Raw genomic sequence first — 72089 nt, 5'->3', positions numbered from 1 at the left:
ATGGCAACGAAGCCCTCGGCGCTGCCCAGTGACTCCTGGGAAATGAGGACAGACATCTCCCAGGAGCACTAGAGAGCACGGGCGCCGAGGGAAGTGACGTCAGGCGTCGTGGAGAGGAAGAGGCAGATTTACGAGGGACCCCCTAGCAACAGACCTGAAAAGTGAGTAAAAAAAAAAAAAATTCCAAATGTTGTTAATTGTATTTAATGCAGTTGAATAATGTAAAATTTGTTTTATGAGTGGAACTCCGCTTTAAGAGAGAAAAATATAGCAATTACATAAAAATCGTGAGCCTAATGTTTAACAATAATGAACACATTAAATAATGAAGACCTAAACTAGTGGAAAACCTCCCACCTGAAAAATCATATTAAGAAAAAAATGTCATTTAAAACTTTTAATGAACGTGAACACGTGTATGTATGTATTTAGATTCCTTGAACAAAATATCCATGAAGTTTTATGGCAGAGAACCCTATGTATGCCCCACACTAAGATTTCGGTCATTGACACCATAATTGTGATTGTAATGCCGCGTACACACGGTCGGACTTTTACGGCAGACTTTGCCCGGCGGACTTTTCAACGTACTTTATGACGGACTTTCTGAATGAACGGACTTGCCTACACACAATCCACCAAAGTCTGTCGAATTCGTACGTGATGACGTACGACCGGACTAAAACAAGGAAGTTCATAGCCAGTAGCTGCCCTAGCGTGGCTTTTTGTCCATCGAACTAGCATACAGACGAGCGGACTTTTCGACCGGACTCGATTTCGACGGATTAATTTAAAACATGTTTCAAATCTAAGTCCGTCCAACTTTTGAGAAAACAAAGTCCGCTGGAGCCCACACACGATCGAATTGTCTGACGAAATCCAGTCCGCCGGGCAAAGTCTGCCGTAAAGTCCGCTCGTGTGTATGCGGCATAACAATCCTGATTTAGATGTACATTGCATTTTTATATAAGCACGCAAAACAAATTTCAATGTATGCATTCTGTATGAATACTGGAAGTGATTTGTGAGATAAAGAGACTTTAATGAACATAGTTATTCTAACAAATATATATATATATAATATCCCAGACATTTGAACACCAACTTTTTTCCTATCTGTCTTGAAACCATATAACCGGAGGGTGCATGCGCGGAGTCTAGCAGGGCAGACATGCATTGTTAGAGCTCCACACCGCTGAGGAGAGAAGGGAAGGACAAAGCGGAGCCTGCAGGCTTAAAAGGTATCCATTTGAACCTTTTTGCCCCAGGGAATAAACTGTGAAAGTTTGGGCAGAAAATATGGTACTGGGAGGAAACTGTGGCAGAAATAAAAATCACCTCACAAAGAGCTCACAGGCACTCACTGCAGCTGAAGCAGCTCCAGTCACCTCACAAGATACAGCATCAGGGTGCTCTCACAGACAGAAAATGTCACAGCAAGACTCTCCATTTGAGTCAGATACAGAACAAATCCTCTCACAAACTTCTCCACAAGCCTCCTCAGTATCCCCAGTAATATTATTACAATTTGAAAAGATGCTTCATAAGGCTTTAAAACAAACTTTAGACCAAATAACAAAAAGCCTAACCAAAGAAATAAGAGAGCTGGGAAACCGCACCGCAGCCTTAGAAATAAAAATGGATGAAATTGAAATTACAACCCAAGAAAATATAACAGAATTGGAACAATTAAAAGAAGAGAATTTAATATTTCAAACTAAGCTCGAAGATTACGAAAATAGAGCCAGACGTTCAAACTTGCGCATAAGGGGAATACCTGAAACTGTGACAGAATTGCAATCTACTATTACTGCTCTTTTACAAGAACTAAAGCCAGATATCCCTATTGAATGTTTAGAACTGGACAGAATACACAGAGCCCTCACAGCCAAAAAGAAAGATGGACCCCCACGTGATATAATCACAAAATTTCATTATTACAGAACGAAAGAACAAATACTAATTGCTGCAAGAGAAAAAAAGGAACTTAATTTTCAAGGACACAATTATCAAATATTTGCTGACCTATCCCAACTTACTATTACTAAAAGACGATCCATGAAACCCCAACTAATGGAACTGCAACACCACAACATTATGTATCAATGGGGCTTCCCCTTTTCAGTCAGATTTAACTACCAAGGTACAATTTACAGAAGCAGATCAGCAGATGAACTACAACAAACCCTTTTAAAATTAAATCTGACAGAACCCACAAGCAGCAACTCTCCCACACGCAGAAGAATGGCGTCATCTTCACCTTCAGGCAGCACTCAGAAAATTTCAGAACAAAATGGGAATCATCATTCTCACAAAAGAGGCCGTTATGCCACATCATCCATGGACCAAGAAGATTCAATGGACTGACATCCTAATTCCTGATATCTCTTCATTTATTATACTAAGAGATGGTTCTCTATAAAAAAACTGTATTTATAACTGAATGTAACTGCATTCTGATAGTCACACACTGTGTGGGATCATGTTACATTCCAGTTAGATTTCTTATTACTTCTGATTCATATAGCCTTAGAATATATAAGTGAAATAAGGAAATTTTTGTTCAGTTATATATTATCAGGTAATAACAATAGATTTATTACTTTTTAGGACAAATATGTTCAATAATCCAGAAGTAATGGAAGCTTTTTCTTTCTTTTCTTAAAACAAAATATATTATTACCTAACTAGTTCCTAGAATTATGTTTTTGTTTATTCTAATCTGAAGCAATACAACCTCAATTTTATGAGTTAACATATCTAAACAGTTACATATGAATAAAATATGTAATTGTTTACTCTAAAAGGGTTAAAATCCCAAAATAATTCAAACTATCTTCATCAATACCAAAGTTATTAACAGTACCTTTCTAACTGAATTATTTAGTCTAGGGCAAGACTAACCATATACAACCACCCTGGAATAAATAATTTCAACAAAAAACATATTCTGCACTCCAATTAATGAATCATCATTTTGATGTCTTTTGACATAGCACTTCTCTCCTGTAAGCGGAAGATCCGTGTACCCCCATTAGCCCTCCTCATTCTCCCAACCATATTATGTGGGAGTGTGATGAAGGCACTTATTCCCCTGAGATATTTATTCTCGTTCACGGGTAAATTGTGATTACTTGCAAAAAATAATTTATACAATGTATCATCTAATCTCATATGTTTTTTGTTTACTCTTTACTCCAGAATTCACTGGTTTCTTTTCTATCTTTTCATCTCTTCAGTCCACACAGGTTGATCTGCGCAGTCAGCTCTGCATAACAAAAAGTAAGTCAAAACTATTTGATCTGTTGCCATGGCACCACTGAATATACTTTCCCTGAATGTTCAGGGAATAAATGTCCCTCAAAAAAGGACCAAAGCCTTCCGTACTTTCCATAACAAGAAGGCTCACATAGTATGCCTCCAAGAAACACACTTCACCAAAGATTCTACTCCAAAATATATTTCTCCTTTTTATCAACAAATTTACACGGCTTCTGCCTGTACCAAACAAAGGGGAACTCTAATTGCATTTCACCGATCCACACCATTCACCTTATCATCAGAAATTAAAGACCCAGAAGGTAGATACCGGGTACTCATGGCTTATATAATGGATATAGCAATCACGGTGATTTCCTACTACGCTCCTAACAAACAACCTACACCATTCCTCTCACATATATTACAAGTGATTAATACACACAAAATAGGAACAGTGATAATGTGCGGGGATTCGAACCAGGTCCTCCTCCCATTTCTAGATAAATCACCTTTTACACCATCCAAAATAACCTCTAGATTACCTTTTTCTCAACTTCTTTCCAAATTTAATCTGGTAGATTCGTGGAGAGAAAGTAACCCAATGAAAAAGAAATTCACTTATTTCTCGCACCCTCATCAAACCTTCACCAGAATAGATCATATTTTTCTAACAATAGGAATGATACCAGAAATTATTGCATCAGATGTAATTCCGATTCCGTGGTCTGACCATAATGCAGTATACACTACTATAGCCTCAGCCATACCAAAAGCGCATGACCCAACGTGGTACTTACCGGACATAATGCTCAAACACCCACTACATCAGATGGCCATTGAACAAGCTTTAAAGGAATACATATCAATTAATAATACAACAGACATTTCCCCAATAACACTGTGGGAAGCTCATAAGCCTGTCTTGCGTGGTACAATACAAAGACAAATGGCACTATTTAAACGGGAACGCAAAAATCTAGCAAAAAAACTAGAACTCAGTTTTAATGCAGCCTACATATCATTCCAAGATAATCCATCTCAGAGTACAAAATCTCATCTGGAAAAATCTAGATTGGAATACGATCTATTTCTCACTGAGTCAGTTGATAAATCCCTCAAACGCTCCAAACACAATTTCTACATGAATACAAACAAACCAGGTACATATTTGGCTCGGGCATTAAATTCAACTAACAAATCTTTCAAACCAATACGTTTGAAATTATCAAAAAATGTTTATACTTGTAATCCAGTTAAAATAGTCCATAAATTTCACTCACATCTCGCAACTTTATACAAGACAAACAATGAATTTAATCCTACAGAAGCTGAATCCTTCTTCTCAAAAATAACCTTACCTGAGTTGTCTCAGAATCAAAAAAGCAGTTTGGATGAGCCTATAACTATAGATGAAGTTGCTAACGCCATAAAAGACCTAAAACTTAACAAAAGACCAGGCCCAGGCGGCTACTCGGCTTTATACTATAAAACATTCTCAGAAATACTCTCTCTCATTCTCACTGAAACTTTTAACAAACTTCTAGAAGGACATTCTTTTCGGCAAGAAACACTAATGGCAATTGTTTGTATGATCCCAAAACCCCTTTCTGATGATACTTCCTGTGTGAATTATCGGCCTATCTCTCTGTTAAACCTTGATATTAAATTATTAGCAAAAATAATAGCAAAACGCCTCAATAGCATTATAGGAAAATTAATACATAGAGATCAAGTAGGCTTCATGCCAAATAGACAGGCAGGCGATAATATACGCAGGGCAGTGTTATTGGCACATATTGCTAAAAAACGGAAAATCCCTTTATGTTTTCTATCTCTCGATATTAAGAGAGCATTTGACACAATATCCTGGCAATATATGCAATATTCATTACAAAAATGGGGTTTTGGACCCCACTTTTTAACATGGATCAAAGCATTATATAATAAACCCAAAGCCTATATAAAATATGCTGGATACAAATCTGATGCCTTTAATATCGAAAGAGGTACCCGACAGGGTTGCCCATTATCTCCCTTATTATTTGCCCTTATACTCGAACCCATGGCCCAATACATCAGAACAAACCAAACTATAACTGGCATTGAAGTAGGAGGTATTACACACAAATTATGTATATTTGCAGACGATATATTACTTTTTCTATCATCACCACAGGTCTCTGGTCCTAACTTAATACCAGCTCTTGATGGATTTGCAGCCCTATCCGGCCTTATGATTAATCCTAAGAAATGCCTAGTGCTTAATATTTCGCTCACAAACATGGAATTGATCCCGACTAGGACTGCACTCCCATTCACATGGGCAGAAAAATCAATCCCATATCTTGGAATTCATTTAACAGCATCTCATTCTGACTTATTCTCAACCAATTATCCTCCTGTATTAAGACAGATCACAAATCTAATAAAACAATGGTCGCAACTTCCTTTATCCTGGATAAATGATAATGCAATCAAAATGACTATTCTACCCAAATTGCTTTATCTATTCAGAGTCCTCCCTATTCCAATTCCTTCCTATTTTTTGAGAATAGTACAAAAAAGAGCAACTTCGTTTATATGGGGCTCTTCTAAACCACGTATACCCATACACACACTACATCTTCCCAAAAATAAAGGAGGCCTGGGATACCCTAATTTTACTAACTACTACAGGCCAGTCTGTCCAAATACCATGCAAAACAGGAAATCCCATTATGGGTATTTATAGAGGCTTCAGAAAATGACCCTCTATTAATATCAAACTTGTTATGGCTTGATCCTAAAGACCGCTTTAAAATTCATAATCCCATAACTAAACACTTCTTATCTCTCTGGGATAAACTAAAAACCAAATATCAGTTACAATCTCCACACAATCCTCTCCTTTCTTTTATCAGAAATCCGGCCTTTTATCCGGCATGGATCTACCCAAATTCTTTTAAAGCTTGGACAACATCAGGCATTCAGACACTAAATGACTTCATAGCATCTAAATCATTCCTTTCATTCCCATCGCTTAGAGAAAAATATGATCTACCAAACTCTGAGATATTTAGATATCTCCAAATCAAAAATTTCTATACACCATTCCTAAAGGGGGATACACCATTATCCCAATTATCCATTTTTGAATCAATCTGTACAAAAGATCCATTTGCTAAAGGTACAATTTCATCACTTTATAATCAATTATATGGAGTAGTAAATCTTAATAGACCTTACGTTCAGAGGTAGGAGGAGGACCTGGGACGAACTTTAGAAGACACGGACTGGTCTAACATATGGCTCACATCTAAGTCATCTTCACCCAACATCTTAGCACTGGAGACAAATTATAAAGTCCTAACTCGCTGGTACCTTGTACAAGCTAGAGTGGCAAAATATTCACCTAATACCTCAGCTCTTTGTTTTCGAGGATGCCTAGAAATAGGCACACATTTACACATATGGTGGACGTGCCCAGTAATCCAAACCTTCTGGAAGGAAGTCTTCGTGATTGCATCTAAAATATTTAAAAAATTAATACAACCAGATCCATATTTAACTTTACTTAATCTAAAACCGGAATGGTTAACGCTCTCTCAATTCAAATTTATGATCCAACTAATAATGGCTGCAAAACAAACAGTGGCCAAGGCATGGAAATCTCCTACATTGGTACTAGCAGAAACAATTCACAGAATGAATAATACAATGTCCCATGCTAAGATGGTAGCCATCGATCAAAATCAAATTCCAAAATTTGAAAAACTTTGGCATCCTTGGATAAAACAACAGTTCCTGTCAAATTTCTATGACTCTGTCCTGTTGCCATGGTAACAGATTAAATGACTTACAGAGACACCCATTCTAAGGCTTCAAAGAGAACTAAAAAGAATAATAAACTGACGAGCGGGACAACCTTGTTGACCATACCTCTGCCTTTCTACCCTTTTTCTTCTTTCTCTTTCCTTTTCTCCACCTTACGATTAAAGCTCATTATCAGAATTTATTTGACCTATATACACTCTACCTGTAAACAATATGTATAGTAGGTATAAATCATTTAAATACCTACAAAAGTAACTAAGGAAATGATATATATCTTTAATTTAGGTTTACGTGAACCCAATGTTTAATATTTGAAATTTCATGATATTTACCTATATAAACCCTACTGTAAAACAATGAGCTTACTTTATAGATCCTTGTAAACTTACTTTATGTATCTTTATAATATTGTATACTCAATAAACTTCTTTTGACAAGGAAAACTCACCCGGAGACAGCAGATATTCACGGTAATTGTGGCTTACAGTTTGTAACAATAAATAACTCATTATCTACTCAACCGGAGGCAATAGAAGACAAATGGCCTGATTCATCAAGTCGTGGGACTTACATATCAATAGAGATCGCGAAGTGTATCCATATTTTGATATTGGGAGACTGCCAACTCCATTGTGTGATTACAGATGATTCATACCTTCTTTACGTCAGCAGCCAAACCACGGTTCCAAAAGTCTTGACTGTATGGGGATTGATTTACTAAAACTGGAGAGTACAAAACCTGGTGCAGCTGTGCATGGCAGCCAATCAGCTTCTAACTTCAGCTTGTTCATTTACGTTTTGCCAAAAATCCTGGAAGGTGATTGGTTTCTATGCAGAGCTGCACCAGATTTTGCACTCTTCATTATGCCCATAGTCCAACTATAAATCTGACCTCCGGCCTTCCCTCCAGTCTTGCACAGTTGTGCCGGCTCCTCTCCTGGACTGAAATGGCTTCCCATGATTTCACTGCACACTGTGAGCTTCTCATGATGTGCGTTAGAAGCTGCAGCAAGTCAGGTAGAGCCCTGCCTCATTTTCTGTCTGGGGGATGCCCAGCATTGCCTCGCCTGACTGTCCCTGCTCCACCCTTTTCATTCATTGGATTTCAGTTCTTTCAATTATGGAGGTTCAGCATCACATGTGGGCGGTCTGCATACAAGCACAACCTGCTTAGGAATGCCCAGCAGGGGCAGCCCGTTCATTGGGGGCGCACAGGAGCCACCCCCTTTATCCATGTGTCCAGCTCCCTGATCTACATGCGGGGCACCGGATGCATGGATTCCAGTGGGGGAGGTGATTTTTTTTGGATGTAGCACCCTGCCAGGTATAGCTTCCTTGGTCCATTGTTAGAGATCAATTGATTTCGCTCTAAGTCTGTAATTGCTGCACTTCTCTCTTTTGCCACTAGGTGGCCGGGCACTTGATGGCATTAGATAAGAGAAGGGCGATGCAAGGTTAGGTTATGGGTATATGGGCTATCTCGGCAAATGGTTAGGGGTTTTCTTAAATCCTTTGCCCTGCTGGGAGAGCCTATATATTTGGGCGGAGTCAGGTGATTTGGGTTCTATGCCACCTGGATGGCTGTCTGGGTGGACGTGTGTTGTACTGCCCGGGCTGCTAGGCCGGAGATTGGGCCTATCCCGGGCACATCTGGCAGCTAGGCTGTCTGGGGGCATATCCAGAAGCAAGAGAGCAGCGCAGGTTTGGGAACCTGTCATGGTCGGAGGTGGAAGGGAAGCTGTCGCCACTAAGGGTCCATCCACCTTATTACCAGGGACCACAGTGAGTAGCTGAAGCAAGTACCGGAGCAGTATTCTCACCAATCGGGGACGGAGAAGAATCGGGAAACTTAAGCTGGTGTCAAGCCAGGGACCCAGCCAGCGGAGGTGACGCTTGCAGAGCCGCCTTGTGTGTTAAGCCAGGGACCGAGCAGACCAGTGGGGTGAATCTTGAGAAGTATCTTGAGTGCCAAGTTAGGGACCGAGCAGAGAAACGGGGGTGACGCTTGAGGAAGATACTACAGTGAAGATTGGAGGAGCTCACAGGATTCAGTGGCAGTGAATCATCTAGTCTAGTGAGAGAGACTGGGAGCTCAGTGGGCTGAAGAACTACAAGAAGTTATGGTAGTGGAAGCAAAGGAACCATTACACTTGTGTTAGAAACTGCTAAAGACTGTTGCCATAGGAGACAGCACTCCTGCACATGCAGATGTGGCATCTTGCTGGATACCTTTCCCTGCATGGCTGTCTACCTACAGAAGTCTTGGAGTCTGCCAATTAATATTGCAACTACCTAAGGGTGTCCTGGCTCTAACCCTCTCTCCCAAAGTTCTGTTTACGAGAAATAAAATCTCTTTGCATTCAAGAAGTGTCTGGTGCCCATGAATCTAACTTGCATTACACCTACTATACCTCATAACCCACTCTATACAGAAGGATGTCAGCTATTTTTGGCCCTGGAGGTTCTCATTAGACTGAAGGAGGCTGGGGACCTTGCTACTTTTGGCGCCCAACGTGGGGCTAAGTTGTTATCCTTGCAGCAGTGGCCCCTAGCAACTGGCTTCAGATTCATCGGGAGTTCATCTGGCTCCATGGGAAGCTGGCAAGTAACATCTATACTTCTAACGGACTGTGTTGTCATGCATACTATCAATGTGGGGAAGAATCAACATGTCTCATTGTTAATGGGAGAGGATCAGCCTGGTCTTTTGACACTTCCCGCCAGTGCTGTGAGGGTTAAAACAGACTCCAAAATGGACTCCATTACAGTTTTTATGTTACGCAGCATGAAGAAGGCAGGCGCTACAGTTCCCAGAGAGTATCTGCACCAATCCGTTGGCAGGGAGAGGAGTTCCTGTTCTGCAGAGGAGGATAAGGAAGTGCTGTCACGTGTGTCTGATTGTGGGTTGGAGAGACAGAAGGAGCAGTTCATGAGTGAGATGGTGGATTGGAAAAAGTGTGCTCGGGGTGTTTGTTTCAGTCCGAGCGATGCAAAACCTGCCTTGACTGACACCGAAATGCGGTATACACCAAAGGGTAAGCTTGCCCTGTATACGGCTGGAGGCTATGAGGCCTTGGGACTTATCTGTAAGAGATGTTCCGGCCTGACCACGCAGTCGAGGCCTTGGATTGTCTGTGGACGTTGTGGAGCGCATCTGTTTGAAGTTGTCTCCTCAACCCAACCTCCACGGATAATACAGGTCGATTGGGACAAGAATGTCGTTATCCCGGCTGGGAGCTGCTACCCCTGCCTCAATGACTTCCCCAGGACCCAGTGCACCAGTTGCTCCTCGAGGATGCGGTCGGGCCAAACTGCTCACCCTAATGTCAGAACCACCGGGGAAAAGAGCACCGGAGCCGGGTAAGCTAGTGAGGCGTGTAAGTAGTGTGCCTATAGGGGAGGTAATGGGAGGGGAGGTTACTGTATAAATGTCACTGGCAGGGAAGGGGGTTAACACTAGGGGGTGATCAAGGGGTTAACTGTGTTCCCTAGGTGTGTTCTAACTGTGGGGGGATGGGACTGACTAGGGGAGGAGAGAGATCGGTGTTTATACTTAGTATGAACACACAATCTCTCTCCTCTCCCCTGAGTGGACCGGGATGTGTGTGTTTACACAGATCCCGGTTCTTGCTCTGTAACGAGCGATCGCGGGTGCCCGGCGGTCATCGTGCCCGCCGGGCACGCGCATCAGCTCGGGGGGTCTTCAGCGCGCCTTCTACAGCGTCTTAAAGGGCCGACATACAGCTGCGACAGCTCGCTCAGGGGAGCCATCCTGCCGTATAACTGTGGCCGGTCGGGAACCGGTTAAAGTAGAACTATAGGCAAAACTTTTTGTTTTTCATTTTGGCTATAGAAAGGAGGGGTTATAACCGCTGTCAGATTTTTTTTTTTTGCCACCTGTGTCCCATTGGGGCGATTTCCCTTCACTTCCTGTCCCATAGCCAAACAGGAAGTGAGAGGAAATCCCTGCAAATTAAGGGAATTCTTGGGGGACCCCCAGGTCACCAGAACTAGTGTCCCCATTGGAAGATTCCCCCTATATTACTTTTCTGGGGACATCCCAAAATTTGGGAATTTCTTTTACTTTCACTGATAATGTTAAACAGGACAAATAGAGAGGTGGGATCTCCTTAACAGGGGCACAGACAGCAATAAGAAAACTTACAGGGGTTCTAATCCCTCTCTACTCTATCCAAAATTTAAAAAAGTTTTGTCTTTAGTTATACTTTAACCAATTCAGCCCCGGAAGGATTTGCCCATTTAATGACCAGGCCATTTTTTGCGATACGGCACTGCGTTATTTTAACTGACAATTGCACGGTCGTGCGACGTCGCACCCAAACAAAATTGATGTATTTTTTTCCCCCACAAATAGAGCTTTCTTTTGGTGGTATTTGATCAAGTCTGCGGTTTTTATTTTTTGCGCTATAAACAAAAAAAAGAGCGACAATTAAAAAAAAAAAAAACAAACATTTTTTACTATAATAAATATCCCCCCAAAAAATTTTAAAAATGTCTTAATCAGTTTAGGCCGATATAAATTCTTATACATAATTTTGGTAAAAAAAAAAAAAATTGCAATAAGCGTATATTGATTGGTTTGCACAAAAGTTATAGCGTCTACAAAGTAGGTGATATATTTATGGCATTTTTTATTATTATTTTTTACTAGTAATGGCGGTGATCAGCGACTTTTAGCCGGACTGCGACATTACGGTGGACAGATCGGACATTTTTTTGGGACCAGTGACATTTATACATTGATCAGTGCTATAAAAATGCTCTAATTACTAATCACTAGGAACAGATGATCTCTCTCTACTCCCCTGATAGAACAGGGATCTGTTTGTTTACATTGGCAGATCACCGTTATGGCTCTCTGTGGAGCGATCGCGGGTGTCTGACGGCAGCTGGTTGGTTAATTAAAAAAAAAAACCTGCTGTGTGAATATCTCAGCATTCACAAAGCCACCACAAATAATCCCCTTAATGTGTCCAATATGTTTATTTACTTAGATGGTCAGCTTCATCTAGTGGCCATAATACAGTAATTTCCTGAATTAATGCAAATCAGGAGAATAACACATTAAGACCACTAGATGGCTCTATCATAGGAAATTAATTGGACAAAGTACTTGGATTGGTCGAGGCTGTGCGAATGCTTAAGACTCAGCAAATTTTTTCACAAATAAACCCTAATGCCCCGTACACACGTTTGGATTTTCCGACGGAAAATGTGTGATAGGACCTTGTTGTCGGAAATTCTGACCGTGTGTAGGCTCCATCACACATTTTCCATCGGATTTTCCGACACACAAAGTTTGAGAGCAGGAGATAAAATTTTCCGACAACAAAATCTGTTGTCGGAAATTCCGATCGTGTGTACACAAATCCGACGGACAAAGTGCCACGCATGCTCAGAATAAATAAAAAGAGATGAAAGCTATTGGCCACTGCCCCGTTTATAGTCCCGACGTACGTGTTTTACGTCACCGCGTTCAGAATGATCGGATTTTCCAACAACTTTGTGTGACCGTGTGTATGCAAGACAAGTTTGAGCCAACATCCGTCTGAAAAAATCCATGGATTTTGTTGTCGGAATGTCACAAACAAAGTCTGACCGTGTGTACGGGGCATTAGGTTTCACTCAGGAGAGGTTTTCTGTCAACAGAGTTTCTCTATTAACTACAAATCCAAATTGAGTTATAACGTCATAATTAAGACGACACACGTAGAGGCCAGCAGAGGATCATGGGGGTTGGGAAAAGGTTATCAAAAAGAATAACTCACACTAGCTTTTCAGGTAGGCTTTATTTCACAAGAATAGATTCGAAAATGCGAGCAATAAAAAAAATTAATATGATTTCAAAAGATCTACAGTAAGTATTGAAAGATAACCATCAATAAACATCCTCCTATACAAGGGAATGCATTTAAGAATAAATATATCCACAAGATATAATAATAAATTATCAAAAATACGTTAACACTGAGCACAATTTAAAAACACTGTAGGCTCCGCGGCGTTTTTATAAAGAAAACTGTTTGCAAACAGTTCAATATTTGCACACATTTGAAAACAGTAGCTCCTTATTAAACAAAGTACAGTAGTTCCCTATTCTTAAACAGGTTCTACTGATAAGACGCATTTATAAATTATGTCTATAGTTAGTAACATTTTTAAGTCTAGAAATGATATTTACACAATAAAAATGATCAACCCAGATGGAATCTCCAAGTACCTGCAGGCTTACATAGTTATTCTGGTTGAAAAAAAAGACACAAATCCATCCAGTTCACCTAACATAGAAAAAAAAAAAGAAAAGCAACACACTCAAATATATACACTATCCAACATTCACAGTTGATTCAGAGGAAGGCAAAAAAAGAAACCTTTCCATATTTGGAGATTACATTTCTGTTCCTCTAGACATAAAGAGTACCCCTTTAAGTGACCTTAAAGCATTTGTTTCCCTAAAAAAAAAATAAAAAAAAAAATAAAGGATTCTGTTCCTTTAAAGCATGTTATGCAGTACAGTGATGTGTAATTTGCCCCCCCCCCCCTCCTGTATCACCTGAAATACCTGGCTGATCCTGCTTGGTTCTGCCCTCCGTCTTGTAAACTGATGGTATATCATGGCTGCTGAGCCCTGACCCTGTGGTCACTTTACGTGCCTCCGTCATCCGTGGCCCTGCTCTCTCTGTGTCTCCTGTGTCCTCCCCCCTCCTCTCCCTGCTAGTCTGTGTGTGAGCCGCCCTGCCCCTCCCCTTCTACCACTGTTCTGAGCAGTGCAAACATTACTGCTCACTACCACTGTCAGCCCCTCTGCTAGTAGAACCTATAGTATATACTGTATGCTGTTTTTTAAAAAAATTCATCTTCTAAATACCTTATTCCCCTATCCCCGATCAGCGGTCACGTGACCACCTGTCACTCTCTTCCTCCAATGTATACACTACAGAGGGAGGTCACGTGACCGCCCGGCAGACTTCAGAGGGAGAGCTCGGCCCCTCCCTCCCTAGTACATATATTGGAGGGAGAGAGTGACGGGTGGTCACGTGACCGTTGATCGGGGAGAAAGAATACGTTATTTAGAGGAAACATTTTTAAAAACAACATACCGTATATACTACAGGTTCTACTAGCAGTGGGGCTGGCAGTGCTTGTGTGCACTGCCTTAACAACCCCTTTAAAGTGAATAACTCAACACCAAGTTCACTATACGGACCCCTTATGTATTTATATATGTTCATCATATCCCACCTTCATCTCCTCTTCTCAAGAGAGAATACATTCTCTATAATAGCTGATCTCCTCCATGCCTCTTATCAGTTTGGTTGCCCTTCTCTACACTTTCTCCAGTTCCCCGATATCCTTTTTGAGAACTGGTGTCCAAAACTGAACTGCATATTTCAGATGAGGTCTTACTAATGATTTGTACAGAGAGGCAAAATTATATCTCTCTCTCTGGAGTCCATACCTCTCCTAAAACAAGAAAGGAGTTTGCTCGCTTTGGAAACCGCAGCTTGGCATTGAATGCTAATATTGAGCTTATAATCTACCAAAACGCCAAGATCCTTCTCCACCATTGACCCTAGTATGTATGATGCATGCATATTCTTAGCCCCCAAGCGCATAACTTGTGTTGATCAATAAAGCTGGTCGTAGATGGGTAGAATTTAGAATGAAAATTCTTGGGAAGGGAATGTTCTAAGAAAGTTTGTTAATTTTTCTAATCATTCGTGGATCAAATCAACATTCGTTTTCTACCACTCTGAGGAGAAAATGTGAAGTAGGATGGAACGTTTTTCTCCAACAAACAAATTTCTAACAGCGACTGTGGTTTTTGTTTGGTCCATTCTTTCCAAAATCAAAAGTTATGAGCAAACAAAAATGTGGAACTTTGAATTTTCATTTTATATTTCCTAAGACTAACTTTCCTAAGAATTTTTTATTTGAAATTCGATCTATCTATGGCCATCTTAATGTCTGGCACACACTGTAAGTTTCTTGCTTCATTCAACCCAGCGAGATGAACGAAAAATAAATGGAAGAGCTCCCAAGGAGCTCGCTATACAAACTATGTAATGTTAGTACAGCGATCTCTCCGCTGTGCTATTGTGTTCTGACAGGGGGACCATCCCCTCACCAGAACACACTGGTCCTCACTCGCAGCAATTGGCTGAGAGCTCTGATTGGATGGCGATCGGCTGCTGGTTTTCCAGCATGCTTGTTCAAAATAAGCCGGTCTTGAGATTGGCTTCTGTGAGGCAAGGACTTGTACACATGGGTCGAATGTCAGTCAGTTTCTACTGTACCGGCTGATTTCATCCGATATTTGGCCCGTGTGTATGGGGATTTAGTCAACCATCCACAGGTTTATAAATCCTACAGGGCTATAAGTCCCACTAAAGGATTGTATATTCTGTGACAGTGCGAGGCCCTGCCACTGCAAATGTAGGAGAAAATGACATAGGATTCGCACTAAGCCTTAATGTGAAATTCCATGGTTTCTGAGTGGAGAAAGCTGTGTTTTTGGTTTTCTCTGGATTCTGTAGTCCTGCATTGGGGCCTGGAGCTTGAAGGTTCCAAAGTGCCTTGGATGGGACGGAACCTTCAATCCTTTGTCCAGATTTTACTGGATGGCGGCAGCCAGTGTGAGTGCACATGTGTGCAGGGTCGGTATATACTCAAGCCTGAGTATAGCTTAGAGCTCCCAATTTGGAGACAGCTCCCATATTGGAGACAGGAAGTCTCACCCAGGGGTCAGGGGAGCCCCAGCCAGGAGGAGTCAAGAGACAGGAGGTCTCACCATGGTGTCGGAGGCACCTCAGCCAAAAGTCAAGAGACAGGAGGTCTCCCCCAGGGGTCAGAGGAGCCCCAGCCAGGAGTCAAGAGGCAGGAGGTCTCACCCAGGCGTCAGAGGCACCTCAGCCAGGAGTCAGGAGTGGGCCATGCAGCAGGGTGCTGCGACTAAGGCCTAAGTGAGCCAAGTGAACAAGGAGAGCTGGGCAACACAGTCAGAGGGTCTGGTAAGGAGAGCAGCGGTTCTGCTGATAAGGAAGCCAGGTGGCGTACTGATTTCAGTTGACTTTTCTTGTTGATGGAGGAAACCACTGCATTGGCAACTGATGTTTATGTGAACTATCCCTTTTTGTTCAATAAAAGTGGGCTTGCCATGCCCTAAATACAATTTGGACTGGCGCAGCTCATTATGAAAAAGCACCTACCACATGAGTATAAGCACCTCAAGACCACAATTCCTACTGCCAATTTCATAAATTCACAATAACTGCCTACACTACTGAAATGTTAGGTCTCCTGGGATTTGTGGACACTCTTTCACTTCAAGAGGATTATTAATTGTTATGTTTAATAAGGAACTGCACCCTTATGTGCTTCTATCTATAAAATGTGCACAAATATGTGAATTCAGCAGGACACTTCCACTATAGGCTGCACATTTCTTGTGTAAAACTTCAACTACAGTATATCCTAAATATAGACCAGAGTAAAGAGTGAAGGAATGGTATTTTCTGTTGGGGGGAACTGGAAAATGAAAGTGGACCTGTTGCATTGCCCTGCATTTAAAATTTGTCTAACAAGGTGGACATGCTCCAGTGGTCTTGTGAAGTAAAACAGACATCCCCATAATATCCGTAACAGTTTGCATTCAAGGCATTCAATAGGCAACTCGAGGGAATTGGTTGCAGTGAAGGTTGCGCTAGCCCAAGATTAGGCAAATCTTCTCAACAAATATATGGATTACAGTTAAGCAAACCCTTATAAAAAGGGATGTTTGGTTGTCTGAATCCAATATTTTTATACATACCTAAGTATTGCTGCATTACTTTAAAATGTGTTTTACAATATTAAAAATACACTGTAGGTATATAAATATAAAAGTAAAATCCAGTTATTTTGTGCTAATTTGTTCAACTTGGAGGTCTAGTGGTCCCCAAAGTCTTTTGAAGGCACTTAGTAGACAAAATAGAAAAAAAAACACAAAAAAAGTCATCTAGAGAAGTTCAATATTCAAATTACTTTGTTCATCCTCTATGGCTTGTATTTATGGAACATCTTCTGGATTGTTCTCCATTATTCTCTGGATGTCTCTCCATTGTGTGGAGAGTGATCATTGGGAGGATGTGTCTCCATCATGTTACTTTGCTCAGTGGTCCCTTTATTGGTCGTTGGTGGAGAGCCTATACAGAAAAACATTAAAAGACACCAAAGCTGTGAGCTTAAACCAAGAACCAGAAATGACTATCCTATAATTATAGACTGAACTGTTTCCATTTTTGACCCTGATCACTCTAGAAAATAATCCACATCACAAACCGCATTAATTTGATATCTTGAATTTTCCACAGTGCGCAGTCAGGCATTTTCCAGTTTTACTTCCAAGCTATTTAATGATATTTTTAATTTACAAGGTGGGCCCAGTTATCTGACTGACTTTAGATTCCAGATGTTAAAAAGCATTTAGCAAAGGTGGTAGAAGCCCCTCATAATGGCCACAGGAACTTATTGCAGCGATGCTCACAATAGAGTCCGCAAAAGATAAAAGATATTTATTCTGGATACTTATTATGCTAAGTATGCAGTATGCTGAGTTGGGAACTTATTGCAGCGATCCTCACAATAGAGTCCACAAAAGATAAAAGAGATTTATTCTGGATACTTATTTATATCTGTTTTGGGTGGCTTTAAAGTGGTTGTAAATGCTCAAGGTATTTTACCTTCATGCATTCTATGGATGAAGGTAAAAAACCTCTGTGCAGCAGCCCTTAATACTTACCTAAGCATGATCTTCCTCCAGCGCACAAGAGCCTCAGCCAGTGCTCTTTGTGTAAATGGACACCCAAAGTCGTGGCTCGTAAACAAGGCTGCTTGGGGTGCCCTCATCGCAAGCCGCTTGCTCTGTGGGCACTTGGCAGCAGGGAGGTGCCAAGAATGCCAGCGAGGGACCCGAGAAGAGGAGGATCAGGGCTGCAAAACCACTGCACACAGCAGGTAAATATAACATGTTTGTGTAGCGGTACCTGCGTAGGGGCTGCTGATAGTTGTGCTTCGTCTGTCACCCTGCCCAGCCCGGCATAAAAATCTTCAGTCACTTCTCAGACAGAAAACAGTCCAAGCACTTTGCTTTTGTTTTATTGGGGAATTTAACTTGGATAGGGATAGGGTAATTATGAGATGTCCAGATGATTGAAAAGCAGACAATGTAGGGACTGAGAACTATATACATCTCCAGTATATACAACTTCCTCTCTTTCTCCAGCACAGACTTGCTTGCAGATTATCTCTCCCAGGACCAGCTAGCACTGAATGCAGGCCTAATACTGGCCCTTCCAGGCCTAAAGCAGATGCCCTTTGCAAGCAGGGACCATGGACCCTTTTGGTGTAGCAAAAATGAAGGTAGTCCCAATGCTAGCTGTCACATGTGGCGACTGATCCCAGCACCACCTCTTCAGGCCCTGCCAGCCTTCCTGGCTGCAGCTGCCCCTCTCCATTGCCCATGCCAACACAGTCCACTCCACTGGTTCTGCACCCATCAAAGACTGCACTCTCCCAGTCCTCTCAGGCATGCCTCCCAGTCCTCCTGACTGTGTGTCACTCACCAGCCCTCCTGGCTGCGACGTTTTGTTCCTCCCTGGAGACTTGCCTGGCAGTGCTCTCCTGCTGTTCTCTCCTTGCTTCTGTGCCTCCTGTCCAGAACACTTCCGTGTGTGGTCAGAAGGTCCTGTCCACCCAAGCTCAGGCCCAAGGTCCTTATCCCCACACCCCTTCAGGCTCCCTCCAGGGCCAAGACAGCCTAGCACTCCATTTCCGGCTTCCACCCAAACAACTCCTCCCCAGCTGGGCTGACCCTGAGTATTTAAGGAGGCCTGCCCCCTGCCAATCCAGGCTGGGGATTGGTCAGGGCTCTTCAAAATACTCCAGGCAGCTCTACCTCTCTTCTCCTTCCTTCCCAGAAGATTCCAGCATGTTCTGGAAAGAAGTGGGAGGTGTCAGGAATGCTGCCTTTGAGTCACCCAGTTCTGCTTAAGTCACTCCCAAACCTGAAGTTTAACTACACTACAGAAAACCTAACTACTATAGCAACCTAGCAACACTAGAGGGTGCTACATTTGTTTTGTTTTTTTGTTTTGTTTTTTTATTATTGCCTTTAAATATCGCTTTCGCTCTAATAGATATCTAGATATAATAAGGGGTTGGATATCAGGGTTCTAGAGGCCTGCAGAGTAACTCCAGACAAGAAGTGGACCACTAATGTTCTCCATTATCAGCCTACCTTACATCTAAACATTAAGTAAACCACTGCAGATTCCCAGCACCTATGGGCAGGACAACAGCTTTCTGGCAATAAATTTTGTGCAAATTCCCTCTCACGCTACAATATTTATGAGGGAAGGCCTGCAGAGGGAGGGTAGTGCTAGAATCAGGGAACACCCTGGATGTTGTTTCATAAGTTTAGGTTTAGAAGGGGAGGATACCAGCAACCATATAGATTGGGCTAGCAAGAGAACCATGAGCAAAGCATGAATGCCAAGAGGAGAATTAGAGTAAGATGGGACCCTAAACCTGCTTAAAGGCAAAACGTTTATGATGTACCCAACCTTGTTTTTTTTTAGCTAAGTAGCCGTTTGGATGTGTACTTTTACGTGTTCCCATAGAACAAACAGGCTCAAGCAATTGTAATAAGAAACCACTTGAGAAGTAGAACTCTAGAGTACTTACTGCAGAGGTAGGCTAGGAGGCACAGGAAGAAATGTGTGACCAGAAACATCACAAACGTAGCCAAGAGGTACCCTGTCTTCTGACGATCTATTACACTGTCTGTAAAACATGAATAAAACAATTATTAGAGTTATTCTATTTTAATATTCTACCACAATCCTAACTAAATGTGATTTGCAACTTTTGACTACAGGATCTCCAGAGCCCCGGGGGACAAGAAGAGTCACTAGAACTCAGTGATAAAATACACTTAAAGTGTTTTTTTTTTAAAGGCTCAAGGGTTTTTACCTTCATGCATTCTATTTTATTCTATGCATTCTATTTTACCTTCATGCATTCTATGCGCACAAAGGTAAAAAACCTACTGTGTGCAGTGGCCCCCCAGCCCCCCCCCCCCCATACTTAACTGAGCTCCCTCTCAATCCAGCAATGTGCACGACAGCTGAGCTTTTCCCATGTCTTTCATTCCTCATGGGCTGAGACAGCAGCAGGAGCCACAGTTCAGTATCTTAAGTCATACTATAGTTGTTTCTAAATTAAAATATATCTAAACCCAAGAACAAAATGATATATAATGGCAGCTTACAAGTCCTTATATTTGGTGGCTGCATTCACCTTCAACAAAATACACTTCCCTATGCAAAGAAGATGAGGAGAAGAGAAGAAAATTGGTAGTCTAAATCAGGAGAGCCGCCAGAGATACAGTACAGTGAGTGAGCGTTGTCACCCTAGGACAGGAAGTGTGTTACTGGAAAAATCAAACAGGAGAACATAAAAAAAGCCTGATATATAGGAAAACGAATGCAACCACCCAGGGCCCGGACAAGGGGTGGGCAGGAGGGATGGCTGCCCTGGGCACTATGGTATTATGTGAGGTGGGGGGGGGGGCTCCACAAGGAGATTGAGGGGAGAGGATTTGTGTTGGGAGGGGGAATTTAGCGGAATGGCAAAGGGAAATTTGGGGAAGCGTGCTAGATGTGGTGATTGGGGGGGTGGGGGATTTGGGGAGTTTGTGCTAGATAAGGTAATATGGTAGAGGGGGGAGGGAATGTGTGCTAGGAGGGGACATTTTTTTTTGAAGGGGGGGGGGGTTGTGTTAGTAGGGATAATTGGGGGGTATTTGTGTTAGGAGGGGAAGTTGGGGATTTATGGTAGGGTGGGGGATTGGGGGAGGGGAATGTGTGCTGGGAGGGGGGATTTGGAGTGGGTTCAGGGGGATCTGTGCTTGGAGGGGGAATTTGAAGGTTTTGAGGCTTTTTGCTATGAGGGGGATGTTTTTTTTGGGGGGGGGAGATTTGTGCTGGGGGCATTTGGAGAGCGAGGGAGTATTTGAGCTTAGGGGAGATGGGGGGCAAAGATTTGTGCTGGGAGGGGGATTTCATCCGTGGGGCAGGTTTGTACTGGAAGGAGGGGGATTTTATGCAGATTAGTGCTCAGTTTTTTGGGGGGTAGTTTTTTTTTTTTTTTGCTGACATAATGGGCATACACCTTGGGGGGGGGGGGTTGCAATTTAGCGTGTTCACCCTGGGCTCTAGATGACCTTGTCTCAGCACTGCAACCACCACCCCATCCAAGGACTGGTAGGCTGCAATATACCCTATTGTTTTGGGGTTTACATACAATTTATGTATCTAAATAGTGAGAATGGCTCTGGGACAGAACATAGCTAACCATATTTGAATTCAAATTCCCACTCCAGAAAAAAACTTTTTAGTTCTGGATTCTGTAGAATAAAGAGTGAAGGAATGGTATTTTCTGTTGGGGGAACTGGAATATGAAAGTGGACCTGTTTGCTTTGCACTGCATTTAAAATTTGTCTAACAAGGTGGACATGCCTATTGTATATAAATTGTTGGGTGACTTACATGTGAGGCAGTAATGGGACACTATACACACAGTAAAGGCCACCTCCAATAGTCGTGCAACGTAAAACAGACATCCCCGTAATATCCATAACCGTTTGCATTCAAGACCTGGAATGTAATACAAATAAAACATTTATGATAATTATGAAAGAACAGACCCATAGCTCACAGATAAGTTATATATTCTACTATTCAGACATAAAAAAGTGTTAAATCTGTCCCCCAGCCTTCCTTTCAGTCTTGAAAAGTAGTTCAGACTCTCCTCTAGTGACTTACTCTGATTTCACCATGTGCCTTAGAAGCTGCAATAAGTCAGATAGAGTCCGCCTCATTTCCTCACTCCCCAGCCTGCCCCTTTAATTCATTTGATTATGGGGGTTTCCAATAATGGAGGCTCAGCATCAGATGTGGGCATTACCTAGGGTGGTTTTCTTGCAAATAGAGCATAAGCTTAAGCATGCCCACTCATCCAAAAATAAAGAACAAAATTGAGGTTGCCCCCACCCAACCCCCTCCCTCTTTTCTGAGCCATACCAGGACCCACATCCCTTTCGACATGGCCCCAGCACAGCACCTTGTCTCCATGTTAAGGGCCTCTTTCCCACAACCCTGGCCTGGTGGTTGTGGGGGTCTGCGGACATGAGGCTTATTGGAAGCTGTACTGCTCCAATATGCATTAAAAAAAAATCATAGATCATTTATATAACAATATGAATTTACGCAGCGCTTTACATATATATTATACATTCACATCAGTCCCTGCCCTCAAGGAGCTAACAACCCAAGGTTCTACATTCATACATACACATACTAGGAACAATTTAGGCAGGATCCAATTAGCCTACCAGCATGTCTTTAGAGTGTGAAAGGAAACTGGAGTACCCAGAGGAATCCCACACAGGCTCAGGGAGAACATGCAAACTCCAGGCAGGTAGTGTCATGGTTAGGATTCAAACCAGCGACCCTTTTGCTGCTAGGTAAAAGTGCTACCCACTACACCACTGTGCTGCCCTCATGTGAAACTTTGTCTTTTTTGCCATACATGGTTGTCCCCCCCTTGAGTCTTCCACATATAAAATGTCTGTCTTTCCTAGTTGATAGAGACTCACAAGTCCTATAACTCTACAGCATTCGTACAACCTCCAACAGTGCTCCCCATCCTCCAACTAAAGCCTCATCCCCTACAGGGCACCAAGTCTGTTGCACAGTCCCATAACCTCCTCCACAAACCATATCCCCCCCCCCCCACAGTGACACCCAGCCCCATCCTAAGCTTTCCAGCATTTCAATACATATTTGACATTCTCATACTTTTGTGTGAGTAAAAAACGTAATGCTTAAAGGCCGTACACACGCTTTGATTTTCGGACATCAACTGTGTTATGACGACCGATCGTCCGCAAATCTTACCGTTAGTACAGTGCTTTTCAACAGCCAATTTCACTTTTTCGTCAGACAAAAGCTGGATGTACAGACTATAAAATGTTTGTTGGATGTGAACTCAACGTCTGATTTTCGTTTTATTAGTAAAAAAAAAAATCGCAAGAGCAAGACGACGCATGCTCAGAAATGAAAGAATACATACAAAACTATTCAACACGTTACATCACTTCCGACGTTGTATTCTGTCAAACGAAAATTATCGTATTGTTAGTAACCTCTTCACTTTCAACTTGAGACTAGCAAGCCACAAAAATCGGACGTCCTGTCCTCCAAAAATCAAAGCGTGTGTACGAGGCTTTACTGTTGGGGCATGAAAGGTTTTGGAAGAATTTACCGAACCTTGGTCTCCAAAAGGTTGAGAACCTCTGACTTACACTATCATAGTACAAGGCTCTGTGACTACTAAGATTCCTATAAAGATCACTAACTCACCTTTAAATGTCAAACACACCAATTGTGTGTATTCAACAGCCAGGATAACCAAACAGACAATGGCGATGGCGAGGAAGAGAGGATTGTATTCATATACTGTGAAAATAAAGAGAAATCATATAAAGTCTTCATTAGTAATTGTAATAAGCAGAAAACTATAGGCATCACGCAGACAGATTCCAGGTCGGATTAAAGCATTATTCATTTGTTGCTGTCACCAAGGTCCATTAAGAGGGGCCCAGACTGCAAACTTCTAATTGCGGAATTCACCAAAGGGGTTCCAGTTTCTAAAAGCACCGCCACAGGTCACCTCTCCCCTGTCACAGCTGCTGCCGAGTTCTCTGTCAAACGGAGCAGGGGAAAATATCCCACTGTGACCACTTTACCAGTTGGGGGGGTGGGGGGCTCGACGGCACCCACTACAACTGCTTCCTGCTGTCACCCCTCTGGTGGGCGTCACCCGGGAGTGGTTCCCCCACCCCCCCCAGCGACGCCACTCCCATCCTGGCTGGTCTACATAGCTATGGGCACCTCTGACTACATAACACCCATTTAAAAAGGGCAACTTAAAGGGTAATTATATAAAAAGGCTCAAGCGCTGACGTGGTTAAAAGTTACTACTAAAATACTGATATGGAAACCGAATGGTTAAGATGAGATAATCAAATAATATAGCTGCAACTAAATGAGTGATAAATCAATAAATAATAAAGTGGTCAGTTGCGCTTATATTAACCTCATCTGCCCATTAAAATAGTGAAAGGAGAAAATAAACTACTAAAAAACACCCCCCAATAATCTTAATCTACAAATTCTATCAAAACTGATTTAAAATAAATACATAAATATACAAATGAATAGATTAATCAATCTAATCCCACCATACTGCATATAAAAAATGCATTAATGATAAAACTGCTCAAATGTGCATGTGCTCTTCAACATATCTACTATTCATATTAAATACATGGCGTATGTCTGATTAAATATATTAAACCGTGCTGCTTGAACTTCCAAGAATAAAATAAATAAAATATAAGTGTGCCAAAAATTGTGCAAGAAATCTTTCTTTTATCTAAAAAATCCTTCCTGTGAACTGTGGACAATACAACAGTATTATGTAACCAAATACCTCAGTGTCAATTATACTGTGAAATTGAAACAAAATATATAAACTAAGTGAAAACAAATGTGTTACTTTCCTTTTTTCACTTCTTCTTAAAGCGGGGGTCCACCCACACCGCCAAAAAAAAAAAAATATTAAAAGCCAGCAGCTACAAATATTGCAGCTGCTGACTTTTAATACATGGCCACTTACCTGTCCCAGGGTCCAGCGATGTCGGCAGGCGACGCCGAGAACCCGCTCGGTTCTCGGCAGCTGCCGCCGCCATCCTAGGTGAGGGAATCAGGAAGTGAAGCATTGCGGCTTCACTTCCCGGTTCCCTACTGCGCATGCGCGAGTCGCGCTGCGCGTCCCAAGTGGTCCCCACTCTCTCCTGGGAGCTGTGTCTTCCCAGGAGACAGCGCGGTGGGGACGGGAAGAGGCATAGACTCCCATGGGAGTCTATGCCGGAAGTGGGTGCAAATACCTGTCTTAGACAGGTATCTGCACCCCCCTCCCCCCTGAAAGGTGCCAAATGTGACACCGGAGGGGGGGGGAGGGTTCCGAAAAGCGGAAATTCCATTTTTGTGTGGAACTCCGCTTTAAATCGCTCCTCCACTCAGATTGCGGGCATGTAAAAAGAAAAATTAAACATCCATTGCGCAGAGATCAACCACTGATTAAATGCTATCTAACAGATAGAGTTGTTCCACTCACATAACCTCCTAGTAGGGATCGCTTTTATTGATCAGCTGCAAAAACCAGGATTACAGCGGTGAGATGCTTTATTCACCGCTGCTGCTATCTCACACACTGCAAATGCTAGGGACTTCCAAGGGTTCCTCCTACATGTTACGTCACTGCCACGTGACTTTTTCAAGCCTTGAAAAAGTCACGTGGCAGTGATGTAACATGTAGGAGGAACCCTTGGAAGTCCCTAGCATTTGCAGTGTGTGAGATAGCAGCAGCGGTGAATAAAGCATCTCACCGCTGTGCTCCTGGTTTTTGCAGCTGATCAATAAAAGCGATCCCTACTAGGAGGTTATGTGAGTGGAACAACTCTATCTGTTAGATAGCATTTAATCAGTGGTTGATCTCTGCACAATGGATGTTTAATTTTTCTTTTTACATGCCCACAATCTGAGTGGAGGAGCGATTTAAGAAGAAGTGAAAAAAGGAAAGTAACACATTTGTTTTCACTTAGTTTATATATTTTGTTTCAATTTCACAGTATAATTGACACTGAGGTGTTTGGTTACATAATACGGTTGTATTGTCCACAGTTCACAGGAAGGATTTTTTTAGTTAAAAGAAAGATTTCTTGCACAATTTTTGGCACTTTTATATATTATTTATTTTATTCTTGGAAGTTCAAGCAGCACGGTTTAATATGTTTAATCAGACATATGCCATGTATTTAATATGAATAGTAGATATGTTGAAGAGCACATGCACATTTGAGCAGTTTTATCATTAATGCATTTTTATATGCAGTATGGTGGGATTAGATTGATTAATCTATTCATTTATATATTTATGTATTTATTTTAAATCAGTTTTGATAGAATTTGTAGATTAAGATTATTGGGAGGTGTTTTTTAGTAGTTTATTTTCTCCTTTCACTATTTTAATGGGCAGATGAGGTTAATATAAGCGCAACTGACCACTTTATTATTTATTAACTTAAAGGGTAAGTTCACGCAAGATGAAAAGGTGAATTCAGTCCAAATATCCTGGCCACTCCTCTGGACCATACATCGCACACCACAATACACAGCCTTGGAATGAGTATCCATCAGAAAGCTCACAATGTGACTGCTCTGACCAATGCAAGGCTCATGTGGGGCTTCTACTTTTCCCAGTGTGCCAGAAGAAAGAACCACTTCTCATTGGTCAGTGTGGTCACAAAATTGTGCTAGCCAATGGGGTCCAGAGGGGTGGACAGTATATTTGGAGTATGCTCACCTTTCATTATTCATGAAAAGGTGAATTTACCCTTTAAATTATCACATGATCAGAACAATTCTGACACAGGTTTGTGAAGGTAGATGAAGTTTGTACAGATGGATGAGGTTTGTGAAAGTGGATGAGATTGCTTCAGGTGGATGAGGTTTGTACAAGTGGATGAGGTTTGTAAAGGTAGATGAGGTTTGAGAAGCTAGATGTGGTTGATGGATGTGGTTGGTGAAGGTAGATGAGGTTGGTGCAGGTGGATGAGGTATGAGATGTGTGCTTGTAAATGCTGGTTAATCATAAATACTAATTTGTATGCTAATATGTAATATAGCTTATTGTTTTTTAAATACAGCATGAGAAACCAATGGACCTGTCACAATGCTATTTCTAGGAGATGTCTCCAGCAGTATAATCACTTACAATACATTTTCTCCAATGTGCATCACTCTCCCACTGGCCGAAAACAAGAATCTTACTAGTGAAGGAGCAGCGAAGGAATGACCCCTGGCCAGTTAGGCTGGAAAGTATGTGATACTGTAGGAGAAGGTTGGAGTGGGTCCAAGGCCAGGCTGTACCAACTCTTGTCAAATATTTTTGACTTGTGCAGAGTTTGAAAAGTATTTTTTTTTTAGTTGTGATGCTTGCCCAGAGTTTCACTTCAAACTTTGGTTGGATTTTACAAGAAAACAAAAAGCAACCAATCACAAAGGAAAGGCTACCAAGGTAAGAAAATAAATCTCATGCTGGAAAATAATTAGGTTTTTTTTATACGTTTAAATCTGGTTTCTAGAACAAGCATGTTATCATTCGTATTTTTCGAATTGTGTTTGGACTATATACAAATGTATTGATTAATCTACCAAGTCTGGATGACCTCTTACCAGGGATGAAGGATGACACAATGCTGACAATCTGGCAGACCAGGGACAGAATGCCATTTACGGCAAAACTCTTCTTTACAGCTTTCTGGAAGCGGTCACCTGGAAACACAGAACAGGTCCAGTCAGGTCTGATTCACTTGTGTGATTAAACCCTTTAGCAGGATATCTCTTAAGAAAGCTTGCTAATGGCCATATGAAAACTGCCTTTAAAACATAGGCGTGCGCACAGGGTGTGCCAGGTGTGCCTGGGCACACCCTAATAGCCTTGTGTGGTGCATATTCCCCCCTGTTTAGACCACTGATATTTCATCCCCCCCAAAAATGTTACACAAGCTAAAGATTTTTGGGAAAAGAAAATTAACAAAATTACACTGTCCACTGCCCTACTGACACCATCAGTACATATACACATGCATATGTATTTGAGCTTTGGGGTGCACACCCTAATGCAAGAGGCTGCAAACACCAATGCTTTAAAATGAACATAAATAGAACTTAGCAGAAGCCTGGCAAGCAGAACACATAAATCTTGATATGATAAACCTACCATTATAACAATGATGAGTGAATGTACAGTATAAGTGAATAATGATTCATTTAATATCACACATGTCTATGCTATACCGTACAGCCTGCAAATTATTCACAATTTCTAAGGAGAATACACATAAAGTCAATATCATGTCTGATGTCTATCAAATCCTGATTTCATGCTATGCAATAATACGTTGCTTGTTGGACTGTAAAACATGGTCATTGCAAAATATTGATGCAGTTAGAAATCTGGCCTTGAAGAAGGGTCTGCTGAAAATGTCATAAATGCTTCAGTACTCCTAATTAACACCCCTCAGCTCTTTTGATTGGGTGGGGTGGGTGGGCTCAGTCACACCCTCTAGAAGGTTCGTAAAAACTGCTGCAATTAGCAGCTAAGGAGCTCCCAATCTATCCAATCAGGTAAACTGTATGTGTTCCATCCAGGAGACAGGCGTTCTCCCATCAGGGGACAGGTGTTGGTTCCCATTAGGAGAGGTGCTCCACTCAAGAGTCAGCACTCCATGCTGGAGGAGAGATTGCTTACCCACAGGACTGAGGGGATGGAGGCGGCTAAGGGAGACTGGGAGAGCTGGGACAACTAGGCGAGTCCAGGGGATTGATGGAAGCTGGAGATCTTGGAGGAGTGAGAGAGCCCGTGGTGGCAAGAGATCCTCTGTTAGGAAGTCAATGGCTCCTGCTGCTCTCTTTGAGTCCATTGAGACGGGAGACATAGACATAGCAGATCAGAAGGGGCTAAATAGAAATTCATTGATGGAGTTTACACACCACTTATTCCATTTTCTTTTTAAACCCTGTACATATTTAGCCAAAAAATAGGCACACAATTGAGTTTTTCACAAAAACGTTGCGGAAATAAAGGATTCTTACTTTGGATGAAATCTGCAGCCCTTGTACAGGACAACACCCTTCTACCATGCCTCTTCTTGTTGGCTGAAATAGAAAAAAAATATATTTATTTATGGTCCTAGACAGCCTGTCATAGAAAGGCTTATTGTATAACTTGACCCTCCCGCTAAAGATAAAAGAGCAGTATGACACTAAGAACCTATCATAAGAAACAAGGGATTTTTTCTCCACTGGCTATTAGCAGCTTTTTTAGTTTGTTTTGTTTTGCATTTTATTTGTGTAAAGGTTTCTTTTTTATTGTGAGGTCATGCAGGTTTGTCACTTTAGCCAAAATTTTTTTATTAGTGAAAATTTAATTTATTACATTTTTTTAATATATTACTGCTTTACCCCTTGATGACGTTCTATTGGATGAAACGCATTGGTTGGAGCTACAGCGTTGATGTCATCATGCCCGCTGCGGTGGTGAACGTGCTTTAATGTGTTATATGCAACTTTACTCCTGTTTATTGTAAGTAGTTTTACCTTTATTAAATGCTGAAATTTCTTAATACACTATGAGTTTCTCATTTGCTTGCATCCCATACTGAGCTTGATGTGAACTGCCTTGGTTAGGTGGGTAGGATTTAAGAGCCAGAACATTGCGCCGCCACATCGGAGGTTCAAGTGGCGATGTCAGATTTGTCACATTGATTTTACATGCATTTTATAAAAAACACAATCACTTCCAGCGCTAATAGGTCTTCCAAGGTGTCGAGTAACAGATGTCAGATAAAATGGTGGTGTGAAAGTTATATATAGTATCCCAAAACTAGGTGGATGCTGCCTTCTCAGATGGGGTAATCAGAAAGGAACTACAAGAAAAACAGAAATGGAAGGCGTGCACACCTAGTGCATTACCAGATATAATTTAATAAGAAATTTTTGTATAAAAGTGGGTACTCACAAAATGCAACTGACAAAAGGCCATAAACACAGTCCATGGACATGCACAGAACACGGAGTACAGCTAACGCGTTTCGGGGGTGCACCCCCCTCCTCAGAGCCTAGCTACATAAAATGGCTGAACATTCTTGCACATATTAAGATCACTGGATGATTTGTGTTTTTTTTTAAATAATACAGAAGGACTATTTTTATTTACAATATTTTTTTTTTTTTGCACATATCACAGCACTGCACAGTTTGTATGTTTCTTGGTTGCATGGTAACTCTCTCCTGAACCCCCGGATCAGGGTATACATCCATCCAGGTCTTACTAGCTGGTAAGTGGCCTGAGAGTGGGGTATGCACCTGGGTGTGAAGTGTTGTTCACTTTGTTATAAGAACATTTTCATGTTTTGAGTAAAATACTGAAATCTTCTATATACTGTATAAGGCACCGCTATAATCCCTATTCAATTCCCCTTTTTGTATGTTGTTCACTCACGTTGGATTAGTGGAACTTGATGACACATACACTATATATTACCAAAAGAATTGGGATGCTGGCCTTTACACGCACATGAACTTTAATGGCATCCCAGTCTTAGTCCGTAGGGTTCAATATTGGGTTGGCCCACCCTTTGCAGCTATAACAGCTTCAATTCTTCTGAGAAGGCTATCCACAAGGTTTAGGAGTGTGTCTATGGGAATGTTTGACCATTCTTCCAGAGCCGCATTTGTGAGGTCAGGCACTGATGTTGAACGAGAAGGCCTAGCTTGCAGTCTCCACTCTAATTCATCCCAAAGATGTTCTATAGGGTGCAGGCCAGTCAAGTTCCTCCACCCCAAACTTGCTCATCCATGTCTTTATGGACCTTGCTTTGTGCACTGGTGGGCAGTCATGTTGGGACAGGAAGGGGAGGTCCCCAAACTGTTCCCACAAAGTTGGGAGCATGAAATTGTCCAAAATGTCTTCGTATGCTGACGCCTTGAGTTCCCTTCACTGGAACTAAGGGGCCAAGCCCAACCCCTGAAAAACAACCCCACACCATAATCCCCCCTCCACCAAATGATTTGGACCAGTGCACAAAGCAAGGTCTATAAAGACATGGATGAGCGAGTTTGGGGAGGAGGAACTTGAGTGGCATATATATATATATATATATATATATATATATATATATATATATATATATATATATATATATATATATATATATATATATATATTTCTTGCTTGCCTGAACCTTTAACTTACAAAAAATATTTATGTTTATGTGACATACAACGGAATATAACATTTAAAATCACACAAAGGTTTGTTTTTTTTAAATTGACCTTACCTAGCCAGTACAGGAACTGATGCAACAGGAAACAGAAAGCATTTCCCGTTGGAACCATTGACAAGCAGGCAGAGAAAAATCTCGGGACATTGGCTGCAAAACAGAAAACAGACAGTCAGCAGAAAGGATGTACACCAATGAGATTGTGAGCCTGGAATAGGTATAGCATAATTTAACATGAATGATCACCTCAAACCCTGATTTTTTTAATTCTCTGCAAATGATTGGATGTTTAAACGTTTGGAGTGAAATAAAAAATAAATAAAAAAAAAAAAACAAATAACATAAAACAACAATTTCTGCAAGAACCCCTAAAACTATATAGTATTAAGAAATATCATTCAATATACCTGGCAGCAGTTAGTAGTCACGCTTACCAATTCTCAAATACCTGTATATGTATAGAAGTAGTACTGCACTTCGCAATAATATAAAAAAAGTGATGTGCTCACATTATCACACCATCACTATCAATCCAATCAAAAATCTGGGGAAATCCCGCCTATGCTTATACGCAGGGCTTTTTTTCTAAGAGAATAGGTGCAGGAACTTCCCCCCCCCTTCTGAGCCACTTCTTGTCTCCACCCCCTACCCACCCCTGAGCAACGTTCCTTGGTTTCATCCCCCACCCACCTCCCAGTACTGCCCCATTTAGAGAATACAGAGCCAAGTATCGTTTTGTGGTGCTAAGTAATTTGTATGGAATTTGTTAATGATAGCAAGAAAAGTAGTAAAATAGATCCCCCACACCCAGCAGTAATAGACCCCCCCAGCAACAATAGATTTGATCAAAAACAAGAGACCCCCCAGTAACAACGGACCCCCACAACAAAATACCACCCCAGCAGCAACAACAGATGCCGCCAGCATCAATAGACTCTACAGCCCGCCCCAGCACCCCTTGCCATTACACACAGCACATTCAGTGCTGGAGGTGCCGGAACTGCGTTCCCCCACGTTCCCACTGAAAAAAAGCCCTGCTTATACGTCCCCAGCTTGTATCCATACCTGTTCTATTCCTGACAAGTTCTTGCGTTATTGGCACTTCAGTTGGGGTTGGCCTGGATACAGTGTCTGTAAAAGAATATCCCAAAAATAGTCATATGTAAAAAAAAAATAAGTGTTTTTCAAATAATTTAAAAATTAAATTATAATGTATTAAATTAAATACTGTATATAGAAATAACAATTTTATTTAGATTGCACAAACACAATATAATCTTCAAACATAAAAGTTAAATGTATGTCTAGCTAATGCATATCATAGATGCTTACTAGGGTGTTGAAATTAATCGCAGCATCGATGCATCGCGATTTGACCACCCACGATGCGGCATCGATGCTACGACCTTGCACAATCGATTTTCTGATGGCGTCACCCGCGCCCCGCTTTAATGCGTTGCCTCCGAGTCCGAACTAAGCCAAAAGCAGCCGAAGGAGCCGTGGGCATTAGCCGCACCTTTTTTCCCGCCCCCCGTTGGCGTCATCCTCAGCTGCCCGTCGTTGAGCTTGGTGCTGCGAGTCTATATGGGAGGTGATAAAAGTTACAATGAAAGAAGCAAATGGCCTCGTCACTAATAGGCGGGGCTGAAAGGCAGTATTACGTGCTGTGCACTCTTGGTCAGGGTGAAGATCGCGGAGGAACATGGATGGGATTTGCTGTGTTTGTGTCTGTCTTGCTATCTCGGCTTACTGCAGCCGCCGCGGATGATACCAGTGAGTGTAACGGAGGGTGAGATTCACTGTGTACAAGGAGGGGGAAGGACTATGCCACTTTCGATGCCAAAGGGGGGCACAAAACAAGTTCTGAGCCTCTTCTGTTACTTTGTGATCTCTTCTCCTCCGCCCCAGTGCTCCGTTCACCCCGACACTGCACACTTCCATTACTCGGTTCCCTCTGATTACACTCCATGTTCCTGATCTGTATCCCCCCCCCCCCCCCCCCATCCCATATCTGGTGATCATACACATAGCAATTTGTGATTGATCGCCCTAGTGATCACAAACAAGCGATGTGTTATTAATGGAAATACTGAACGATGTAACAATACAATATCATAACATTAATTATGGTTTATGTATGCCATTTGTCTATTGTCTTATTGATTGATTCACATCACAACTTCATTGATTTGAAATTGATACCCTTTTTTGTATGATTTATGGTTTTGCTCATCACTGCCTCACACATGCAGCCATGCATTGCATGTGTGGGGCAGTAATAAGCAAAACCATAAATCATACAAAAAAAATAGTATCAATGAATTTGTTATCATGTGAATCAGTCGCTAAGACAATAAGACATACATAAACCATAATTAATAAAAAGGCATACATCGTCTCTTGTATCATGTCTGCAGTCTCTGACCATCTTTTGTATCATGTCTGCAGTCTCTGACCATCTCTTGTATCATGTCTGCAGTCTCTGATCATCTCCTGTACTATGTCTGCCGTCTCTGATCATCTCCTGTACTATGTCTGCAGTCTCTGATCACTTTCTGTATCATGTCTGCAGTCTCTGATCACTTCCTGTATCATGTCTGCAGTCTCTGACCATCTTCTGTAGTCATTTGGGGGCAGTCTGGAGCTCCTCTTTAAGTTGTTTGCTGTGTTTACACTTTGCTACATGTAGGGAGTGTTGTCTTTTTTTAAGAACAGATACAATTTAGAAAATTGAGTTCTTCTGACTGCTTGAATTTTTTGGATGAAAACCGTGCGCAGTAATCGCGATGCATCGTGAATCGTGGACCGGATAATCGTAATCGAATCGAATCGTGAGGCCAGTGAAGATGCGCACCCCTAATGCTTACCATCATGAACACAAGTTAAAATGTACAAGACAAATTTTTAAACTAAATTAGAGACTCGGTCACCAGAGCTCATTTTTTTTAATTCTAAAGGATTGTAGCAGCAAAGCAAAATTAATTCTTATAGTAGTATATTATAGTGTTTCCTTCTTGCTTTTTTATTTTTGTCTTCAAGTTCGAGCTTTAAGCAATACATCAGCTCTGGCTTTACATTTGCTAATTCATGAAGCTGTTACTCTTTACATGGCTGAACTTCTCTGCAGAGTCTTCGTAGTGACAGGTCTAAGTCTGCTGGGGCCCTTGCCATTACAGTAGGTCCACCATGGCGGCACCTACAAATGTCCAAGTTCTGTTGCTTGAGGTGATTGTAGCCATATTAGCGCACTTGTTACAAAAACAATTACGTACTGTGTGTGCCACGTCTTTTATTTGCACTGGCATCCACATTTTCTGGGGTGTGCCCCCTTTTTCAAGGTCACAGCAGTACTGTTGGGACCTTGAAGAAGGGGGTACACCCCAAAAAGCTTGTCCTGAAAATTTAGATGTTAGTGCGAATAAATAAAATGTATCACAGACAGAACTTAATTGTTTTTGTAAGGTTTGTTGAACATCAAACCCAAGAGAGGCCATTCAAGGGACCAGGAATGGATGGTATACACTACCCTGAAGAAGTTCGGTCTGACAAAATGCATCAGAGCAGTTTTGGTTGAGACCTCATTATGCTCAAAAGATGTGCTGTTATGCTGCTTGCTATTATATGTTTGTGAATATTTTTTTTTTCTTTTAATAAATTGGTGATTTTAATGGTATCACACTATCCAGTTTATTTATTTCCGCTTATGTGCCTTGGATTGTCCATGCAATATTTGAGCTCAGCATGGATCTCAGTGAAAGCGCGGCAAAGGACCAGGGGACATCCTTGGGGCACAGTCTATTTTTCTATCAAGTGCTTAGGACCTCACATTTGGGAGGCCATTTGAATCCAGTAAGGAACTGGTATGCAATCTGGTGGTGGAACATAAATTGGACACAGCATTACATTTGGTGTGTTATCACAGCCTAATCACATGATATGTGGGCTTTTTTTTTTTGCACTATTTATAATGCTTGCACTTTATATAATGTGATGCAAGGCTGTATTGTTCACTACAAAAGTACAAAAGATACTAATGAGCCTATGAACTGGATCTATAATGGTGAAAAAGTCAATAGGACCACAAATAAAGAAAATCTTTTATTCCATCAAAAAGCAAAGTCATGTGTAGACAATTGAAGATAAAAATGGAAATAAAATAGCCAACAATACCATTTAGGATCCTACGGGCTTTATGGGGTTAACACCATCTGTAGGGCCAGCTGGTGGGGCATGGAGGGGCGTCAACCACAAAAGTAGATGTACATTCTTTGACATATTTAAAGAGATTGTGCATCAGATGTATTTACAGTTTTATATGATTTTGCACAATTATGTTTATAGTTGCATATTTAGATACAAATGTGGTGTGGTTTTTCATAAATTTGTTTATTTGTGTCACTTTTAAAAAGGGACAACGCAGCTAATTTTTTATTCAATTGGTCATGACATGCCAAAGGAAAAGGACAGGGTCTCCATAAAACTATTTTAGCAATTCAGGGTTAGGAATGATTTTCCCTTCTTTGCTTTTTCTTTATATTCCTAATGTACATGAGGATACATTATGTGCATAGCATAGCAGTTGCCTGTGAAGATTCTCATGTGTCCAGGTCATGGTAAATCTACTAGTAGATGGTCTGTGAAGGTTTTCATGTTTCCAGGTCATGGTATATCTACAAGTAGATGGTCTGTGAAGGTTCTCATGTGTCCAGGTCATGGTATATCTACAAGTAGATGGTCTGTGAAGGTTCTCATGTGTCCAGGTCATGGTATATCTACTAGTAGATGGTCTGTGAAGGTTCTCATGTGTCCAGGTCATGGTATATCTACTAGTAGTTGGTCACATTAAACTGGACTTGTTCTATAACGTTGAAGACTTTTTATACATTCTCCAAGCCACTTCTTCAGCTCTACTGAGTGTGGGGAACCCCAACATTTATTTCCACACAGGTAACCTCTAAACTCCTAGACCGTGTTTCATTTTTGGCAATGCAGTGCACCACAACCCACGATAGTGAAATAATTTGCTTATGGTGCTCTGCTACACATGTGCGTTGAAGCTGCATTAGGATGGCATTTAAATTAAATTGCACTGCAACACGCAAATGTATCCCAATGGATGAGTGTGAACCCAGTCTAAGGTATAGTTTGGGGTCAAGGGAGGACTTTTGGTCTACGAAGAACGTTTGGCCTGGGAAGAAACATAACCAACTAGCCTTTGGATAATAGGGGCAGTTTCTTTTGGGTCAATCTCTTGTTGAGGTCTTAGCAGAGGGAATATCTCCACTCAGGGCTACCAGCCCAACATATCCTATTTGTACCAGTGATAGGGCGGAGACCACCCCCTTTCCACAGCCTAGTCACCCCCATTATCTGGTCAATTTTTACTTTTACATTTATCAACTAATTATAATCACCATTTCCTTAATTCTCTTACAAGATTTATTAGTTTAGAGCATACACAATAAAGGATATCTAAAACTAAAACTTTTTATTTTGAATAGAGTAGGCAATGGGGTAAAACCCTGTTGATCTTGTTTTCTGAATTCTGTGTCCCATTGGGGAAATGTATCTTTACATCTTCTCCTATAGGCACATTAGGAAGTGAAAAGAAATCTCTTTAACATGAGAGAACTCCACCTAGTCAGTTATTAGAGAAACAGGTGTCCCCTTTGGAAGATTTCCCTCTATTTTTGTTCTAATGTTAACTCATAATTTTGGATTTCCTCCTAATTGGCTTTAGATGCACTTTAAGGAATCTAGGGATTGCTAAATTAAGGAATACAGTGGTGTCACTTCCCCCACCAAATGCCTGCTGATTGAATAGGAAAGTAGCAGCATCAACCTGAAAAGTTCTTCTTTTCCCTCCTGTCAGCACATTTCCTGTCGCCACATGTGCATGCAGCAGAATCCAAATTGGCTCCTAGTGCTGCCCCTCCCAGGGACTTGCAATGTGCCCTTGTACTTGCTAAAAAAAAGTGACTTCTCCAGGAAAATTCAATTCCTTAGTCCAGCCCCCTCCCTCCTTGTACTCTCACTTCTAGGAGGGTCTAATTACTGTCTGTGCTGGCCCAGCTCCTCTACTCCTTCCTTCACTGCCCTACATAGCTTCTGGGGAGGAGTAAGGGGAATGTATAGAGTGACAGCAATGAATCTACTGGCGTTTCTGACATCCCATACAACATAGCAGCACCCAGCAGTAGTCTCCGGGCTTTTGGGTGACTACACATGGTAAATAACATACATAAAATACATTAAAGTGGATGTAAACCCGAAAAAAATGTTTTTATCATACTGTAGAGTATAAGATTTCCTATCATTTGAGCCCAGTCTTGCCACACAGAGTTAATCCATCTCTGAGCAATCTTCTTTTATTGTTCAGTGAGAAAAATCTTGACAAATTGAAAAAAACTTTGTCAAATCCTCCCCCTTGCTGTGAGTGACAGGTGATTTACATCTCGTGCACCAGCCTAAGACACAGGCATTATTTTTTAATTCCCTCCCCCACTCCTTTCTTCAGCAGCTCTGCAAGGATTAGCTGTTCCACACCTCACCATGATTTGGCATGCTGAAGTCATGTGGTTACTTTCCTGTCTTTTCACTGGATGTTAGAGATCATAACAGAAGGTCAGCAGAAGTTCAGTGTTAGAAATACACAGAGAAAATGCATATTGACAAGGGGAGTGTAGAGGTGGGCGGGGAGTCTACTGACATCACGACTCCACCCACCGAACGCCAGACAACAGACCCGCCCACAGAATCTGCAGTTTTTCTGGTCTAATAACAGACAGAGGGGAGACATTTGACAGGTAAAGATACATGCAAGAGGCATGTTTATCCTTATAGATAACCCCTATGGCAGTAGTTTAGAAAGGATGACATTGGGTTTACATCCACTTTAAATACACATAAAATATTATGGGAGTGATTAAGGCATAAATACAAAGGCTCACCTGACTTACCTGTGACATTAATATGGAACTTTATTTCATGGCTTTTTAGCTTATCATTTTCAACAGTCATTGTAATAATTCTGTATAATCCAGTGTCTTCCACCTTCATATTATGCACTATGAACATGCAATTCTTGGGGATGAATGTAACACGATTCCTGAACTGTAAACGGCTTTCCCAAATACCCAGGTCAAAGGAACCAATTTTGGCTATTCCGTAATAAAGTTCATAGCTTCTGTTCTCCATGTCTTGGCAGAGTTCAGTTTCTTCCAAATAAGCAAAGGAACCAGCTGGGATGGAGAGGAAATGTGTGACATCATCACCTATAAATGAAAGGAGAGCATAGGGATTGTAATAAGAGTGATCTGTTGTCTAAAAGATACAACACCCTAGAGCAGCCTTTCTTAACCTTTGTAACACAGAGGTACCCTTGAAATAACCTTCTGGTCTCAAGGAAACAATACTAATTGTTATATCTACAGTTCATTGTACATTAGTGTTATGGTCACTGGGAAGAATGCCCCTTACATCAGTGGTCATCAACCCTGTCCTCAGGGCCCACTAACAGGCCAGGTTTTATGTATTACCTTGGGGAGAAGCAGACCAGAATACTGCAATCACTGAGCAGCAAATGATATCACCTGTGATGTATTTCAGTTATCTTGCAAACCTGGCCTGTTAGCGGGCCCTGAGGACAGGGTTGATGACCACTGCCTTACATTAATGGCCAGTGAGAAGTATGTCCCTTACATTGGTGGTCAGTGGGATGATTGCTCCTTACATTGGTGATCAGTGGGAGCAAGGATCCTTACATTGGTGATGAATTGAAAGAAGGCTCCCCCTGATGTTGTGTTTAGTGCGATAAAGAATGTTTCTTACATTGGTGGTCACTGGGAAGATTTCTCCTTACATTAATGGCCAGTGAAAAGAATGCCCCTTACATTGGTGTTCAGTGGGATGAATGTCCCTTACATTGGTGTTCAGTGGGATGAATGCCCCTTACATTGGTGTTCAGTGGGATGAATGCCCCTTACATTGGTGTTCAGTGGGATGAATGCCCCTTACATTGGTGTTCAGTGGGAAGAATGTCCCTTACATTGGTGTTCAGTGGGAAGAATGTCCCTTACATTGGTGTTCAGTGGGATGAATGCCCCTTACATTGGTGTTCAGTGGGATGAATGCCCCTTACATTGGTGTTCAGTGGGAAGAATGTCCCTTATATTGGTGTTCAGTGGGAAGAATGATCCTTACATTGGTGATCAATTGGAAGAATGCTCCCCCTGCAGTTGTGCTTATTGGGATGAAGAATGATCCTTACATTGGTGATCAGTGGGAAGAAAATTATCGTAATTCCATTACTGATAGCTAAACAGATCATTGGTGTCAGTGGTTACTCATCCGAGAGGCAGAAGCTGCTAATTGCTCAAGGAACCCCTAGCAACCTCTAAAGCAGGGGTCTCCAAACTATGGCCCTTGGACCAGATGTGGCCCTTTGCTTGCCTTTATCTGGCCCTTGGGGCACTATTCCTTCCACTGATACGAGGTACTATCCCTTCCACTGACACCAAAGACAGAGCACTATTCCTCCCACTGACACCAATAATGGAGTACTATGCCTCCCACTGACACCAGAGATGGGGAACTAGTTCTCCCACTGACACCAATGATGTGGCACTATTTCTTCCACTGACACCAATAATGTAATTTTTTTACTCCCACTGACCACCAACCTGTGGCATTGTTTAGTCCCACCAAAGCCAAGGCATTTTCTGTTCCAACTAGCCACAGTCTGGCCCCCTCTAAAGTTTGAAGGGTAGTAACTGGTGAAAGTCGAACGTTTGGAGACCCCTGCTCTAGTGGAACCTTGGTTGAGAAAATATTCTCTAGAGAAGCATTCCATGGCTTGGGAACCCTTGACTCATTTCACTTTAATCATTGGTAGATAGAATGGAACACAATAACCCCTGGCTGAAATGTGTTATTTGCAGTAATTCCAGATGAATGTACAGAAATAAATATATAGTATACTGTATATATAGTAATATGGGGAGCACAGGATCACCAACCAGCCGTTTGTAAAAGCAAACAGGAGTTATTGTCCTTTCAAACAGGAAACAAAACAGTCCAAGCTTCTGGTACAAAAAAAAAAAAAATTAAAAAGTAAAATAAAACTTTCGGCTCACCGCCTGTAAAACGTGTCCCTTAACAGGGTTATGTCCCCACCTGCATACAAGAAAAGCACCGCTCTGACTGTGAAGCCTCAGGTAGAGCAATAGAAAAACAAAACGCCTACTCCAGGTGCTCAGGCTCGGGATGTCCTCCTTTCATCCAACAATAGTACGTCAATCATAAAAACAAAACGCTGGCAACTCTGGGAGTTCTTCTGTAAGCTTTATTGCAACATGACCAATTAAAAGTGACGGGTAAAGCGTTTTGGCACAAGCCTTGTTCACTGCATAGTCACCATATAAAAACACAACATAGAGGAAAAATATAAAGATAATGCAAGTCACTCCCACTAATTGAATGATGTCAGTAATTGAAAATAAACAAAAAACACTGCTGCAGGTGTGCGGTTCTCAGGGAGTGGTGACCTGCAAAACTTGTCATGACATAAATCACTGAGAAGAGAACATGGATCTATATAGAAGAACAAGATAATTTACAATATATAAAAAAATAAATACAAATCAAGAAGTGAATCACAAAATATCACAAGATCTATTGGAGAAAAAGATCAACATCATAACAGAAATTCATTCCTGAAGGCACTCTAGTTTGTAGGTTAAAGATCCACCAGACTTCTCTTTCAAGAAGCCTGTGGTATAGATCACCTATCCCCCCCCCCAGGTCTTGTTTCCTCTTCATTTCTGAGGCCTCCCCTGCAGTTGGGTTAACCCTTTCAGAACAAGTCCCTGTAGAGGCAGTTTCCCATCCAAAATCTCTTCAAGTCGCTGAATTCCGGGTCCCAAAGTGTGGACTTACCAATCCAGAGAGACCTGTAAACCAGTCCTCTCTTTCAGCTGGACTACACCGCAACCCCTCACCATGTAATGTGTGAGAACCCCTGAGTATTCAAAACTGCATTCAAATCCTCCCCCTCAAAGTGACCATAACCATAACTCTAATGGGGTATCATATCATCCAGGACCCATCCCTGGTGTCCTGTACATACAATATATATGTAGAACAATTGCAGGCTAGTCAAGACAGCACACGCCTGACATAAAAAAACAGTCCACTTGGTGCACAGCAGATGACAGACAACACCCAATCTCCATTGCATACACCAAGAAATAGTCCAATCTGTAGCACCTTGTAAGCTTATTTAAGAGTTACAAACTCATTAGTACAACAGTTTCAGACCCGTTAGGATCCTTCATTAGGGACATCAAGAGTGAAACATAGATACAGCAGGATTCCTTGTAAGGCTCGCTTCATGCTAGTGCAACTTGCCACTATTGTTTTCAAACGCACCCCTTTGGATCTAAAAGCCCATTCTTAGCCTACAGATATCTTTTAGACCAGAGACAAGCAACACCTATATTCTCTTCCATAAGTCATTATTCTATCCAATGATATAATGCATTACAAAATCGCTATATTACTGGCCACTCCACACTTTACCTCTTATAAAAGAAAGAAGAAGCAAAAAAGAAACAGAAAACAAATCATAAATTAATAAAAAAAAATCTATAGAAAATGATTAAAAGCTATAAAAAAAAAAATGCAAATCAAAATCTTTATTTAACCCTTTAGGTGAAATAGTGTCCAATGGTTAAATCCACTCGACTTCTCCCCGTTTCAACTTTAAGTCCCTATGACCTCATTTTACCAGGGGGAGCCCTTTTATCCTGAGAGGACTTCATATGAAGTCCTCCAGGATCGTGCCTCGTGTGCACCCCACAGGCTGCGCACTGGCTTGATCTGTCACCCACTGTGTTCACCAGACACAGCGGATGACAGATCAGTGTACTGGCCCACTGTCTGTACCATGTGATCACTGTGTCCTAACACAGCAGATCACATGACAATTTGTACACAAATAAATGGCTTTGATTTATGCCATTCATTGCGTACTATTGTGTTGATCTCTGTGATTGGTCACAGTGATCACATGGTACAGGGCCAATCGCAGCCCATGTCATTAGCTGTGGCCAAAATGGTTGCTTATAACGATAAAATTTGCTGTTATAGCAAAGCAATCATAGCATGTAAAAAATCCTGATCACGTCCCCAGAGTAGTACAGTGTTACTATCAAAACATTGAATTGCTCTGGTCACAGTATGTAAAAAAAAAAAAAAAAAAAAAAATTAAATAAAAAAAACAAAATTTTATTAAAAAAATTTTTAAAAAAGTATGAATTTTTTTTTTGTTTTTTTTAAACTTCAATACCAAGGACGTCATATGACGTCCTTGGCTTTGAGCAGGTATATCTGAATGATGCCTATAGTTACAGACATCATTCAGATATTGCCGATTCAGTTATATCTGAAGTTGAGCAGGTATATCTGAATGATGCCTATAGTTACAGACATCATTCAGATATTGCCGGTTCCGCCGCTTGATCGTTCCTATGGGAGGCGAGAGTGGACGTCCCCCCCTCCCGCCACCCTCCGGTGCCTGCTTCGACTCACCGTTACGATCGGTGAGGCGGAGAGTGGATCCGCCGGCGCCGGATGTAGATCATAGAGATTTCCGGTGGACCAGATGGTCCCCGGAGTCTCTATGATCGTCGGAGGCCGGGCGCGATGTTATGACGTCACGCCCGGCCTCTCCATTCAAAAAAAACGGCGCCGCTTCGGCTTGGAAGCGGCGATCGTTTTATTTATTTTTTTTTATTTCAGGCTTCCCAGCCTAGTGGTGAGATATGGGGTCTTATTGACCCCATATCTCACTATTAAGAGCACCTGACATGTCATATTGCTATTACAAGGGATGTTTACATTCCTTGTAATAGGAATAAAAGTGATCAATTTTTTTTTTTTTTCAAAAAAGTGTCAAAATAAAAAAAAATAAAATATAATTAACAATAAAAAAAAAAAAATTTTTAAAGTGCCACTGAATGAATGAATGAATGAATGATTTATAAAGCGCTGCAAATGCGAACTGAATCGCCTCAAGGCGCTGGATGCATTCTCTGATGTCAGCTTCTCAGAAAAGGAAGGTCTTTAGTTTTTTTCTGAAGGCCTGGTGGTTTTCTTCCATGCGGATGTTGGTAGGAAGAGCGTTCCATAGTTGAGGTCCTTGGACTGCGAATCTTCGTTCTCCCTTTGCTTTGTAGCGGTATTTGGGAATGGTAAGGAGGTTTTGGTTAGCTGATCGAAGACTGCGATTCAGGGTGTAGTGTTTTATTTTCTCGTGGAGATATGGTGGGGCGTTTCCTTGTACGCATTTGTGGGTGATGCAGAGGGTCTTGAATGTGATCCGTTTCTTCACGGTTAGTCAGTGTAGGCTCTTTAGGGAGGGGGAGATGGATTCCCAGGGTTTTTTTCCTGTTAACAGTCTTGCCGCCGTGTTTTGGATGAGTTGTAAGCGCGCAAGCTGATATTGGGGTAGTCCTACGTAGAGCGAATTTGCGTAGTCGAGTCGGGAATTGATGATTGTTCCCACAACTGCCACTTTGTCCTCTTCTGGGATGAAGGGGATTAGTCTGCGTAGTTGGCGGAGGAGATGGTGGGATCCGCTCACCACTGATCCTATTTGTGCATCCATTGTCATTCCTGAGTCAAAAATGACTCCAAGACTCTTGGCTTTGGTGCTTGGGGAGATGGTCTGTCCAAGGATGGTGGGCGGTGTCCATGTAGTCTTTATTTTGGAATTTTTGTTAGCTTGTAGGAGAAGTAGTTCTGTTTTTGATCCGTTGAGTTTGAGGGAGCTAGTGGTCATCCAGTCGTCTATTAAGGAGAGGCATTTCTGTAATTGCTGATGAAGGTCTTTTTGTCCGTTGATACGAAGGTAGAGTTGGGTGTCGTCAGCGTATGAATGGAAACAAAGATCGGTTTTCCTGATGATATTGAGAAGTGGGCGGATGTATATGTTGAATAGTACTGGTGACAAGGGTGATCCTTGAGGGACTCCGCAGGAGACTGCCCGGGTTTCCGAGGTGAATGTTCCTAGTTTCACTGTCTGGGAGCAATTCTCTAGGAAGCATGTAAACCATTTTAGAGCAGAACCTGTAGCTCCTACTACTTCAGCGAGGCGGACGAGTAAAGTATTGTGGTCTACTGTATCGAATGCTGTGCTGAGGTCTAACAGTACCAGGAGACTCTGTTCTCCGTCGTCTGCTGCTTCAAGGGCATCATCCCATATTTTGAGAAGTGCTGTTTCTGTGCCATGGCCTGGGCGGAAGCCTGATTGCAGAGGGTCCAGGAGTTGGTGTGTGTCCAGGTGGCGTTGTAGCTGTTGTACTACCGCTTTCTCCATAATCTTGGAGATGGCGTTGAGGCTAGTTATTGGTCTGCGGCAGTTAGGGTCCTTAGGGTCGAGATTGGCTTTCTTTAGGAGAGGTTTGACGATGCCTTGCTTGAGGGAGGTTGGCACAGTCCCTTCTTTGAATGATTGATTTATGAGCTGTGTTAGGATAGGAGCCAAGATGTCGGAACATTCTTTAAGCAGTTTAGTGGGGATGATGTCGTTCGGTGATGTGCTGTCTCGAAGGCTTCTGATGATGTTTTTGGTTGTGTCTATGGTGATTGGGGACAAAATGAAATTCGGTGGTTGAGTGATGTTCGTGTCGATATCCTCTTTTTGGTTTGGTTCAGTGAGGATGATCGTTGTTTTCTGATGGATTGATTTCCGAATGTTGTCGATTTTGTCGATGAAGAAATCTGATAACTCATTGCAGAATTCTTGAGTATCGTTTCCACTGTCCCCGTATGCTCGCACGCAGAAGCGAACGCATACGTAAGTCCCGCCCACATATGAAAACGGTGTTCAAACCATACATGTGAGGTATCGCCGCGAACATTGGAGCGAGAGCAATAATTTTGGCCCTAGACCTCCTCTAACTCAAAACATGTAACCAGTAAAAAAATTTCAAGCGTTGCCCATGGGGATTTTTAAGTACCGAACATTGGTGCCATTCCACGAGCGTGTGCAATTTTGAAGCGTGACATGTTAGGTATCTATTTACTCGGCGTAACTTCATCTTTCACAAAATGCAAACATTGGGCTAACTTTACTGTTTTGTTTTGTTTTTAAACACAAAACAGTTTTTTTCCCCCAAAAAAACGCGTTCGAAAAATTCCTGCGCAAATACTGTGTGAGATAAAAAGTTGCAACAACCGCCATTGTATTCTCTAGGGTCTTTGCTAAAAAAAACATATATAATGTTTGGGGGTTCTATATAATTTTCTAGCAAAAAAATGATGATTTTTACATGTAGGAGCAAAGTGTCAGAATTGGCCCAGTATTGAAGCGGTTAAATACTGTCACCAGTCAGTGTCTCTGATCACCGCCACACCAGTTATATGATGACATTGTACTGCACTGGTAACAGTATGTAAAACATTTATAAAAAAAAAAAAGAAAACACTTTTTTATTTCTTAATTTTCCAAAAAATTACAACTTTTAAAAAACTTGCCATGCCTCCTACTAAATACCTTGGACCATCTACATCCCAAAAGGGGTCATTTGGGGGGTATTTATACTGTCCTGACATTTTTGGGCCTCAAGGAATGAAATAGGTCATCAGTACATCAGGATTGATCAATTTTCAGATACTGTATCTATACACCATAGTTTGTGGACTCTATAACTTTCCTACAGACTAAATAATATACACCGATTTGGATTATTTTCACTATAGAAATGGAGCGGAAAACATTTTGGCCTAAATTTATAAAGAAAGATTATTTATTTGCAAAATTTCATCACAGAAACTGTGAAACTGAGCAAAACTGTTTAGCAAAAAATAAATATCCCAGTAGTGATTAAATACCACCAAAAGAAATCTCTATTTCTGTGAAAAAAAAATGATAAAAATTTCATATGGGTGCAGAGCTTTTTAACTGAGTAAATGCCATTCAAAGTGTGAAAGCGCTAAAAGCTGAAAATTGGCCTGGGCAGGAAGGGGGGGGTGGGGGGTGGGTGGAGTGCCTGGTATTGAAGTGGTTAAACAGGGAATGTGGTCAGTCACCAGAAATTCTCACTTATCTGCTGTGTGACCACCATTGTGGGGAACCAACATGATATTACTGACTTGTTTCTGTAATCTAACCAACATGGACACTCCAGAGTGGCAAGTGCAAAATCCATTTATATGTAGTATCCTCCCTGTGTATGAATGTGGTCACACCGCCGATCGGTTAGGATTTTTGCTGCCTGACCACATTCCCTGTTTAAGAAGAGATCGTAGGCAGTTAAAGCTGAAGGGATTTCACCATTGAGCACTATTCTCTGACTATTTCTATCTGCAATGTATTCTCAATCAACTCAGTTTAAAAAAAAAAAAAGATTAACTTACATGTTTTTTTTATAGTGTTCTATATTTTTATTCTCCTTTTTCTATTATTTAATCATTTGTTTTCTGTTTCATTACAGGTGAAGTGTGGAGTGGCCAGTAATATTATTGTTAATATTATTTATTTTTTATAAGTAATATTATTTATATTATTACAAAGTAACAGTTACATAGTTATTTTATGTCTTTGTAACAAGTTATATACCCGAGTATAAGCCGAGTTTTTCAGCCCATTTTTTGCCTCGGCTTGTAGTCGAGTGAATGTCAACTTAAGAAAAAATGTCCCGCAATGGATGCGAAAAAGTGCCGCTCATGAATCGGCCCGGCACCCCTGTCAGTTTCCCCTCCCTCCCATGTTGTGTGTCCAGCCGCATAACGATGTCCCGCCTCCTAGACCGCCTCTTGTGATAGACCGCACAGTGATCCATTGCTAGGAATCATTGTGCCGTGTGTCATAGGAGGCGGGACATTGTTACCGCGGCTGCACGGCGATACAGATCTGACACAGCGGGACATCGTGACATCTACCAGGAACTGGTAAGGCTGTATATGATGGGCACTGGCAGGCTGTATGTCATGGGCACTGGCAGGCTGTATGTCATGGGCACTGGCAGGCTGCATTTCATGGGCACTGGCAGGCTGTATTTCATGGGCACTGATGAGCACTGGCAGGCTGTATTTCATGGGCACTGGCAGGCTGTATTTCATGGGCACTGATGGGCATTGGCAGGCTGTATTTCATGGGCACTGATAGGCTTTATTTCATGGGCACTGGCAGGCTGTATTTCATGGGCACTGATGGGCATTGGCAGGCTGTATTTCATGGGCACTGATAGGCTTTATTTCATGGGCACTGGCAGGCTGTATTTCATGGGCACTGATGGGCATTGGTAGGCTGTATTTCATGGGCACTGATGCACAATGGCAGGCTGTATTTTTCATGGGCACTGGCAGGCTGTATTTCATGGGCACTAATGGGCATTGGCAGGCTGTATTTCATGGGCACTGGTAGGCTGTATTTCATGGGCACTGATGCACACTGGCAGGCTGTATTTCATGGGCACTGGTAGGCTGTATTTCATGGGCATTGATGCACACGGGCAGGCTGTATTTTTCATGGGCATTTATGGGCATTGGCAGGCTGTATTTCATGGGCACCTATGGGCACTGGCAGGCTGTATTTCATAGGCACTGATAGGCTGCATTTCATGGGCACTGGCAGGCTGCATTTCATGGGCAATTTACTGGTAGTTGCTGCATTTCCCACCCTAGGCTTATACTCGAGTCAAAACGTTTTTCCAGTTTTTTGTGGTAAAATTAGGTGCCTCGGCTTATATTTGGGTCAGCCTATATGGTATGTATTCAGGTGTTGCTTGTCTCCAGTCTAAGGCCCCATTCACACCTGCACATTGCACTTATTCACATTTTTCTTTTTGTTGCACCACAGCGTAGGAGACATCCCGTTCACTTGAATAGGCTGCCCTACGTGCAACAAATGTGCCTGCATTTTAATTTTTTTTTTCTTTGGCAGTGAGCTTCTGCTAGTCGCATTTAGGGTGTCATTAATAAATAAGGGAGAGAGAGAACACAGTCTAGATTTTAAACATGTCTGCCTTTGTTCATCTTCATTACGTATGGCATGATGGGATTGGTAGTTTACTCAAAATCAGTAACTTAGAAAGCTGCTAATAGTTTGCAGGATAAAAGCACATAGTTTTTTTGAGGATCTTAGGCCCAGCTTACACTTGTGGTTGGAGGGAGGGGTAAAAATGGGTGGTTGAGCCATGGTTTTACCAACACCCCAAAATGCAACAGCAGCTGGATGGGTTGTACGCATGGCATAGCCAAAATGACACCCCCTGTTCATAGTCCCCACTGAACGCAACCAATTCAAGTGTTGCATGTGGGTGTGTGGGCTTTATAGAGTGAAAGCAGGCAGCGGGGAATCGATCTACCGCCTCACAGGCACCTCTCAAACACCCTCTGAAAAGCAATCCACTGTGGATTGCTCTTCAGAGGGCAATGCAAGAATAAATGAGTACCCTAATGAGCAGGAAACTGAAGCAGAGATTAACAAAAATTGAGATACTTTGTCCAGTGACGGCAATGAGCATAGCAGGGAAACCTCTGCACTAAAATCCTCTACCTCCTGCAGATGTTCTGTCTGAGCCATTGCTGACAAGCACTGCGAAATGATTCATGAGATCGCTTCCAACATAAATAGAGGGGAGACTGGAACAGATGACATAACAATAGCTATAGCAGCCTATGAGTAGTGTAGGAGCTGGGGCCCCATCAGGGAAGCTGCTGGAGAAAACTAGTACTGAAGGGTGAAGTCAGGAGGACCATTGATAGTAGTAAGGAGCATTTAGCAGTAGCAGATTTATTGTCCTCTGAACTTCTTCTACAGACCGAATGATTCTTGTATGTCAAATGTAGTCACTAATCTCAGAGGGTCTCTCTGGCTAAAACCTCATAGGACGGCTGAGGTTTGTAGTTCTACCATACAAGTCTACAGAAGCTGGAGTTTATCCCTTTTACTGCCACCAACGTTGGTGTCTTTAGTGGGTGTGTAGACTTGACAAGCCGACTGTTAACCCAGCAACTGTCCACCATGTTTCCTGGGTACCCATCAGCGGACCTGGGACAAGCATGGTGCCACCGGGAAGCGAGAAGGGAGATCAGCGAACATCTATTTGCGGATCTCCCCTTCCTGATACTGACTCGTTCTGATCATTCTTTGGAGGGCAGGTGGGACATCAGGAATCTTTTAGAACCTTGATGTCTCAAAAAAGAGAACCTGTCCACTAAAAAAAAAAAAAAAAAAAAACAAATAAAAAAAAAAAAAATAAAAAAAAAAAAAAACGCATCACTTAGAAAAGAAAAAAAAAAAAAAATGCATCACTTAGAAAAGAAAAAAAAAAAAAAAAAAAAGAAAAAGTGTAAAAAATTAAAGTTACACCCAAGCATTTAAAATTTCATCCCCCACCCCCTTCCCCAATTTGTGCAATATAGTGTGGATGCAGGAGTTTGGGGTGAAGGAACTTGGGTGACCTACACAGAGTCCTGACCTCAACCCGAAAGAACACCTTTGGGATGAATTAGAGCGGAGACTGCGAGCCAGGCCTTCTTGTCCAACATCAGATCCTGACCCCACAAATACGCTTCTGGAAGAATGATCAAACATTCCCATAGACACACTCCTAAACCTTGTGGACAGCCTTCCCAGAAGAGTTGAAGCTGTTATAACTGCAAAGGGTGGGCCAACTCAATATTGAACCCTACAGACTAAGACTGGGGATGACATTAAAGTTCATGTGCGTGTAAAGGCAGGTGTCCCAATACTTTTAACAATATAGTGTATGTCCAAAAAAAACCCCATAAAAGCAGCTCTGGCAGCGAAAGGGTTAAAGGCCATCAATGTAGGATGGTAGAGATGATCAATAATCAGAATGTGAATGTAAGGGAGGGTGGGAGCGCACTTATCAATAGTAAAACAACAACATCAAAAAGTCACTTGAAAAAAAACTTTAACCAAGATTGCATAAAAAAATTTGACAGCCGATTCCGGTTTTTCGGCAGACTAACATTTTTGTCGGATGTGAACTCAACGTCCGATTTTTTGTTTCATTAGTGCGGTTTTTTGTATGGAAAAAAAATTGTAAGAGCGAGACTAGAAAAGAAAGAATACATACAAAACTATTCAACACATGGCGTCACTTCTGAAGTTGGATTCTGTCGTAGGAGAATTTCCGTATGGTGAGTAACCTCTTCATTTCCAACATGAGACTAGCATGCCACAAAAAAACGGACGTTCGGTCGTCCGAAAATCTGACCGTGTGTACGAGACTTTAGGCTCTGTTTACACCAAATGCCAGGTCTGTCTCCGCTGACTGTGCAGAGTGGAGACGGACATGGGAGATGGGGAAATCGGGTGAAAATGGACCGCCTGTCCCTTTTCACCTGATCTTATCCGATCCTCCAGACCAGGGGACTCCAAACTACGGCCCTCCAGTTGTTCAGGAACTACAATTCCCATCATGCCTAGTCATGTCTGTGAATGTCAGAGTTTTACAATGCCTCGTGGTATGTGTAGTTCTGCAACAGCTGGAGGGCCGTAGTTTGGAGATCCTTGCTCCAGACGGATGGAAAATAGGACCACCATCTGTCTGGATTTGGCCGACAGGATCGAATCGGACATGTCACCGCTGACATCCGCCTCTCCATAGGGGTGAAAGGAGGGTCCAATCGGGTCCGCCCGAAAAACTGACAGGGGGACCTGATCGGACGGCCATGTGAAAGGACCCTTACACTGTGCTTTTTATATGGGGTGTGTGCAAGGGTGATGGGGGTGCTTTAATAGTATTATTATTTTATAATAAATAATATTATATTTATAATATATAATAAAAAATAATATTATAATTGTAATATATTAGACCCTTACACTGTGCTTTTTATATGGGTGTGTGCAAGGGTGCTTTAGTTTTTTACAAATATATATATATATATATATATATATACCCACTTTATTTTATTTTTTTTTAACGTTATTGCTATCATAAGGGTGCTAACATACCCACTATGGGCAGGTGACAGGTGCTCTTTATAGGGACATTGTGGGGTCTATTAAGATCTCCTCCACTGCGGCTATTTAAACACAAATCATGTGAAGGTCAGACAGTTCGCTATAAGATTGTTAACTAAGTATGTGAGACCCAAAAAAATCTGAATATATGATGTCCCCCCTATTGCCCAACTGCATGTAAGCAGTATGACACTATGTATATATATGCCCTGTCCTATACTCCCTCTATATGGACTTCTTTGCTGTAACCCGAACATAATGCCACTGTACTATTGATTTGTGTATCTTGTATGTAATTTGCTCTTCAAATAAAAACATCACGTTAACTGGAAGTATGTGAGACCCGTATAGATTATAATTCAGGCACTTACCTGTCCTGTGTCCTGTAGGTGAGGAAGAGACTTCAGCAAACACCCAGAAGACGCAGAACAATAAGACGGATCTCCCGATCATATCCCAGCTGGGAGAAAGAGCTCAGACTGAGGAAGTGCGGAAGTCGGTCCCTTTTTATAGCCAGAGAACGCCAGCAGAAAGGGGCGTAGGGACTGAGCAGCCCCGACATCATTAGAGATGTCTTGTGACCAGAGATGACTCACCTCCTGAAAAGAAAAGAAGTGCTAATTTTTGAGTAGAGTACGTTCCTTTGCTTACATAAACAGCTTGGCATTTTTTTTTAAATGTTCACATATAGTACATGTTAAAATCAGCTTTTTTTTTTTAGCTGGAAAATAAATTTGAATCCCCAAACAATTACAGTATCTCACAAAAGTGAGTACACCCCCTCACATTTTCGTAAATATTTTATGATATCTTTTCTTTTTTGTTAAAAAAAACATTTTGTATGAACGTATTTGAGCAAGAACATAAATAGAGTGTACATTCAAAAAAAAAACAACAACATAGGATTGTACAGGTAAACAGCTCTCCATATATCATTGAGTAAGGGTCCTTTCACACTGGGGCGGGCGGTGGCGGTAAAGCGCCACCATTGTAAGTGGCGCTTTACCGTCGCTGTGCGGCCGCTAGCGGGGCGGTTTTACCCCCCCCCCACTAGCGGCCGAGAAATGGTTAAAAACCACCGCAATGCTCCTCTGCAGAGGCGCTTTGCCGGCGGTATAGCCGCGCCGTCCCATTGATTTCAATGGGCAGGAGCGGTAAAGGAGCGGTATACACTCCGCTCCTTCACCGCTCCGAAGATGCTGCTGGCAGGACTTTTTTTACCGTCCTGCCAGCGCATCGCTCCAGTGTGAAAGCCCTCGGGGCTTTCACACTGGATACACAGCAGCGGCACTTTTGGGTCGGTTTGCAGGCGCTATTATTAGCGCAATAGCGCCTGCAAATCGCCTCAGTGTGAAAGGGCCCTAAGAAAAGTAATAAAATAACAACATCCAGGGTGGAAAAGAAACTGAATAAGGTAACAAGGCTGTTTCTGCAAGTAGATGGAGTACATAGAAGGTAAGTTGTAGACATGAATCTTTCAATAGACTTGAAACGACAAGACTCAGGTTATTTTTGATGAGGCGACCAATTAGCCCTCTTGTGCTCAAAGACGTGTATGGTATCCATGAAGGGTGTGGTGGACCCTTTCCATCAGCTTAATGGATTCCCTGTGAAGGAGCTCCTGTGACCATGAAACAGAGGGACTCTGCCAGTTTAGGGCTATTGCCCAGTGGATGGCACTGTAAAGTGTGTGTGCCAGCTTTTGGTGAGGGAGGGGACCTCCGGGATCTCTGCAAATAGGATGCACATCTGGTAAGTCAGGGCCACAGGTGCACCTGTTATCTGGAGCACAATCGGGGAGGCTTTTTGCCATATAGGTTTCAACACCAAGCAGCTCAAGAATGTATGGAAAAGGGTGCCCCTGTCATGACAACCCCTAAAACATGTGTCAGGAACTAAGGGGAAAAATTTATGCAATCTAAAGGGGGTATAATACCAACAGGTGTGTAGCTTGAAAACAGTTTTCTTAATGGCGATGGAGCCAGTGGCGGAATTATAGGGGTCGCTGAGGTTGCCATGGCGACCGGGCCCCTTGCTGCAGGGGGCCCTAGAGGGCCCCCTGTATATAGTACTTTGATAGGAGGAGCGCAGACAAGCTCCCCGATCCTAAGCCGAACTGTATTCGGCACTGTGCAGGGAGCTGGTCACATTGATTACAAAGTGAAAGCACAGTGTTGTGCTCTTTGTCTCCCCCTACAGTGCAGTACCCAGCAGAAGGAGCTAAGGTAAAGGTCTGCCGTTTTTTATCTACTGTATGTGTGTTTATATGTGTGTGCATGTATGTATGTGTGTGTGTGTGTGCATGTATGTATGTGTGTGTGTGTGTGTGCATGTATGTATGTGTGTGTGTGTATGTATGTATGTGTGTGTGTGTGTGTGTGTGTGTGTATGTATGTGTGTGTGTGTGTGTGTGTGTGTGCATATATGTGCATGTGTGTGTGCATGTATTTATATGCGTGTATGTATGTGTTTACAGAGGCGTATAGAATCTTCAGGGCCCCGATGCAAGAATCCATGAAGGGCCCCCCTGACCCCGACTTTTCTCCGAGCCCAATGGCGGAACACCAGGGCCCAGGCACAAGCGGGTGGCTGCATGTAAAGGAATCGATTTCTCCCCCCCCCCCCTTCTCCTCCTCTCCCTCCCACAGGCATTCAACGGCTGCAGGAGGAAAATGGAGAGATGGGTTCCTCTATGTCGGTGTTTCTCAATCTTTTTCCAGTCAGGGCACCCTTGAAGTATCTGCACTGCAACCACCCTGCAACTGTGTGCATTGCACTCTGGAGGATGTAAGGGGGGTCTCTGGAGGATGTAAGGGGGCACTCTGGAGGATGTAAGGGGGGTCTCTGGAGGATGTAAGGGGGCACTCTGGAGGATGTAAGGGGTGTCTCTGGAGGATGTAAGGGGGCACTCTGGAGGATGTAAGGGAGCTCTCTGGAGGATGTAAGGGGGCACTCTGGAGGATGTAAGGAGGCACTCTGGAGGATGTAAGGGGGCACTCTGGAGGATGTAAGGGGGCACTCTGGAGGATGTAAGGGGGGTCTGTGGAGGATGTAAGGGGGCACTCTGGAGGATGTAAGGGTGCACTCTGGTGGATGTAAGGGGGCACTCTGGCTGTACTAACTTATCCATAGCCTCCTTACATCCTCCAGAGTGCCCCCTGAAATCCTCCAGAGTGCCCTCTTAGTGCCTCCTTACATCCTCTGGAGTGCCCCTTACATTCTAATCCAGAGCGCCTTTTTAGTACCTTCAGAGTGCCCCCTTACATCCTCCTCCACAGTGCCCCCTTAGTACTACTGTTCATCCATGCTGAAGGATGTCAGTGGGCACTCTGAAAAAAGTAAAGGGGCACTCTGAAAAAAGTAAAGGGGCACTCTGAAAAAAGTAAAGGGGCACTCTGGAGGCACCCTGGAGGTTTTAATGGGACACCCTGGAGGATGTAAGGGGACACTCCAGAGGCACTAAGATAGTTAGTACCTCCAGAGTGCCCCATTAAGAGAGCCCAGAGAAGCGATGGCCATTAATCATGCCATGTCAATGTTAGGAGCAGAGCACACCGCCGACCTCACAGCCACCCTTTTCCAGTCCTGCTTGCGCTCTCCCTGCCACAGCCCCATGTTATCTGTACCTGTGACCACAGCTCCTTGTCGGTGTCACTTGCTCTCGGTCTTTGCGGTGAAGTGCAGGGAGGAGGCGTTCCGGGACTGGAGTCTGGATACTTCCTGCTCCTCTGGGGTCAGCCTGACAGCCGCTGCCACTCCTGCTTCCTCGTACTGTCATCGCTGGTAACCAGACCCACCGCCTGCCACCCGAGCAGTAGCAGCAGTCGGGCAGGCTGACACAGAGTAGATGGGCTGGTCAGAGACTCGGGAGACACTGTCCTGACTCCCTGCTGCATGCCGCTGGGTGTCGGAGAAGGAGGAGGTGCCGACTGCCGAGGTGGGTGGAGACAGCAGGGCAGCCTCGCTGACTGTCTGTGACGTCACTGGTTACTAGACGCCAGGCAGGGCCAGCCCTAGCAACCAGTTCCACAAATGTAGTTAACAGGGTGGCTGGACTGGCTGTGTCCAGTATTTCATTCCGGGACACTGTATTATCCCGGAATGAAGGTGCCCGGGACCCAGGACAGACATGTCCATTGCGGTACAGTCCCGGGCAATCCGGGACACGTGGGCACCCTAGCACAGTGGTGGCAATTGATGGGCACAGTGGCTGCGTTTGAGGGCACAGGGGTGACAATTGATGGGCACAGTGACTGCGTTTGAGGGCACAGTGGTGGCAATTGATGGGCACAGTGGCTGCGTTTGAGGGCACAGTGGTGGCGATTGATGTGCACAGTGGCTACGTTTGATGGGGACAGTGGCTGCGTTTGATGGGCACAGTGGCTGCATATGATGGGCACAGTGGTGGCAATTGATGTGCACAGTGGCTGTGTTTGATGAGCACAGTGAGGCTGCAATTGATGCGGTTTTTTTTTTTAAAGAATTTTTCAGTTTGCTTGCGCCCCCAAAAATTTTTGAGCACCATCTGCCACTGGTTTATGTGTGTGTGCATATGTACATTTATATATATGTGTGTGTGTGTGTGTGTGTATTTATGTATGTGTGTTTACATATATATATATGTACATTTTATGTATGCGCTTTTAATCCTGACCCCCTATATGTGTCCCATTAGAACCGATTTTTTTTTTTTTTTTTTTTGCTTGTTCATAGTACCAGCAAAAAAAAAAAAATGCTGTTCCTCTGAAAAGTGATCCATGCTCAGATCGCTTTTCAGAGGCATTTGACAGCCGGTAAAGAGGCAATATGTTGCCTCCTGACCGCCTGTTTTAACCCCTTAAATGCATCATCACTATGCTGCAACTGCATGCAATGCACACAGTTGCAGGGTGGTTGCAGTGCAGCCACTTCAAGGGTGCCCTGACTGGAAAAAGATTGAGAAACACTGACCCAACACCCATAGAGGAACCCATCTCTCCATTTTCCTCCTGCAGCCGCTGAATGCCTGTGGGAGGGAGAGGAGGAGAAGAGGGGGGGGGGCATGCAGCCACCCACTTGCGACCGGACCCTGGTGTTCCGCCATTGGGCTCGGAGAAAAGCCGGGGGTCAGGGGGGCCCTTCATGGATTCTTGCATCGGGGCCCTGAAGATTCCAGTTACGCCTCTGCCATGTCATCTTGCATTATAATACAGGACATCTGCCCGAAATGCTTGTAGCTCCCTCAAAAGCCAAGGCCCATTGTCAGTAGGTAGGAGGCTACCCTGCAGTCCCCTCTAAACGCCCCTGTCCTGGTTGGGTCGGTCACACTTATGCCCCGTACACACGGTCGGATTTTCCGACGGAAAATGTGTGATAGGACCTTGTTGTTGGAAATTCCGACCGTGTGTAGGCTCCATCACACATTTTCCATCGAATTTTCCGACACACAAAGTTTGAGAGCAGACTATAACATTTTCCGACAACAAAATCCGTTGTCGGAAATTCCGATCGTGTGTACACAAATCCGACGCACAAAGTGCCACGCATGCTCAGAATAAATAAAGAGATGAAAGCTATTGGCCACTGCCCCGTTTATAGTCCAGACGTACGTGTTTTACGTCACCGCGTTTAGAACGATCGGATTTTCCATCAACTTTGTGTGACCGTGTGTATGCAAGACAAGTTTGAGCCAACATCCGTCGGAAAAAATCCTAGGGTTTTGTTGTGGGAATGTCCGAACAAAGTCCGACCGTGTGTACGGGGCATAAGTAGTTGAGGTGATATGTACAGTTTTACTAACACATCTAAGTTGCAAAATTGTGTTCAGGCGTCATGAAGGGGTTAACCGGCTAGAAGATCTTTGTTTTTATACCGTTCACTGGAGATGTCAGATTCTATCCTCTTACTATTATTACAAAGAGAACATTCTGAAGATGACTTATTGCATAATGTAGAGCAAATGTTTGGAATCCCCGGAGTTTGGCTACACACGCCTTCTTGATGTTTCCTGTGAGTCATTTTACACTATTTTGCAGACTTGGCCTTAAAGCGGGGGGTCCACTTAAACCGCCAAAAAAAAAAAATATTAAAAGCCAGCAGCTACAAATACTGCAGCTGCTGACATTTAATACATGGCCACTTACCTGTCCCGGGGTCCAGCGATGTCGGCAGCTTCACTTCCCGGTTCCCTACTGCGCATGCGCGAGTCGCGCAGCGTGTCCCAAGTGGTCCCCGCTCTCTCCTGGGAGCTGTGTGTTTCCCAGGAGACAGCGCAGAGGGACAGGAAGAGGCATAGACTCCCATGGGAGTCTATTCCGGAAATGGGTGCAAATACCTGTCTTAGACATGTATCTGCACCCCCCTCCCCCCTGAAAGGTGCCAAATGTGACACCGGAGGGGGGGAGGGTTCCGAAAAGCGGAAGTTCCATTTTTGTGTGGAACTTCGCTTTAAAGCTGACCATACATGGATCAAAATGTGGCCATTTCACCTGGGACAGATCGAGATCCAATCCATCTATGGGCAGGCTGATTGTACCCAAGTCGATTTATCAAATGACTTGGGTACAACCAGCCTGTTGGATTTTTTTTTACATGTGATTACTTCCGGCAGCTATAGCAGTTAGTAGTAATCATTGTGTTCTGCAGCCCAGGAAGCCTCCCTGTGCCCCCCCCCCCCCCCCCAGAACACATTAGTCTTTTGGAAAGCATTCCCCCATCAACACTGACTGTGTTATAGTGGAATCAAAGAATTTTCTTTCCTGCCAACTGCGGTGGTAGGAAGGAAATTCAAATCATCTACCCTTTCGCTGCCAGGTCCGTACATGGTACAGACCTGACAGCGAGGAGGTTGACACACAATCCGGTGGCTGCATTCACCAGTGTGTGAAAATGACAGGCAGACTCCTGCCTGCCAAGTGAAAGCATTCGGGCAGCTGCTCTCACCCCCCCCCCCCCCCCCCGGTAGAGCTCTCCTCCCCTTCTTGTTGTGACCCGGAAAACAATGTCTATGACGTCACTTTCGGGTCAGCCTCTAGGTGTCCTCCGGCTAGCTCATCCGGTGAGTAATGTTTTACAATGTGACCTGCTTTGCAAAGCATTATTTAGTGCCCAGAGGAGACATCGGGGGTCTTTTACACCCTGGATGTCTCATTAACTAGTTGCCGCCCACCCACCATCAAATGACGGCGGGGCGGTGCGCCTCTCGATCTGGGTTGCCGTCAAATGTTGCCGTCCCAGAATGGCCGCTCTCGCAGGGGCGCGCGCAGCGTGGCGATTGTGGTCACCCGGTGTTGCTAGGCCACGGCGCAACTCCAATCTCTGTAAAGAGCCGCGTCCATGGCTCTTTAACCATGTGATCGGCTGTGTCCAATCCCAGCCGGTCACATGTAAACACGTAGATGCCGGTAATCGGCGCTCCTTGCCTAACACTGACAGATTGTGTGGCGATGAGAGCCGATCAGCGGCATCTCCTCACAGGAGACATCTGTACATGTAATCAGGGCACTGATCATCAGTGCCCTGATTACAATAGCGACACCAGTGCCACAAATCAGTGCCAGCGATGAGTGCCCACCCCTGCCAGCAATCAGTGCCCACCACTGCCCATAAGTGCCACCAATCAGTGCCCATTAGTGATGCCAGTCAGTGCTGCCCATCAATGCCCATCACTGCTGTCCATCAATGCCCATCAGTATCGCCCATCAGTGCCACCCATCAGTGCCCATCAGTACCGCCTATTAGTGCCCATTAGTGCCCATTAGTGCCACCTTTTGGTGCCCATCAGTGCCACCTATCAGTGCTCATCAGTGCCACATATCAGTATCATCTATCAGTGCCCATATGTGCAGCCTATTAGTGCCTCCTCATCAGTGCCACCTAATCAGTGCCCATAAGTGCTACCTCATCAATGTCCACTAGTTCAGCCTATCAGTGCCCATAAGTGAAGGAGAAAAATTATAAAATTTACAAAATTTACTGACAGAAACTAAGTAAAAAAAGTTTTTCTTTCAAATTTTGGTCTTTTTTTTTGTAAAAAATAAAAAACCGAGCAGTGATTAAATACCACCAAAAGAAAGCTCTATTTGTGTGAAGAAAATTATAAAAATTTCATGTGGGTACAGTGTTGTATGACCGCGCAATTGTCATTCAAAGTGCGACATTGCTGAAAGCTGAAAATTGGTCTAGGCAGGAAGGGGGTGTGTGCCCTGTATTGAAGTGGTTAAAGAGAACCTGTCACCTAAAAACCATCACATATGGGGACTTTTTGTCCCCTTTGTGATGAGAAAAAAAAGTTAAGTAAGTTAAGTTAAGTTAAGTGTATTGTCTTGAGTATTAGTGCCAGGAAGCTAGTTGTTAGGTAATTAGGTAATTTGGACAGGGTAAAATCCCCAAATCCTCACTAAATTTAATAGGTACGATGCCCGGCGGGTGTGGAGAGGCGACTCTTTGTACATCTTGCCGCATGTATGCGTTTCTTGATCATCCGATCGAGGGCGAATACTGCTGTGCAAAATGTAAGCACATTGTTTCCCTGGAAGCCCAGGTTCTGAATCTGGGGAAGCAACTGTCAGCACTGAGAAGTCCCTCCATACTAAAGGTGAGCCAGGAATGTACACGGCAGGTGCCGGCAGGGGCCAGCACAGAGGCGGGTGGAGACAAAGAGGTGCAGGCACTAGCAAAGAGTAGATGGGTGACAGTCAGGAGGGGTAGAGGAGGAAGTGCCAGGGAGGCCGATCCAGGACTGGAGCATCCCAATAAGTACGCTCCATTGAGTGACATTGGTGTAACCAGTCAGGGACCAGCACTGCTGGAGATGAGGGACTCTCCTAGCTGCCAGGGGAAGAACTCCTCCAGTGAGAGTGGGGGGGCAGCAAAGGGAAAGGAAAGACAGATTCTGGTGGTAGGGGACTCAATTCTTAGAAGGACAGAGAGGGCAATCTGTAACCAAGACCTGAAGCGCCGAACAGTATGTTGTCTACCGGGCGCTCGGGTTCGGCACATCACGGATCTTGTGGACAGATTACTGGGAGGGGCTGGGGAAGACCCGGCTGTCATGGTGCACGTTGGCACCAATGACAAAGTCAGAGGCAGATGGAGTGTCCTAAAGAACGATTTTAGGGACTTAGGAGCTAAATTGAGGAAAAGGACCTCCAAGGTAGTGTTCTCAGGAATACTACCAGTACATCAAGCCACACCAGAGAGGCAGAGGGAGATTAGGGAAGTAAACAAGTGGCTGAAGAGCTGGTGTAGTAAGGAGGGGTTTGGGTTCCTGGAGGACTGGGCCGACTTCTCAGTCGGTAACTGGTACTATAGAAGGGACGGACTGCACCTAAATGAGGAGGGTGCAGATCTGCTGGGAATGAAGATGGCCAAAAAGTTAGAGGGGTTTTTAAACTAGGCGATGGGGGGGAGGGTCCAGAGACAGTGATAGCCAGCGCGGAAGATATTCCAGAGGGTAGTATTGGGGGCATTAGTGGTAGGTTAACCAAAGCACAAAAACACAAGGTGAGTATAGTAGCAAGTCCAAGTTGCAATCTTGAAACACCCAATACGAGGACAATATGCGACCGGTCTAAACTATGTGGCATGTTCACCAATGCCAGGAGCCTGGCGGACAAGATGGGTGAACTAGAGATACTGTTGTACAAGGAGGATTTGGATTTTGTGGGAATTTCAGAGACCTGGTTGAACAGCTCTCATAATTGGCTGGCAAACATTCAAGGGTATACCCTATACCGCAAGGATAGAGAGGGTAAAAAAGGGGGAGGGGTATGCCTATATATCAAGAATAATGTACAAGTGAATGTGAGAGATGACATCAGTGAGGGGGCTAGGGAGGAGGTGGAATCTTTATGGGTAGAGCTCCAAAGGGATGAAGCTAAGGGGAAAATAATACTGGGAGTATGCTATAGGCCCCCTAACCTGAGGGAGGAAGTGGAGACGGATCTCCTATCACAAATTGGATTAGCAGCAAGGATGGGAAGTGTTATCATAATGGGGGATTTTAATTATCCAGACATAGACTGGGCGGAGGGAACCGCGCATTCATTTAAGGCTCGCCAGTTCCTTAGTGTCTTGCAGGACAATTTTATGGGTCAGATGGTAGACGCACCAACTAGAAATAAAACATTACTAGATCTACTGATTACCAACAATACAGACCTGATAACAGATGTGGAAATACGGGGCAATTTAGGTAACAGCGATCACAGGTCAATTAGTTTCAGTATAAATCACACAAATAGGAGACATGAAGGGAACACAAAGACAATGAATTTCAAAAGAGCCAACTTCCCTAAACTACAAACCTTGCTAAAAGGCATAAATTGGGATAAAATATTACGAACAAAGAATACGGAGGAGAGATGGGTTTGCTTTAAGAGCATATTAAATAAGGGCATTAGCCAATGTATCCCATTGGGTAATAAATTTAAAAGAGCGAACAAACATCCTGGATGCCTTAACTCCAATGTAAAAATGCATATAAAAGCAAAGGAGAAGGCCTTCAAAAAATACAAGGTTGAGGGATCATCCACAGCATTCAGAATTTATAAAGAATGCAATAAGAAATGTAAGGGTGCAATTAGGACGGATAAGATAGAACATGAAAGACACATAGCGGAGGAGAGCAAAAAAAATCCCAAGAAATTCTTTAAGTATGTAAACAGTAAAAAAGGGAGGACAGACCATATTGGCCCCATAAAGAATGAGGAAGGACATCTGGTTACAAAGGATGGGGAGATGGCAAAGGTATTGAATTTATTCTTCTCCTCAGTCTTCACGAGTGAATCGGGGGGCTTCAGTAACCAAAACTGCAGTGTTTATTCTCATGACACAACACAGGAAGCACCTACATGGTTAACAGAGGACGGAATTAAAATTAGACTTGAGAAACTTAACATTAATAAATCACCGGGACCAGATGGCTTGCATCCGAGGGTACTTAGGGAACTCAGTCAGGTGATTGCCAGACCATTGTTCCTAATTTTTACAGACAGTCTATTGACTGGAATGGTACCAGCTGATTGGAGAAAAGCCAATGTAGCACCAATATTTAAAAAGGGCCCAAAAAACATCCCTGGGAATTACAGACCAGTTAGCCTAACATCAATAGTATGTAAACTCTTGGAGGGGATGATAAGGGACTATATACAAGATTTTAGTAATAAGAATGATATCATTAGCAGTAATCAGCATGGATTCATGAAGAATCGTTCTTGCCAAACCAATCTATTAACCTTCTATGAGGAGGTGAGTTGCCATCTAGATAAAGGAAGGCCCGTAGACGTGGTGTATCTGGATTTTGCAAAAGCATTTGACACAGTTCCCCATAAACGTTTACTGTACAAAATAAGGTGCGTTGGCATGGACCATAGGGTGAGTACATGGATTGAAAACTGGCTACAAGGGCGAGTTCAGAGGGTGGTGATAAATGGGGAGTACTCGGAATGGTCAGGGTAGTGGGGTTCCCCAGGGTTCTGTGCTGGGACCAATCCTATTTAATTTGTTCATAAACGACCTGGAGGATGGGATAAACAGTTCAATCTCTGTATTTGCAGACGATACTAAGCTAAGCAGGGCAATAACTTCTCCGCAGGATGTGGAAATCTTGCAAAAAGACCTGAACAAATTAATGGGGGGGGCGACTACATGGCAAATGAGGTTCAATGTAGAAAAATGTAAAATAATGCATTTGGGTGGCAAAAATATGAATGCAATCTATACACTGGGGGGAGAACCTCTGGGGGAATCTAGGATGGAAAAGGACCTGGGGGTCCTAGTAGATGATAGGCTCAGCAATGGCATGCAATGCCAAGCTGCTGCTAATAAAGCAAACAGAATATTGGCATGCATTAAAAGGGGGATCAACTGCAGAGATAAAACGATAATTCTCCCGCTCTACAAGACTCTGGTCCGCACGCACCTGGAGTATGCTGTCCAGTTCTGGGCACCAGTCCTCAGGAAGGATGTACTGGAAATGGAGCGAGTACAAAGAAGGGCAACAAAGCTAATAAAGGGTCTGGAGGATCTTAGTTATGAGGAAAGGTTGCGAGTACTGAACTTATTCTCTCTGGAGAAGAGACGCTTGAGAGGGGATATGATTTCAATTTACAAATACTGTACTGGTGACCCCACAATAGGGATAAAACTTTTTCGCAGAAGAGAGTTTAATAAGACTCGTGGCCACTCATTACAATTAGAAGAAAAGAGGTTTAACCTTAAACTACGTAGAGGGTTCTTTACTGTAAGAGCGGCAAGGATGTGGAATTCCCTTCCACAGGCGGTGGTCTCAGCGGGGAGCATTGATAGCTTCAAGAAACTATTAGATAATCACCTGAATGACCGCAATATACAGGGATATGTAATGTAATACTGACACATAATTACACACATAGGTTGGACTTGATGGACTCGTGTCTTTTTTCAACCTCACCTACTATGTAACTATGTAAAACATTTTGTTAAATTTTTTTTGCAAAAAAAAAGGTTACACCCAAGCACATAAAATCCACCCCCCCCCCCCAAATTTTTTAAAGCCCCCCCCCTCACCCCCACATATACACACATACGAAAATCAATGCATGCAATGGGGCACCTATGTGTGAAAACGTTGATTGCAATACACATGTCACATATTGCCGCCCATGCCAGAGTGAGAGAAATAATTCTAACATAAAACCTCCTCTGTAACACTAAACTAATGACCTATAGGGGGCTTTTTAAGTGTCACCTGTAGAAAATATAGTACGGAAGGTTGTCGCTATTTCGCAGGCGCACACAAATTTAAGGTTTGACATGTTGAGTATCTAATTACTCGGTGCAACCTCGTCTTTTATATTTTACCAAAAATGTGGGTAATTTTTTTACGTTTGTTTGCCCTAAAAAATGCGGTAATAACGGGTGACATAAAAAATTGGAACTACCACTATTTTATTCTCTAGGGGTGTCTGCTTTCAGAAATTATATCATCTTTGGGGGTTTTGTTTAATCCTAAGGCCTAAATGGTTTTTTAACCACTTGCCGCCTCTTTCCCACGAATCGCCGTAACTGTACATCGGCTCCTTTTAGAGCCATAGCAGGCACGTGCACGCCGGCTGCACAGCGCGATCGCGGGCACGAGAGCCAGAATGGGGATGTGTGTGTGTAAACACGCACACATCCCCGTTCTGACAGGAGAGGAGAGACAGACCGTCTGTTCCTAGTAATTATGAACAGCGATCTGTCTCCTCCTCTAGTCAGTCCCCTCCCCCCACAGTTAGAAACACCTCCCAGGGAACACAGTTAACCCCTTGATCGCCCCCTAGTGTTAACCCCTTCACTGCCAGTGACCTTTACACAGTAATCAGTGCACTTTTATAGCACAGTAAATGTCGATGGTCACAAAAATGTGTCAAAAGTGTCCGGAAATGTTAATGGTCACAAAAATGTGTCAAAAGTGTTCGAACTGTCTGCTGCAATGTCGCAGTCCAGCTAAAAATCGCAGATCACTGCCATTACTAGTAAAAAAAAAAAAAATGCCATAAATCTATCCCCTATTTTGTAGATGCTATGACTTTTGGGCAAACCAATCAATATACAGTCCCTGACAAAAGTCTTGTCGCTTCTCTATTATGTAGAAACTCTTGCTATTAACCTGACTTTTAATAAATCAATTGGTGTTAGAAATAGCTCATATGAAAAGCTAAAGCCCTCCCAAATGATGTTTAATGCACTGAAATAAATTAGTTTCACTGAAAAAAGATTTATCATTTAATCAAGACAGACAGGTCAAATTTTGGCAAGACAAAAGTTTTGTCACCTATACAGAAATTGAACAACTTTACTGAAAAATCCAAAAATATGTCAGCAAATTAAGTAGTGGTGCTGTGAGATCCAAATTTAATATCTTGTATGACTTCCATGAGCATGAAGGACAGCATACATGCGGTTTGGCAAGGATTCATACAATTTATTGATGAAGTCATCAGGAATAGCAAAGAAGACAGTCTTGCTTGCCTCCCAGAGTTCATCAATATTCTTTGGTTTCGTCTTCCATGCTTCATCTTTCATCCTACACCACATATGCTCAATGATGTTCATGTCTGGTGACTGGCCTGGCCAATCCTGGAGCATCTTGATCTTCTTTGCCTTAAGGAACTTTGATGTGGAGATGGAAGTATGCGATGGAGCACCATCCTGCTGCAAAATTTGGCCTTTTTTATGGTTGGGAATATAAGAGGTAGCTAAGATTTCTTGGTATTTTAGACTATTGATGTTGCCTTCCACCCTGCAGATCCCTCACACACCCCCATACTGGATGTAACCCCAGACCATGATTTTGCCTCCACCAAACTTCACTGTTTTCTGGGTAAATCTCGGCTCCATGCGGGTTCCAGTAGGTCTCCTGCAATATTTGCTGTGACTGTGGTGTAATTCAACAGAAGATTCATCTGAAAAATCCACCTTCTTCCACTTTTCCAGAGTCCATCCTTTTAGCAGGCTGTGGCCCTTGGCAAATGCCACACGGTTTTCCAATTGTCTTTTGTTTAGTGCTGGCTTATGGGCACTGATTCGACCATGGAGGCCATTTCGAGACAGAATCCGACAAACTGTTCTGGTTGACACAGGGACTTCAGGTGACCAGGTCTCGTGGAGCTCTGCTGCAGTGGAAAATGGGCTGGCCTTGGATTTTCGAGCCAACAAATGGTCCTCTCGAGAAGTTGTCTTGCGGGGTCGGCCTGACCAAAAGGTCTCCAGTCTCTTCAAATCTTTTTTTTTATCCTCTGAACTTGACGCTGAGACACATTGAAGGTGTCTGCCACATCAGCAGTGGATCTGGTCTTCAGCCTCTTGATAATCAACACTTTAGTCTCCGGGTGAATCTTAGGCATGTTTGCAGAGGTCTAGTTGCAGTTGAGAAGGTCCAGTGTACTGGTGTTCTTTTTATACACTCCTGAGACCTAATTGATCCATTATTAGTCACAGATGAAGCTCATATAACAAGGCGACAACACTTAGACCCCTTTCACACCGAGGGCGTTTTGCAGGCGCTATAGCGTTAAAAATAGCGCCTGCAATCCGCCCTCAAACAGCTGCAGCATTGTCTCCAGTGTGAAAGCCCGAGGGCTTTCACACTGAAGCGCTGCGCTGGCAGGATGGGAAAAAAAGTCCTGCCAGCAGCTTCTTTGGAGCGGTGAAGGAGCGGTGTGTTTACCGCTCCTCCACCGCTGCTCCCCATTGAAATCAATGGGGCAGCGCTGGGATACCGCTGGCAAAATGCCGCTATTGCGGCACATTGCGGGCGGTTTTAACCCTTTCTCGGCCGCTAGTGGGGGGTAAAAGCGCCCCGCTAGTGGCCGAAATTCGCCGATAATCTGACGGTAAAACGCTGCTATAAATAGCGGCGTTTTACCGCCGACGCTATGGGCGGCCCGGTGTGAAAGGGGTCTTATGTCTTGGCAAAAATTGACTCAATGGGCTTTACCAAGCTGTGAATATTAGAATACTTTTTGTCAGTTTCGTTTTGCTCTGAAAATTATTACAAAATCTGTTGGGATTAAAATGACCCATTTCTTGTAACAAAATCTTGATTAGAAATATATTTCAGCGGCACTTCAGGTCAATTTGTACACAAGCGACAAGACTTTTGTCAGGGACTGTACACTTATTGTGACTTTTTTTACCAAAAACATGTAGAAGAATATATATTGGCCTAAACTGAGGAAAAAAATAGTTTTTTTTTTTAATTTGGGGGGGGGGATATTTATTATAGCAAAAAGTAAAAAAATATATATTTTTTTCAAAATTGTTGATCTTTTTTTGTTTATAGCGCAAAAAATAAAAACCGCCGAGGTGATCAAATACCACCAAAAGAAAGCTTTATTTGTGAGGAAAAAAGGACATCAATTTTGTTTGGGTACAACGTCGAACGACCGCGCAATTGTCACTTAAAGCGAAGCAGTGCCGTATTGCAAAAAATGACCAGGTCATTAAGGGGGTAAATCTTCCGGTCTATAGGGGGTTAAACATGTGTGCAAAAAAAGGCAAAAAATGGCTCTGGCAGCGAAAGGGTTGAAGGATAAGTTCACCTTTGGGAACATGTTACATGTTCCCACTCTTGCAGCCGCTACCCAAGGCACTGCCTCTAGTGAGAGTAAGTGGGGGATCTTCTCCCCGAACTCGCTGTCACTGTTTAAAAAGAAAAACATGGCTGTGGGGAAATTGAGAGAGATCTCTTATATTCATTGTTCTTGTCTTTTACCATCTTGCTTGTGGGCATGTGAAACCCACAAGCACTAATCTTCCGGCCTCTGGTGTAGCTGAGTGACCAGCATGCACCGCCCGTTCTCGCGCATGTGGCGTATATACGGCGCAGCGCCATACACTTCTTACGTTGCCATCACAACGGGCGTCGGAAGTGCCCGCCCCTGTTGTGGTGGCAATGAAGCCCTCGGCGCTGCCCAGTGACTCCTGGGAAATGAGGATAGACATCTCCCAGGAGCACTAGAGAGCACGGGCGCCGAGGGAAGTGACGTCAGGCGCCGTGGAGAGGAAGAGGCAGATTTACGAGGGACCCCCTAGCAACAGATCTGAAAAGGTGAGTAAAAAAAAAATAAAAATTTTCCAAATGTTGTTAATTGTATTTAATGCAGTTGAATAATGTAAAATTTGTTTTATGAGTGGAACTCCGCTTTAAGAGAGAAAAATAAAGCAATTACATAAAAATCGTGAGGTTAATGTTTAACAATAATGAACACATTACATAATGAAAACCTAAACTAGTGGAAAACATCCCACCTGAAAAATCATATTAAGAACAAAATGTCATTTTAAACTTTTAATGAATGTGAACACGTTCATGTATGTATGTATATTTCTTGAACAAAATATCCGTGGAGTTTTATGGCAGAGAACCCTATGTATGCCCCACACTAATGCCCCGTACACATGGTCGGACTTTGTTCGGACATTCCGACAACAAAATCCTAGGATTTTTTCCGACGGATGTTGGCTCAAACTTGTTTTGCCTACACACGGTCGCACAAAGTTGTCGGAATTTCCGATCGACAACAACGCAGTGACGTACACCACATACGACGAGACTAGAAAAGTCCGGTTCAGAACCAAGCGCGGCACCCTTTGGGCTCCTTTTGCTAATATCGTGTTAGTAAAAGTTTGGTGAGAGACGATTCGCGCTTTTTCAGACTCGTGGCTTTCAGATCATTTTCTGACGTTCAGTTTGTGCTTGTGGGTTTGTATCTCTTCAGTGCGTGCAGTCAGTTCGTATCGGAGTTTTCTGTGTGATCTTGCCTGCTCGTTGCTGTTTTTCAGGTCGCTCTTCACAGGCCTTGCTGTTCTTCAGTGCGTTCTGTTACTTCGTTCTGAGCAGCCGACCGTTTTCTAGCCATGTTTCGTATGCGTACTCCTCGTAGACTTCGTGCTGTGCGGGGGCTTGGTGTTGGGGTCCTGACCTTGACACAAGTCCAGTCCATGAACAGGGTGGGGAGGAGTTCATGGACCAAGAATTGGTTGCTTCAGCGTGACCAGTTCTGTCATATGCCTTTGCTCCGTGAGATCCGTGAGAATAATCCTGATGATTTCAGGAACTTTCTCAGGATGACAGACCCCGTATTTCACCGTCTGTTGGCTTTGCTGACCCCCTATATCGGCAGGCAGGATACCTGCATGAGGCAAGCCATCACTCCAGAGCAGAGGTTGGTCGCTACCTTGTGGTATTTGGCCACAGGGAGAAGCCTGCAGGACTTGAAGTTCTCGACAGGCATCTCCCCCCAGGCTCTGGGGATCATTATCCCAGAGACCTGTTCTGCCATCATCCAGGTCCTGCAGAAGGAGTATATGAAGGTAAGATTGTTATCCTTTTATATCACATTTTATTGTATTGAATGTTTGATAATATATTGTATTTCTTTCCTCATTCCCTAATTACCATGATTGTATTATGCTGTGAATGTCCCCTTTGTTCTCATGCATGCTGGATTTTTAGGTAATTATTATTTTATGTCCTTCATACATATTTGCCCTTCAATAACCTCCCCAGCATGGTGTCTCCTGGCCTATATTCACCTCATGTAGTCACTTAACAATGTATTTTATCAGCTCCATAGTAGTGCTTTACCCCAAACACCCCCTAAAATGTTTGGAAATGTTATTTTTGATTTAAATTCAGGCAGAGTGCCAGAGGCTTTTTTTTGTGGTGTCCCCAAATTTTTTTTAACTCTCCCCCCCCAACTGCTAAGTCAGCTGATCCCAATTCTCTATCTATCCTCAATCATCTATCTGCTGACTTTGCCAAACCCATACACACTATACCCACCTCTTTACTGGTCAGATTTAGGGATGAATTCCCCAAAGCATGTAGTGCAAGGGCCTGCCTGTATACTTTCCAATGGTACTGTTTAAAGTTTTTGTATCCTATTATTATCTTGATAGGTAATAGCAGAATGTTCAAATGTCCTCAAATGTGTACAGTGTGTATTTATATCTTTGTATTATGACACTTCTTACCTGTCCAGTGGTCTGCCAATAGTGTAACTAAGGAGGGGCTGTTCCAAGTAATACCCTGTATTTAGGCATTCATCTCTCAATGAAGTGAAGAGGGTTACCTGTCCAAGAGTTCCCTCCCCTATAATGTTAGAAATGGCCCATGAGAGGGGGGGAGGGGGAATATGATAGGTGTACCTTATACTTTGGCCTTGTTAAATTCCCCTTAGTAAATGCTATCTGGAGGTTGCCCCATAATGTTTGTGTCTAATCTGCTTGCCATGTTTCTGTGAAAAAATAGTAAGGTTTATTTTTTTTTCCTCAACAGTTTCCTTCAACGCCACAGGAATGGCAGACTGTGGCCTCCCACTTTGCCCAGCGGTGGGACTTTCCTAACTGCGGAGGGGCAATTGATGGGAAACAAGTCCACATCGTCCCACCACCCAACTCGGGGTCGTACTATTATAATTACAAGGGGTTTAATAGTATAGTGATGTTGGCGGTGGTGTCGGCTAATTACGAGTTCTTGTATGTGGACGTGGGGAAGAATGGCCGGATGTCCGATGGTGGAGTGATCGCCCAGACGGAGTTCTACAGGCGTCTCCAGAATGGCAGCTTGGACTTGCCACCTCCAGAGGACAATGTTGAAGGTCTCCCATTTGTGTTTGTTGCTGATGAAGCATTTGCGCTGGAGGACCACCTGATGCGGCCATTCCCTATGAGGACCCTCTCCCCGGAACAGAGGGTTTTTAATTACCGGCTGGCCAGAGCCCGAAGAGTGGTGGAGAACACATTTGGAATCCTGGCCAGCCGGTTCCGATTATTTCTGACACCCATCCATATGGCGGAGTATAAACTGAACCATATAATACTTGCCTGCTGTGTTCTCCATAATTTTTTAAGAAAACATTCAGCCAACTATGCTGGCTCAGTTGGGCCTGAGGCCGGAATCCCTAATCCATCAACACTGACGGCGCTTGAAAGTGGCCGTCCTGGCTTGCCCTCCCTGAATGCCTGTGATGTCCGGTTACGCTACCTGGAGTTCTTTGCGGGTAGGAGGGCTATCAATATGCCAGACAATCTGTGACACCTTTTTCAAATAAAAAACAACCAAAAGAAATTCTTTGTGGACATTTACTGCTTGTGTTTGTTTTAGCTGACCCTGACAGAAATGTGTTGAGTGCAGAAAATGTTGTGATTGGGCAACCTTATAAAAAACAGTGTTGGCTGGTACTTCCTAAATGCAAAAACACATTTCACTACAAGTGCACTTGCAACTGCACTGAACCTGCACTTGTAGTGCAAAGAGGATTTGCCCTTAGGAAATAACCCCCATTTTTGCATAAAACAGCAATTACATCACCCCAAAAGTGTTGGAGTGTTGAGACAATAATCCACACATTCTTGAGTAAGGCACTTTTTTATACGTGCACAATCACATGTGCATTTCCCAAAGGTTTTTAAAACAAACCAACATGTTTGTTGTATAACAATGTTTGCAGTAGCATTATGAAAAATCAAAATATCCATTTCAGATAAAACAGGCCTGTGTAAAACCAACAAGAAAGCCAAAAAACTTGAACTTACAAAGTTCACATTAGGTAAAACCTGAAGGCTATATCAGACATCAGTATTTAGGAACTGGGTTTGATATAGCGTTCAGATGGGGGGAAATCACCCCTGGAAAAGCCAAATTTGGAAGATGCACACCAATTTACGAATGTCAACATGTGCTATCTGCCATCAGGGGGGATCAAGGGACGTGTTTTGGGGGAGCAAGCCCTTCCTCAACGCTACTTTATAATTGAGGAAGGGGTTGCACCCCCAAAATGCGTCCATTGATCTCCCGTGATGGCAGATAGCACATGTTGGCACACTGTGTGCATCCTCCAAATTTGGCTTTTCTAAACATTTAAAAAATTTTGGTACGATAAAACAGGTGATTTTGTGGGGTTTAAATTCGCCCCAAAACATCAATGATGTTATTATTTTTTTTAATAACATCACTGATTTGTTGCTGGATGTTTTGCAATTGGAGATTACACCCCATGATCTCCCCGATCAGTATCTGGGCACTTTCAGATGTAAAGCGTTCTGGATCACGATCACCTAAAAAGAGATAAAGAACAAAAAAAAAGGTCTCAAAAATCTGCCACCATCCATCTCTTTTACCTGAGCCTGTGGTCGCAGACACTCACCTGTTGGGGTGCCAATCTCCACCACATCTTCTTCTTCCTCCTGCTCAGCTTCTTGGGTTGGGGGCATTTCCCCTTCTTCCGGGGGGGGGGGGGGGTCTCTGGTCTCCTGGGATGAGGGGTGTCCGAGTCTTTTATCCCCTATGTAAAACAAAAATGGTATACTTAGCACACAGATATTTGATGGCAGAACTAGAAATAGGAAACATTGCTCGGAAGTGGGGTACAATTGTCTATTTTAGCAGAGTTCCAAGATGTATATTTTTTATTGCCCTTTGTCAAGCTGCAATACTTTACCTGTTTGGTACAAGCTTCACAGATG

General features: G+C 43.0%; 1 protein-coding gene across 1 annotated transcript; it reads right to left on the bottom strand.

Moving 5' to 3' along the window:
- Positions 1 to 12876: 12876 nt before the first annotated feature.
- On the bottom strand, positions 12877 to 51594 carry LOC141121201 (uncharacterized). Its single transcript, XM_073611067.1, has 10 exons — positions 51485 to 51594; positions 38068 to 38382; positions 32174 to 32239; positions 31166 to 31258; positions 28920 to 28982; positions 27498 to 27596; positions 23559 to 23654; positions 21684 to 21791; positions 19819 to 19917; positions 12877 to 17279 (listed from the first exon to the last, which is right to left on the bottom strand). Exons 1-10 carry the CDS (start codon positions 51564 to 51566, stop codon positions 17173 to 17175), a joined length of 1128 nt encoding a protein of 375 aa, XP_073467168.1. The 5' UTR covers positions 51567 to 51594; the 3' UTR covers positions 12877 to 17172.
- Between the last annotated feature and the right edge of the window lie 20495 nt (positions 51595 to 72089).

This window comes from Aquarana catesbeiana, linkage group LG01 (genome assembly GCF_042186555.1).
Source record: "Aquarana catesbeiana isolate 2022-GZ linkage group LG01, ASM4218655v1, whole genome shotgun sequence".
In the NCBI taxonomy this organism is placed as follows: Eukaryota; Metazoa; Chordata; class Amphibia; order Anura; family Ranidae; genus Aquarana; species Aquarana catesbeiana.
The sequence above is the reverse complement of the archived record's forward strand: the minus strand, read 5'-3'. Positions and strand labels throughout refer to the sequence as shown.

Excerpts from the sequence above, each read along its gene's own strand:
- LOC141121201 (XM_073611067.1), bottom strand. The coding sequence starts at position 51,566 with ATGATCGGGAGATCCGTCTTATTGTTCTGCGTCTTCTGGGTGTTTGCT. Across the intron at positions 38,383-51,484 it reads ACCTACAGGACACAGGACAG|GTGATGATGTCACACATTTC; the intron begins GTAAGTGCCTGA and ends TTTCATTTATAG. Across the intron at positions 32,240-38,067 it reads GTTCCATATTAATGTCACAG|ACACTGTATCCAGGCCAACC; the intron begins GTAAGTCAGGTG and ends ATTCTTTTACAG.